The sequence below is a fragment of the Triturus cristatus genome, chromosome 8 (genome assembly GCF_964204655.1).
Source record: "Triturus cristatus chromosome 8, aTriCri1.1, whole genome shotgun sequence".
Lineage (NCBI taxonomy): Eukaryota > Metazoa > Chordata > Amphibia > Caudata > Salamandridae > Triturus > Triturus cristatus.
In genome coordinates, this window is record NC_140591.1 from 384,267,198 (window position 1) to 384,339,286 (window position 72,089).

The following is a 72,089-nucleotide window of genomic DNA, read 5'->3' on the forward strand; positions in this document are numbered from 1 at the left end:
AGAGAATGTTTTTGTTGGCCACCTCCCTCCTCCCATCTGGTTTGTTTAACTGGCATCTCGATCACAGCATTCAAATCGAAACTCTCTGAAATAAATCTGGAAATGAATGAACACAAAGAATATCTCACGAAACAAAAAATCAATCAGTTACAAAAAGATGTCAAGAAGTTTGATAAAGAAAAAATCTATCCATATACGAAAGATGACTATGTGTTTCCAAACATCGACACCTCAACAGAAGACACGAGCAGTAACTATTCTGGAAGCTCTGGCTCTTCGAGCAATGAGTCTAACTATGAGTATAGACACCAAAAACCAAGAGGCGGCTACAGGCACCAACCTCCACCACCACCGCTGTTCCAAGGCTTCCCTGCACATCCTTTCCCTACACCAATGTATCAAGGACCATGGATGGGTCCCCAACCCGTATGGCATGGCCCTATGGGACAAAACCCGATACATAACTACCAGCAATACCAGAATCCCCCCCCCCCTTTTTTCAACAGAGGGAGGGGCAGAGGCAGAGGCAAAAGAAGAGGAGGAAACAAGACCGTCCACTGGCAGGACCCGGAACCGATGGTCTTACGAAGCAAGACCACAAGACCCTAGTGGTGAACTTATCCTCGAGACCCATCACTGAAGGTGAAAATAGCCTACTGGAAAAAGGCCTGGGATTTGTACCAACACCTAAGGAAGACGACTTTATCTTACATCAAGAACTCCACCAATTCTTCCGCAAGGTGCGCCTGAAAGCATTTTTTCAAGACAAACCAGAGACTACACCTGTCGGCTCAGGTCTCAAGAATAAATCTAGATTTACTCCCACCTCAGCAATGACCTTGAATGAAGTACTGACTTTTGAACAGGCTGTTCTGAAAGAGGTGGAGAACATAACTACTACCCGCCCCTTCAACAATCTTTCCAAAGAAGAAAGACTTCTTCTAAAAAACCTGACAGAGGATGGAACCATCGTTCTTAAGCCAGCGGACAAAGGTGGTGCAATAGTCATTCAGGATAAGGTTACCTACGATGACGAATGCCTACGACAACTATCCGACACTAGGTATTACGAACCTATTGAAGAAGACCCGACTACACGTCTCACCACCAAGATACAGCACTTGACTTTGGAAGCGGAGGCAGAAGGGTGGATAACCAAGGATGAGGCTTCATTCCTTATGAATAAGTACCCCCGTACTCCGTACTTCTACTGTCTACCAAAAATTCACAAGGGGATTACCCCTCCACCTGGAAGGCCCATTGTATCTGGGATCGATTCACTGCTAGAACCACTTAGCAAATTCTGTGATGTATTCTTACGCCCTTTGGTAATTAAGACCCCTACCTACCTGAGAGATACAACAGAAGTTCTGAACCTCATTGAACAATTTGGAACACCGGAATCGATTACCCTCTTAGTCACCTTAGACGTGGAGGCTTTATATACGAACATTCCACAAGATGCCACACTCACAGTCTTGGACAAGGTTCTCCGTAACGTGAACCCATGGCCATCTGAGACACCTGTCACTTTCATCTTTGACTGCGCCACAATAGCATTGAAAGAGAATTACTTTGCTTTTGAAGAACAACTTTACCATCAGGTCCAGGGCACCAGCATGGGGAGCACCTTCGCGCCGAGCCTGGCCTGTCTGTACATGGCGAACTTCGAAGAAGAACATATCCTGACAGACACCAACTCTTATACCAACAACATTCTATTATGGCGAAGGTACATTGACGACATCATCATCTTCTGGAAAGGAGACGAAGAGAGGTGTCGAGCTTTCTTCACATGGATTAACACCCTTAACCCATTCCTTAATTTTGTAGGCAACCTGTCATCAGAGTCCATCCCTTTCCTAGACCTTCTCATATCTCTGAAAGATGGGTCTCTTATGACCACTAACTACAAGAAACCGACTGACAGGAACAGTCTCCTTCTGTTCAAAAGCCACCACCCGAAGTCTTTAAGAAACAACTTACTGGTGGGCCAGTTTCTTCGATTACGACGCAACTGCAATACTATCACTGAATATGAAAGAGAGGCAGACACTCTAACTGAGAATCTGATCAAAAGAGAGTATCCAAAAAGAATCGTGAAACAAGCCCGCAAACGAGCTAGGAACAATCACAGAGGAGCCCTACTAGAAATAAAAGAAAGACCCACCACAGACATACTAACATGTGTCACATCTTATACACCCAACTCGAATAAGATTCAGAAAATCATCAAGTAGAATTGGAAGATCCTTGAATCTGGACAGTTCCAACCAGGTCCGAAACCACTCTTTTCTTTCAAAAGAACCCAGAATCTTAGAGACATGCTAGTGCACACACGTCCTAAGAAAACTATCCAGACTCAACCCACACTATGGAACTTACCACCAGTGGTTGGTCATTATCCATGTGGCTCATGTGCAGCATGCCCCCAGACAAGCGCCACCAAGGAACTTGACTTGGGACTTCCCAGGCTCTGGAAACAGACACGGCACACGAACTGCAACACTAAGAACTGCGTGTATTTGATTACCTGTCCCTGTGGCTCTCAGTACATCGGTATGACTACTAGACCGGTGAAGGTCCGAATCGGGGAGCATAAGAGCACTATCCGTCGCAAACGTACAGCTACGAGACTGCAAAGCCACTTTCTGGAAAAGAACCATCCGCCAGAAAGTTTGCATTGGACTATCATCGAATCCAACGCCCAGTGGACTGCTACCACACTATTCAAACAGGAACAACGATGGGTGTTCAAACTTAGGAGCAACAAATGTGGACTGAACGAAGATATACCCTGGGTCGACCTATCACATTAATCCTTGACACTCTGACTGAGATATTATGATCCTGACAAAGCACACACATCTTATGCATACTTCTCTCGAGACTATGAATCTTACTATCAACTACAGCTATTAGCAATGAATGCCAATTATCTCATATCTCACAAAGAATTATGCATTACATCCCACATACTTTGAGAGGTCCTGTACAAATGTACACTCTTTGTGGGTTCTTTACCATATACCAACTAGTGGAGGATTACACATTTTTCCACCTTGTTGCCATACCTAGCTAATCTCAGGCGTAGATATTCTAAGTTAGAATTTATGGAATAGGGGTCAGTAAATTTTGTCATGTCTGTCTTCACTGGCAATTTCCCCTATAGTACGCACACTCCGTACTCACATACAGAACACGAATATCCCCCTTGCTTGACCGCTACTTGGTCCCGCCCCCCACGCTATTTGTGACCGATACCTCACAACAGATAAGAGACTCGCCTGTGTTGGGTATTATGCGAATTGATATAGATCATCATTAATGCTATACTAGTGTTACTTTAACACTTGTATCTTCCGTTACCATTCCATCATGGCCGCCCCCCTTTTTTCGATAATACTCACTAGCCTCGTTCTCATACACAGTACATGAGCGCCCTATTTTTGGACTGCTATTTGGTCCCGCTCCTGACGCTATCTTGACCGATCCCCCATCAGAGGTTAGAGAGTCGCCTGCCGTTTGGGCTCCATGAAACCCAACCCCGGTTGAGTTTTCACTCTATTTTTTAGAGTACTACACTTAGAATACACAGAGTTACTCCTATACTTGGAACTTTCGTAGACCATTCCAAAATGGCCACCCCTTTTCTTTACAGACTGATTAGCTCCCCTGACGCAGCGTTATGACGTTACCGCCTCAGCCCACAACCGCGCTGTGATCAGTATATATGGAGACCTGCTTCTCGGTTCATCATGCTACCGGCAGTACCGCTGGACGGGTAGGTGTCCGAAGACGTGAGGCTGTATCCTGAGTAAGTAATCCTTCAGTTTTGCACAGGATGCTGTCTCCGTCGACACCGCCGCTGTCTTTTCCTGTAACATGGCTCTTTATGTATTTGTTTTTCATAGCCTCACCCCGCGGTACATCCGACGGAGCCCTTCTCCGATCCAGGAAGGGTATGCTTTCTGTCTACGGGTGTCTGTTTTTTACTAGTACTGCTTCTGACTTAATGCTTTTTTCCACACTGGTTACTAGTATACCGTTAACATGATGCCCATTTAGCACTTTTATTACACGTACACTTGTTCCTGTTTTCCAGGCATGCCGTCCCCAGCTCGATTGTTTGGGTTTAGATATTTATGAGCGTTACTCCCTCTCTGCGCCTTCAGTAACCTCATTGTTCAGTGTTGCACACTGTCCGCCATGATATTGCACCAGGTGACAGATATCTAGCATCACTATCCGTATCAGCCTGTCACTATCACCCCGATATGGCATAGCTCACCTTGATATACCTCGTCATAGTAGAACACTGAGTACCCTGCTGCTCTCTGTTACCTAGGTAGTATGGACCCCACAGCACCCCTTTTTTTAGAGATGCTAGCCGCACAGAAGACGCACCCACGCGTCACTAGTTGCATGCATCTGGCACTTGGGCACAGATTGTGCACACGTGATTTTGAGCTTATTCTACAGTACCATATATAACTGATATGACTGGGCTCTTTTTGTTTTTTTGTTTTTTGTTCTTTTCTTCCCCCCCCCCCCCCCCCCTTTTTTTGTCTCCTCTTTAGGTTTGGATTAAGGACATCAGTATAAAAACTGGTCCTTAGACTACAATTGTCGCTAATCTTATTTAGGATATATTAAGGAATACAGGTTGTTTCTTCCTGATTCCTGTTCTCTATTTTTTCACCTGGTCCTGATGAAGCGCTCTGGGATCCTCTAGGGACCTAATTATAGCGCGAAACATGTCGACCCCCTTTTAAATCTGCACTTCACTACACACCACACGGGTTGAGAGAAGTGGGAATCTATTTGGTCTTGTTTCCCCTCTCCTAACGGCACTATCGTGCATCTCCATCCCCGTGGATTTTTATCCTGGATCAGTGGTCCCACTAATAAAGTTGTTAGGGCCTCCTGACCCATTTTAATCTACACTCACTAGCACTTCCTTCCCACACACCCTCATTCACAACTGTGGCAACTCCTAAAAGATCTCTGCCAGAGAGCCCCTCGGGGCCCGTGAGGGACTGCAGCGCCACCCCCACGAGGAGCAATCTTGCCCGATGATGATGCTATACACTCGAAAGGGTGTGTGAGGGCACCACGTACCAAATAAAGGAGTACCTCTCTTCCTCCGAGCACACTCACCTATCCTAGGAAACATCCCCTCCTCTTGTTACAGCACATAACTGTTGACTGTATCTTCCTTTTTCTTATAGGAACTGAAACCATCCATTGTGATTTTGTTTATAGCTGGCTCTTGCCTGCACTCAGCGCAGCGCCTGCACTCCTTAAATAATAGCAACAACTGGGATGGCTGGTTCACGTGAGCGCCCTGCTTGTGTCTTCGGTATTTTTTACAGTGATTTATTAGCACTAATATAAAACTATTGAAGTGCTTTACATGAGCGCCAGTTAAATTATTTGTTTACATTAGGAACGGGCAAAATGAGTGATTTGCCAGAATTGGATGTTGAGCCAACGCCAAAACTCGAACCCTGTTGCTCTGATGCAAAGCAAGCAGTGTTGCCGCTTTTAATCTCTTCCCACTCAACATTTCTCCATGGTACAGAACTCCGTTCCCTTCCCACCTTGTTCCTCCGATGCAAAGCCGGCAGTGTTGCTGCTTCCAAACTCTCCTCCCACTCAACAATTCTCTATGGTACAGAACTTCATTCCTTTCCCAACCCTCAAAACTTGTTTAATGAGCAGAAATACTGATATGAAAGAATCCAAATTACTTTTCTAAGTGGTCACTGTTAGATCTGGGGGTCTCTAGTTGGCAGAGGTAAGTACCTTAGACCAAATAGGGACCCTTGCTTCTAGTCAGGGTACAGGGACACACACGGTAGATAACCCCTGCTCACCCTCTAGGTAGCTTGGCTCGAGCAGACAGGCTTATCCCCAAGGCAATGTTTAAAGTATTTGCACGTAACAACTACAATGACCCCCCCTAGTACACCACAAACGTAGACCACACAGGTGAGTATATCAAAAAAATATAACTTTATCTAGTTTCAGCAGTGGAAATCAATTATCAAAGGGTTGCACATTAATCACTTTCTTGGGTTGTCAGGATCGTAAGAAGATAGTCTCTAGTCTCTTGTGTGACTTCGTATTCAAAGAAAAAGAATAAGTTCATAGGCTCTCAGTGTTTAAATAGCCACGTTCCTCTAGCGGTGCCTATGCGCTTATAATTAAAGCGCTCCTCTCAGGCTGCTCGGTGCAGGGCTTCCACAGCTACCGAGCGATGGACCAATCCGGTCGCGGCTCCCTCGACGAGCCCCTAGTGACGATGTTAGATGTCACCGGAGTCAGCCACTCGCAGCGCGGCTCCTCCGGTCAAGCGGGTCGTTCGTGACGCCACCAAGCCTCACAGCGGCTCGGTTAGCACGGGCACGCCCACAATCCTGCGGCCACAGCAATACAAGTGCCGATGAGCACGTCGGTCTTCTCAATGGGGCAACCGGTGTCAGGCCAAGATCAGCGCGGCACTCTCCAGCAAAACAGAGAGCAGCCAGCGCACTTCCCGGGGCAGATGCTTGGAAACTTGGTAGTAACAGCCCACGGTCCTTGCAGCACACAGCAGCACAGGGGGGACACAGCAGAGTCTTAAAGTCTTGGCAACCTTTCTGTCCCTGGGTTGCAAAACAGGAGGCCAGCTCTTCTCAGGCCCTTGGAGATTCAAAGTTGAAGACACAGCACACAGCAAAGTCTTGTTTAGGTCAAGTAGGCAGGGTCACAGCACACAGCAAGACCCCTTCTCCTCCTCAGCTTCAGTTGCACAGCAGAACAGGTCAGCCCTTAGAGCACACAGCAAGGCAATCTTCCTTCAGTCCTTCAGCGGTCCGTCTTTCAGCAGAGGTTCCTCTTGATTGTAGAATCTAATTTTCTGTTGTCAGGGGTCCTTTACTTATACCCCAAAAAGTCTTTGAAGTCTTTGTGCAAGTGGGTCCTGAGCCCGGTCTGATCCAGTTCTGGGTGTTGCTGGAGCACTTTGTTTTCCTGGCTTCTTCTTTCCTTTCAGAGTGAGGGGCAGAGTCGTCAGCCGCCCAGCAGGAGGTGGAGCCAGCATTGTGGTAGGCAGGCGCATCCCTATTCACTCCCAGGTGCTATCTCCTCCCTCCACTCTACTTGCAAATGCAGTCATTCAGCAAAGGGCTGACTCAGCCAACCTCCTGGGGGATCCCCAGCCCCTGTCACTCTCAAACCAGACAGTCAATCCACAAGCATGCCCAGGCACACAGAAGGGTCAGACAAGAGAACAGCTACTCTCTAAAAAGTACTGTTCTCCAACTCAGGATTTAAAAACAACCTCTCCTAAAAGATGTGTTATTAAATGCTGAGCTCAGGAATATCAAACACTCATGTCTTATCTTGTTCCTATGGGAAGGTAGGCTGATAGCCATTGGCACCAGCCTCCCCCATGTTAGCCTATGGAGCAAGATAACCTTGCAGCAGGGAACACACAAAATGGCAGCTGTTCACTACCAGAGCATGGTACCTGCACTAGTACATGCTCTACCTTTTATATACACTGCACCCTGCCCAGGGGGGTAACTTGGGCCTTCCATAGGGATGACTGATGTGCACAAAAAGGGAAGGGTTAGGCCCGGCCAGTGCGGACACTGGCCAGGAGGACATGGCAGTCCAGGGACTGCATGCAGGCCTGCGGTGGCAGGCCTGAGACACCATTTTAGGGCTACTCATGTGGGTGGCGCAATCAGCGCTGCAGACCCACTAGTAGCATCTGTCATCACCAGCCCTGGCACACACAGTGCACTTTACTAGGGACTTCTTGGTGATACAGATATGCCAATCAGGTATATCCAATCAATATGATATTTTACACAGGGAGCACTTACACTCTGGCACTGATTAGCAGTGGCAGAGTGTCCAAAGCATCTAAACCAGCAAAAACGAAATCCAGCACAGCGTCAAAAATCCAGGTAGCAGAGGCAAAAGATAGGGGAAAAACCCACGCCAAGGATGTCAGGTCTAACACGTGTCCTCTCCAGCTGAAAGTGGGGAGAACTACCCACCCTCTTGGGAGTTCTCATCACTAAGGCGGAAAAACCTGGACAGACCATCAGCATTGGTGTGCTCTGTACCGGGACGGTGTTCCACCGTGAAGTCCATTCCCTGTAGGGAGATGGACCACCTCAACAGTTTTGGATTCTCACCCCTCATCTGCATTAACCATCTGAGAGGCCTGTGGTCGGTCTGAACACGGAAGTGAGTCCCAAACAGGTAGGGCCTCAGCTTCTTCAGGGCCCAGACCACAGCAAATGCTTCCCTTTCAATAGCACTCCACCTCTGTTCCCTGGGGAGTAGCCTCCTACTAATGAAAGCTACAGGTTGGTCCCCGCCCTCGTCGTCCATCTGTGAGAGTACTGCTCCCACACCTTGCTCTGAAGCGTCTGTTTGCACTATGAACTCACTGGAAAAGTCTGTTGCCTTAAGCACTGGTGCTGTACACATTGCAGTTTTCAGGGCATCAAAAGCAGTTTGACAGGCCTCGGTCCAATTCACTTTCCTGGGCTGATTTCTAGAGGTTAGTTCTGTCAAGGGGGCAACAATGGTGCCATATCCCTTGATGAACCGTCTGTAATACCCGGTGAGTCCTAGAAAGGCTCTCACCTCTGTCTGGGTCTTGGGGGTTCCCAAGCCAGAATGGTATCAATCTTCGCCTGTAGGGGCGCCACCTGGCCGCTCCCCACCTGGTGTCCCAAATACACCACTGATCCCTGCCCTATCTGGCACTTGCTGGCCTTGATAGTGAGGCCTGCCTTCTGCAGAGCCTTCAACGCTTCACAGAGGTGTTGCAAGTGTTCCTCCCAAGTGGAGCTGAACACAGCAATGTCATCCAAGTATGCTGCGCTGAATTGCTCCAGCCCGGTCAGTACCCGGTTGACCAGTCTCTGGAAGGTGGCAGGGGCATTTTTCAATCCAAAGGGCATGACGCGAAACTGGAAATGCCCCTCTGGTGTTGAAAATGACGACCTCTCTTTTGTCTCCTCAGTTAAGGCAATCTGCCAGTACCCTGAAGTCAAATCAAAGGTGCTGAGATATCTGGCAGCTCCCAACCGATCCACAAGCTTGTCCGCTCTGGGGATGGGGTGCGTGTCAGTCTTGGTGACCGCATTGAGCCCACGGTAGTCCACGCAAAACCGAAGTTCTGGCGGGCCACCGGGTATAGCAGCTTTCTTGGGAACTAGGACCACTGGGCTAGCCCAGGGACTGCTGGAGGGCTCAATTACCCCTAGCGCCAACATCTTGGAAACTTCTTCCTTGATGCTGGCCCTGACCTTGTCAGCTACTCTGTAAAACTTCTGTTTCACAGGTAGACTATCTCCAGTGTCCACATCATGGACGCACCAATTGGTGACACCTGGGGTCAGGGAAAACAGGGAGGCAAACTGACCCAACACCTGGCGACAGTCTCTCTGCTGTTCTGGGGTCAGGGTGGGCGAGAGGACCACACCATCCACGGACCCGTCTTGCTCCTTGGGTGCCAGGAGGTCAGGGAGAGGATCACTATCCTCTTCCCCACCATCATCTGTAGCCATGAGCATTGTCACTTCAGACCTCTCAAAGTGGGGCTTGAGGCGGTTCACATGCAAGACTCTCAGGGGCTGCCTAGGAATCTTCATGTTGATCAGGTAGGTCACCTCACTCTTGCGCTCTACCACCTCATATGGCCCGGTCCACTTGTCACGGAGCGCACAAGGCTCCACCGGCGCCATCACCCACACTTTCTGCCCAGGATGAAATTCAACCAGAGTGGTATTCTGGTCGTACCATTTTTTCATCTCTTCCTGGCTGGCTTCTAGGTTCTCTTGAGCGAGCTTCCTGAAGCGCTGTGTCTGGTTGTGGATGGCCAGCACATAGCTGAACACATCTTGGGGGGTTTTCCCACGGGATTTCTCCCACCCCTCCTTCACCAGTGTGAGAGGTCCTCTAACAGGGTGGCCATACAGCAGCTCAAAGGGGCTGAACCCCAAGGACTTCTGAGGCACCTCCCTGTAGGCAAACAACAGGCATGGTAACAAGACGTCCCACTTCCATCACATGGGCTCTGCTAGGCCCATAATCATACCTTTCAGGGTGCGGTTGAACCTTTCAACCAACCCATTTCTTTGAGGGTGGTAAGGAGTGGTGAACTTATAAGTTACCCCACACTCCTCCCACAGAGACTTCATGTACCTAGAGATGAAGTTGGTACCCCGGTCGGAGACCACCTCTCTGGGGAACCCCACATGGGAAAAGATCCCCATCAATGCACGGCTCACCACGGGGGCTGTGATTGTCCTGAGAGGGACTGCTTCCAGGTACCGGGTGGCATGGTCCACCAAGACCAGGATGAACCTGTTGCCTAAGGCAGTCTTGGGGTCCAGGGGCCCTACGATATCAATGCCCACCCGCTCAAATGGGTGCTCACCACAGGAAAAGGTTGGAGGGGTGCCACGCACTTTCCTCCGCTCTTACCACTGGCTTGGCATGTTTGGCAAGACTTACAAAAGGTACTGACGTGCTTCTTCACCTGGGGCCAGTAAAAGTGGGTGACAAGCCTGTGATAGGTCTTGTCTTGCCCCAGATGTCCTGCGAGAGGCACGTCATGAGCCAGACCCAGTAAGAAGTTCCTGAAGCGCTCGGGTACCACTAGCACACGGGCTGCACCGGGCTCAGCAAACTTAGGCTCACTATAAAGTAAGTCATCCTCCCAGTAAATCAGATGTTCCTTGGACCCTAGGCCTGCTGCCTGGTCTGCAGCCTGCTGCCGCACACCAATGAGAGCAGGGCACTCCTTCTGAGCCTGGCAGAATTCCTCCCTGGAGGGACCACCCTCTTGCTGCCAATGGGTCAGCTCAGGCAATTCCCCCAGTTCGGCCACCTGTTCCCCTGTAGGTTCCAGGGCATCCCCCTCAGGTTCTGCTTCCTCCTGGACCGTGGGAACAGTGGGGGCCGGTTTCCCGTGCCCTCTGCCCCTTCCTCTCCTGGCAGGTTCCTGGGCCATTGTTCCAGGCTCCAGTTCTACTGATCCACCCTTACTGGCTGTCATGGCACGTGTGGATACACAGATCCACGCTGGCAGACCTAACATTTCCAAGTGAGTTCTGTGCTCTACGTCCTTCCATGGAGAACTCTCCAGGTCATTATCCAACAGACAATCTACCGGCAAGGCATCACTGACACAGACTTCCAAGGTACCAGAGACTCCCCCCCATGTAAAGGGAACAAGCGCCATCTTGCAGAGGCGCACTGAGGTGTCAGCTGCCACTACTGGGCGGAGTACATTGGGAATGACTTGCTCTTCAGACACCCACTGGCACCGGACAGACGTCACACTGGCCCCGGTGTCTCTCAGAGCCTCTATCTCCCTCCCATTGATGGTCACCTTCTGCCCGTATTTTTTAGTGTTAGCGGGTATCAAGGTATCCTGGACCATCTCTTGGTCTCCTAAAGAGACAAGGGTCATCATAGCTAATCCCTCCTCCCCACTGGAAACCAAATCCCCTCCCAAAGCTACACTAGCTAACCCTGGGACTGGAGCAGCAGCTGGTGCTGGGGGTTTCTTGGGACATTTAGGGGCGATGTGCCCCACTTCCCTACAAGCATAGCAAGTAGGCGGTGGTCTGTTGTCCTGTCTGCCCTTATGGGGCCAAGACTTCTTAGGCTTGGGGGCTTGGGACTCCTTTTCCTGGGAACTGTTTTGGGGCCCTTTAGAGAACTCCTTTTTGTTACCCTTGTCCTCCCCACCTTTCTGCTGGGGACCCTGTCCACCCTTGGCTGGGATACTTACCACCCCTTTGTTGACCCTGGTGCTAGTCCAGCGGTCTGCCTCTTTAGCAAGCTCACTGGGATCAGTTAACTTGCTGTCTAAAAGATGCTGGCGCAGCTCTGGAACACATAGACTACTCAAGTGCTCCCAACTAATCAAGTGACACAACCCCACATAATCAGTAACTTTGCTGCCCTTTATCCAACCTTCCAGTGCACGCGTGTACATACTCACACACTCCACCCAAGTACTTGAATCAAGTTTCTTGAAGTTCCTAAACTTCTGGCGGTACTGTTCTGGTGTAAGCCCATACCTGAGACATAAGGCCTCCTTCATAGTGGGGTAGGTTAAGGTACCTGCTGCTTCTAAGGGTGCTAAGACATCCCTCCCAGAGGCCTCAAAATGCTTCCACAAACCTGCCCCCCAACTCTTTTCAGGCACTTCATTCATCTTCAAGGCAAGCTCATAGGATCTAAACCATGCATAAATATCCTCACCCCTCTGATAATTCTGTACCAGATCTTTTGGTATGTATACTTTACCCGCCTGTACTGGTTGTGCGCTGCCACCATTCAGACTGGACTCCACCTGTTTGGCTTTAATGTCCAGCTCCCTCATGCTCAACTCATGAGCCAACTGGAGTTTCCTCTCTTCCAACGCGAGAGCATTCCTCCTCTCCTCCGCCTTCTTCTCACTGTCAAGGCGCAATTTTCTTTCCTCTGCTTGAGCTTTGAGCTTAAAAAGTTCAATCTCATGGGCCCTAATCCTCTGATTCTCCTCCAGCTCCCCTGGAGAGAGGCCCCTACTGGAAGGGGTGCTGCCAGCCCTAGACGCTGGCCTATTCACTGGCAAAACACTGGATCCAAATCCATGCTCCTGTGCACCTTCCTCTCCAGTCAAATCCTCTGGCGCAACATAACAAATCCAGTTGGCCGCACACTGCTCGTCACACCAGCATGTTGCCCCAAGGAACTCTGGTAGATGTAGTGGCGACGGCGAGTACGCCTATGCCACAGTGTTGAAAAAAAGTATGTGTCGCATTAGCCATCCCTGGACACGTGTTTGGAGGTAGTTGCCTCTCGTCAGCAGGGAGTAGGTAAGTGTAAAGGGGTGCCGCGTGGACTGCCAATAACGTAAAAACAGGTAGAGTACCTCTCATGGTGCGCAGGTGCTGGTCCAGAGCTCGTCAGCCCAAATGGCTCAAGGGAGCCTTTATATAACAAATCCAGTTGGCCGCACACTGCTCGGCTCCCTTGAGCCAACGGGCTGACGAGCCTTGGACCTGCACCTGCGCGCCATGAGAGGTACTTCACCTGTTTTAATTACATTTTGGCAGTCCACGCGGCACCCCTTTACACTGACCTGCTCCCTGCTGACGAGAGGCAACTACCTTGAAACACGTGTCCAGGGATGGCTAATGCACACACATACTTTTCTACATACATCGTGGCATAGGCGTACTCGCCGTCGCCACTACATCTACCAGAGTTCCTTGGGGCAACATGCTGGTGTGACGAGCAGAGTGCGACCAACTTTTGAATCATTTATTACGGCTCCCTTGAGCCAACTGGCTGACGAGCCTTGGACCTGCACCTGCGCGCCATGAGAGGTACTTCACCTGTTTTAATTACATTTTGGCAGTCCACGCGGCACCCCTTTACACTGACCTGCTCCCTGCTGACGAGAGGCAACTACCTCGAAACACGTGTCCGGGGATGGCTAATGCATACACATACTTTTCTACATACATCGTGGCATAGGCGTACTCGCCATCTCCACTACATCTACCACAGTTCCTTGGGGCTACTTGCTGGTGTGACGAGCAGAGTGCGACCAACTTTTGAATCATTTATTACGGCTCCCTTGAGCCAACGGGCGTACGAGCCTTGGACCTGCACCTGCGCGCCATGAGAGGTACTTCCCCTGTTTTAATTACATTTTGGCAGTCCACGCGGCACCCCTTTACACTGACCTGCTCCCTGCTGACGAGAGGCAACTACCTCGAAACACGTGTCCAGGGATGGCTAATGCATACATATACTTTTCTACATACATCGTGGCATAGGCGTACTCGCCGTCGCCACTACATCTACCACAGTTCCTTGGGGCTACTTGCTGGTGTGACGAGCAGAGTGCGACCAGCTTTGAATCATTTATTACGGCTACCTTGAGCCAACGGGCGTAAAAGCCTTGGACCTGCACCTGCGCGCCATGAGAGGTACTTCACCTGTTTAATTACATTTTGGCAGTCCACGCGGCACCCCTTTACACTGACCTGCTCCCTGCTGACAAGAGGCAACTACCTCGAAACACGTGTCCAGGGATGGCTAATGCATACACATACTTTTCTACATACATCGTGGCATAGGCGTACTCGCCGTCGCCACTACATCTACCACAGTTCCTTGGGGCTACTTGCTGGTGTGACGAGCAGAGTGCGACCAACTTTTGAATCATTTATTACGGCTCCCTTGAGCCAACGGGCTGACGAGCCTTGGACCTGCACCTGCGCGCCATGAGAGGTACTTCACCTGTTTTATTTACATTTTGGCAGTCCACGCGGCACCCCTTTACACTGACCTGCTCCCTGCTGACGAGAGGCAACTACCTCGAAACGCGTGTCCAGGGATGGCTAATGCATACACATACTTTTCTACATACATCGTGGCATAGGCGTACTCGCCGTCGCCACTACATCTACCACAGTTCCTTGGGGCTACTTGCTGGTGTGACGAGCAGAGTGCGACCAACTTTTGAATCATTTATTACGGCTCCCTTGAGCCAACGGGCTGACGAGCCTTGGACCTGCACCTGCGCGCCATGAGAGGTACTTCACCTGTTTTAATTACATTTTGGCAGTCCACGCGGCACCCCTTTACACTGACCTGCTCCCTGCTGACGAGAGGCAACTACCTCGAAACACGTGTCCAGGGATGGCTAATGCATACACATACTTTTCTACATACATCGTGGCATAGGCGTACTCGCCGTCGCCACTACATCTACCACAGTTCCTTGGGGCTACTTGCTGGTGTGACGAGCAGAGTGCGACCAACTTTTGAATCATTTATTACGGCTCCCTTGAGCCAACGGTCTGACGAGTCTTGGACCTGCACCTGCGCGCCATGAGAGGTACTTCACCTGTTTTAATTACATTTTTGCAGTCCACGCGGCACCCCTTTACACTGACCTGCTCCCTGCTGACGAGAGGCAACTACCTCGAAACACGTGTCCAGGGATGGCTAATGCATACACATACTTTTCTACATACATCGTGGCATAGGCGTACTCGCCGTCGCCACTACATCTACCACAGTTCCTTGGGGTTGCTTGCTGGTGTGACGAGCAGAGTGCGACCAACTTTTGAATCATTTATTACGGCTCCCTTGAGCCAACGGGCTGACGAGCCTTGGACCTGCACCTGCGCGCCATGAGAGGTACTTCACCTGTTTTAATTACATTTTGGCAGTCCACGCGGCACCCCTTTACACTGACCTGCTCCCTGCTGACGAGAGGCAACTACCTCGAAACACGTGTCCAGGGATGGCTAATGCATACACATACTTTTCTACATACATCGTGGCATAGGCGTACTCGCCGTCGCCACTACATCTACCACAGTTCCTTGGGGTTGCTTGCTGGTGTGACGAGCAGAGTGCGACCAACTTTTGAATCATTTATTACGGCTCCCTTGAGCCAACGGTCTGACGAGTCTTGGACCTGCACCTGCGCGCCATGAGAGGTACTTCACCTGTTTTAATTACATTTTTGCAGTCCACGCGGCACCCCTTTACACTGACCTGCTCCCTGCTGACGAGAGGCAACTACCTCGAAACACGTGTCCAGGGATGGCTAATGCATACACATACTTTTCTACATACATCGTGGCATAGGCGTACTCGCCGTCGCCACTACATCTACCACAGTTCCTTGGGGTTGCTTGCTGGTGTGACGAGCAGAGTGCGACCAACTTTTGAATCATTTATTACGGCTCCCTTGAGCCAACGGGCTGACGAGCCTTGGACCTGCACCTGCGCGCCATGAGAGGTACTTCACCTGTTTTAATTACATTTTGGCAGTCCACGCGGCACCCCTTTACACTGACCTGCTCCCTGCTGACGAGAGGCAACTACCTCGAAACACGTGTCCAGGGATGGCTAATGCATACACATACTTTTCTACATACATCGTGGCATAGGCGTACTCGCCGTCGCCACTACATCTACCACAGTTCCTTGGGGCTACTTGCTGGTGTGACGAGCAGAGTGCGACCAACTTTTGAATCCTCTGGCGCAACATGTTTGGCCTCCCACCAGGCCCTTAGAGCTTTCTGTAGCTCTTCTTTGTTAGCGCTGCCCTTCACTGGGCATCCTAGCTGCTTACAGAATTGCTTCAGCTGCTCCTTTTTGTATGTGAGCAACTCCTTTACTTCAAATTGCAATTCCATCTCCTCGCCTACTCCATTCAGAGACATGATGCTTCCTAGGTCCTCCAAAAATAGGTTTCAAAAACTTTGCACAATATGTAACTGCTAACTAGACTAGTGATGTACAAAGAATCACTGCAGGTCAAGTGCAAATACTGGTTCTGATCCGCACCGCTGACCACCAATGTTAGATCTGGGGGTCTCTAGTTGGCAGAGGTAAGTACCTTAGACCAAATAGGGACCCTTGCTTCTAGTCAGGGTACAGGGACACACACGGTAGATAACCCCTGCTCACCCTCTAGGTAGCTTGGCTCGAGCAGACAGGCTTATCCCCAAGGCAATGTGTAAAGTATTTGCACGTAACAACTACAATGACCCCCCCTAGTACACCACAAACGTAGACCACACAGGTGAGTATATCAAAAAAATATAATTTTATCTAGTTTCAGCAGTGGAAATCAATTATCAAAGGGTTGCACATTAATCGCTTTCTTGGGTTGTCAGGATCGTAAGAAGATAGTCTCTAGTCTCTTGTGTGACTTCGTATTCAAAGAAAAAGAATAAGTTCGTAGGCTCTCAGTGTTTAAATAGCCACGTTCCTCTAGCGGTGCCTCTGCGCTTATAACTAAAGCGCTCCTCTCAGGCTGCTCGGTGCAGGGCTTCCACAGCTCCCGAGCGATGGACCAATCCGGTCGCGGCTCCCTCGACGAGCCCCTAGTGACGATGTTAGATGTCACCGGAGTCAGCCACTCGCAACGCGGCTCCTCCGGCCAAGCCTCCACCAGCAACCAATCAGGTCGCGGCCTCCTCGTTCTCTCCTCCGCGGCTTCTCAGAGCGGGGAAGTGCAGCTTCTGATCAGTTTCGGGCCCCCGGGCCGCGGCGGTGAATCGATCGTGACGCCACCAAGCCTCACAGCGGCTCGGTTAGCACGGGACGCCCACAATCCTGCGGCCACAGCAATACACGTGCCGATGAGCACGTCGGTCTTCTCAATGGGGCAACCGGTGTCAAGCCAAGATCAGCGCGGCACTCTCCAGCAAAACAGAGAGCAGCCAGCGCACTTCCCGGGGCAGATGCTTGGAAACTTGGTAGAAACAGCCCACGGTCCTTGCAGCACACAGCAGCACAGGGGGGACACAGCAGAGTCTTAAAGTCTTGGCAACCTTTCTGTCCCTGGGTTGCAAAACAGGAGGCCAGCTCTTCTCAGGCCCTTGGAGATTCAAAGTTGAAGACACAGCACACAGCAAAGTCTTGTTTAGGTCAAGTAGGCAGGGTCACAGCACACAGCAAGACCCCTTCTCTTCCTCAGCTTCAGTTGCACAGCAGAACAGGTCAGCCCTTAGAGCACACAGCAAGGCAATCTTCCTTCAGTCCTTCAGCGGTCCGTCTTTCAGCAGAGGTTCCTCTTGATTGTAGAATCTAATTTTCTGTTGTCAGGGGTCCTTTACTTATACCCCAAAAAGTCTTTGAAGTCTTTGTGCAAGTGGGTCCTGAGCCCGGTCTGATCCAGTTCTGGGTGTTGCTGGAGCACTTTGTTTTCCTGGCTTCTTCTTTCCTTTCAGAGTGAGGGGCAGAGTCGTCAGCCGCCCAGCAGGAGGTGGAGCCAGCATTGTGGTAGGCAGGCACATCCCTATTCACTCCCAGGTGCTATCTCCTCCCTCCACTCTACTTGCAAATGCAGTCATTCAGCAAAGGGCTGACTCAGCCAACCTCCTGGGGGATCCCCAGCCCCTGTCACTCTCAAACCAGAAAGTCAATCCACAAGCATGCCCAGGCACACAGAAGGGTCAGACAAGAGAACAGCTACTCTCTAAAAAGTACTGTTCTCCAACTCAGGATTTAAAAACAACCTCTCCTAAAAGATGTGTTATTAAATGCTGAGCTCAGGGATATCAAACACTCATGTCTTATCTTGTTCCTATGGGAAGGTAGGCTGATAGCCATTGGCACCAGCCTCCCCCATGTTAGCCTATGGAGCAAGATAACCTTGCAGCAGTGAACACACAAAATGGCCGCTGTTCACTACCAGAGCATGGTACCTGCACTAGTACATGCTCTACCTTTTATATACACTGCACCCTGCCCAGGGGGCTACCTTGGGCCTTCCATAGGGATGACTGACGTGCACAAAAAGGGAAGGGTTAGGCCCGGCCAGTGCGGACACTGGCCAGGAGGACATGGCAGTCCAGGGACTGCATGCAGGCATGCAGTGGCAGGCCTGAGACACCATTTTAGGGCTACTCATGTGGGTGGCGCAATCAGCGCTGCAGACCCACTAGTAGCATCTGTCATCACCAGCCCTGCAACACACAGTGCACTTTACTAGGGACTTCTTGGTGATACAGATATGCCAATCAGGTATATCCAATCAATATGATATTTTACACAGGGAGCACTTACACTCTGGCACTGATTAGCAGTGGCAGAGTGTCCAAAGCATCTAAACCAGCAAAAACGAAATCCAGCACAGCGTCAAAAATCCAGGTAGCAGAGGCAAAAGATGGAGATAAAACCCACGCCAAGGATGTCAGGTCTAACAGTCATGCTTTCAGTGTCACTAAAGTGGCAAACTTCATGTTTGTGATGTGAGGAGATATTCATGACATGAAAAAGCCTAAGCGTGTGTTTATGTGCTGTGGCAACATTGTATCCTGCCAAAATACACTAGTTTTATGAGTTCGGACAGCTTTGGCATCACGTGGACATATATTACATATGCGTGTATGTTTGCAGTATTTGTAGAACGTGACTACGTTGTATAAACAACACAGGATGAATGACTAGGGGGTCAATTGTTTCAATAAATGTTGTAAAACAATTCTTTTTCTGACAGGATAAAACCTTGACATGACCTCATAATTTAAAGGTAATCTTTTGGGTAATGTTGACATCATGCCAAAGTGTTAACTTACTTATAGTCAACGTAGTGTTGATGTGGCAACTTGTAGTTTTGAAGTACCATGAAAAGCAAATTTATATTTTATGAAGTGATGTGACCTCTGCGTCACAAAAAAAGTATGTCATGTAAACGACTTTTAATGGTGTTATAAAATACACATTTTGGGGGTGAGGGCTTGTTGACATCAAGACCAACTATAAATGTATTTGCTGAAGTCACACGATGACAAAATGTACCTATCTTCAATCAATCATAGTATTTGTAAAGCGCACTACATACCCTTGAGGGTCTCAAGGCGCTGGGGGGGGAGCTGCTACTGTTTGAAGAGCCAGGTCTTGAGAAGTCTTCTGAAGGTTGGAAGGTCTTGGGTCTGCCTTAGGCGGATGGGGAGGGTGTTCCATGTCTTGGCGGCGGGGTGGGAGAATGATCTGCCGCCGGCGGTCACTCTTCGGATGCGGGGGACAATGGCGAGGGCACGGTCTCCTGAGCGGAGCTGGCGGGTGGGGGTGTAGAAGCTGAGGCGGCCGTTGTGGTATGCTGGTCCGGTGTTGTGGAGTACTTTGTGTGTGTGGGTGAGGAGCTTGAAGGTTATCCTCTTGTAGGCGGGGAGCAGTGCAGGTCTCTCAGGTGGGGTGTGATGTGGCTGCGGCAAGGGATGTCAAAGATCAGGCATTCAGAGGCGTTCTGGATGCGTTGGAGCCGTTTCAGGAGTTTGGCCGAGGCTCCTGCGTATAGGGCGTTTCCGTAGCCCAGTTTGCTGCTGACGAGGGCCTGGGTGACGGTCCTTCTTGTTTTGGTGGGGATCCACTTGTAGATACTGCGGAGCATGCGGAGGGTGTTGAGGCAGGAAGAAGAGACGGCGTTGACCTGCTTCATCATGGAGAGGGTGTAGTCGAGGACGACCCCTAGGTTGCGTGCGTGGTCGGTGGGTGTTTATGTTTATGTTTATGTTTTTGGCAATTTTTATAGCGCACAACTACCCGGGGGTGTCTCGGCGCTCTGTAAACAGAACGATAGCAATGGCAGATTTTAATGTGGGAAAAGCCAGGTTTTCAGTTTCTTCCTGAAGCTAATAAGCGTTGGGGCAGTTTTAATGGAGAGGGGGAGTGTATTCCAAAGTTTGGCTGTGGAAATCACGAAGCATCTGTCTCCCCAGTTGGCCTTTTTTGTTCGTTGGACTCTAAGCAGATGAGCTGTGGAGGAACGAAGCTTTCTTGGATTTTCTAGTGGACAGAGAGCGTTTTTGAGAAATTGTGGGCCTAAGTTATTGATGGCTTTGTAGGCAATACACAATGCCTTAAATTTTGTCCGGTTCCTCAAGGGAAGCCAATGAAGCTGTTGAATATACGGGGACCTGGGGGTGAACTTAGGAATGCCCAGTAGGATTCTGGCTGAGGCATTCTGTACTAACTGAAGCCTTTTAAGAACTTTTTCCTGGGCGTTGCAGTAGTCTGTTTTGAGAAAACCAAAGTGCAGATTAGAGTTTTACCAGCTGAAATGGGAAGGTAGGGAAGAAGTTTTTTGATTTTTTTCAGGGTGAAGAAGGAAGCGGAAACTACGGAGTTGACATGATGGTGGAAGGTCAGTCTATTATCAAAAATAACTCCAAGGTTACGAACCTTGGTGACAGGTTCAGGTGGAGGTCCCATCTCAGTAGGCCACCATCGAGGGGACCAGATAGGTTCCAGTTTCCCGAATGTCATCACCTCTGTCTTATCAGAGTTTAATTTGAGACAGTTTGATGACATCCAGGAACTAATTGCAAGTTTGCAGCAACTGTCCTTCCGTCATCATGTACGGATAGGACCAATTGGGTATCGTCGGCATAGGTCGTGAGGGCAATGCCGTAGGACTTAATCACCCTCGCCAAGTCCGAAACATATATATTAAATAGGGTCGGACTTAGCGAGGAGCCCTGTGGTACTCCGCAAGGAAGGGTGAAGGTATGGGAAGTAAAAGGGCCCATTTTTACTGCCTGTGAGCGGTTGACCAAAAAGGAGGCGAGGAGTTCTTTGGCCTTGTTCTGAATGCCTATTGCTGAGACACGGTCGATCAGGGTGGCATGATCGACCGTGTCGAAGGCAGCAAAAAGATCTAGCAGTATTAATACTGCCGCTCCTCCTTTGTCCAGTGTAATTCTTATTTCATCTGCCGCTTTTATTAAAGCGGTTTCAGTTCCGTGTCCCTGCCTAAACCCAAATTGGGTTTCGTCCAGTAAGTTATTTTCATCTATGAATTTAGAAAGTTGTATATTCATAGCTTTTTCAAATATTTTTGCTGGGAAGGGAGACATGCGATAGGTCTGTAACTGGATGGAAGAAAAGGATCAAGGGTAGGTTTTTTCAGAAGTGGCTTGATGATAGCCTCTTTCCACACTGAGGGATATGAGCCAGTAGTGAACATAGCGTTGCAAATGTTAGTCAAAGCAGGGGCAATGGCTTCTGGAATAAGGTTGAGAATAGCCGGAGGGCAAGGATCTAGGGGGGATCCTGATTTAGTGCTGGAAATTAAGCGGAGGATTTGTTCCTTAGTGACTGCTTTAAAAACAGAGAAAGAACGAGCGTTAGAAGGTGGTGGTTGATTCGTTGTGGTAGTGGAGGAAGATTTATGAGTGAAGGCTGAAAAGATTAAGGTGACTTTGTCTTTAAAGAAATTAGCAAGGGAGTTGCAGAGAGATTGATATAGATCAGAGCGGGGGGCAGGGGGGTTTGAGAGTTGATTAACCACTTGAAACAATTTTTTTGCTGAATCTTTTGCCTGATGAGGTTTTTATATTTGGAGAGGGCGCTTTTGTATGAGATTTTGTCAATGGGATTGTAATAACGGCGCCAGTGTCTTTCCAAATTTCTGCAATTTCTGCAATGTTGTCTCTGAAGACGAAGGGTTTCCGAGAACCAAGGGGCAGAAGGAGACTTTCTATTACTTTGGGAAGTTTTTAGAGGTGCTAATTGAGAACAAGCCATATGTAAGCTGTTGAGGTAGTAACTGGAGGCTAGTGACGGATTAGGTTCAGTGGGGATGATGCTCTCAATCAGCATAGAGGCAAGAAGGGAGGTATTGATGTTTTTCCAATCTCTAAAGGGGATAGGAGGAGATAATCTGATTGAAAGTAAAGGAGATTTGATTTTTATGGAGAAGCAGACTGCTGAGTGGTCAGTCCAAATAAGAGGGATCACATCTGAAATCAGAATGTAAGGGTTATTGGTGAATATCCCATCTAGGGTATGGCCTGCCTCGTGTGTGGGTTGATGAACAGTTTGCTGAAGTCCGGCTGCTGATAGATCGTTGATTAGAGCGATGGTGTCAGTATCGCATGGGGATTCAAGGTGGAAATGGAAGTCTCCTAATATGGTGTATTGTGGAGCTCCAGCTGTGACCTCGATTAAGTTGTTAAGGTTGTTGAGGAATTTAGATCTGGACCCAGGCGGGCGGTAGACTAGCGTGCCTACAAATGACTGGTTGCCAGAGAGGCTGACGGAAAAGGAAAAGGCCTCGCAGTCTTTGTATTTAAGATCGATAATTTTGACTGTGAAGCAATTCCTATAAATGATGGCTAGACCGCCGCCCTTTCTTATAGTTCTGTCTAGTCTGTGCACGCAATAGTCTTCGGGGGTGGCTGCCTTAAAATCCGGACCGGAGGAGTCGTCACCCCAAGTCTCAGTGATGAATAAGAGATCAAGATTATGTGACACAATGAACTCTAAGATTTCAGTTTTATGTTTAGGGAGGGAACGGACATTGATGAGTGCTGCTAAGACCTGTGAAGGGGTGTTAGCAGGGGGGGTATGAAAGGTGCATGTTGGACATTTGTGAGGACCTACCATGGGGTCCATATATATCAGATGTGGTACATGATGTGAAAGGTTCGCCGGAGGATTAATATTACGGAGTTGAGCTGAAGTGTATTTGATCAGTGTGGGGGTTGAAAGAGTGCTTGGTGGAGTAGGGCTAAGAGGGGTGGCCCTAGGCCCGGTCTCGGCGCGGACGAGCGCAGACGAGCTTGCCTTAAGAGCGCCTTCGGCGCGCAATCGTCGCGCCCGCTGCGCTTCCGGTAGGTATACATCTTTTATGGAAGTGGGGAGAGTGTTGGAAGGGGGCGTGACCAACACAAGTGGGCGTGTCCTTTGGGACCAGGAAATGGTGGCAAGCAAGAAAAACAAACACTCACCCGCGGCAGCGATAAATCCGCTGTACGGGGATGCCTGTAACTGACGAGTCGAGTGCCCAGAGGATCAGTGAGTTAAAAACACAATATTTCACACTAGATTAAAATAATTGTCGAGCTATCGTTGCTCCCGGCTTCCGCCTCAGGAGGTGCTGTTAGAGTGCAGCGCTAGAACTCAGCGCGCGTTTAAATAGCCTGGTGATGGGGCGTGGCCAACACAAGTGGGCGTGTCCTTTGGGACCAGGAAATGGCGGCAAGCAAGAAAAACAAACACTCACCCGTGGCAGCGATAAATCCGCTGTACGGGGATGCCTGTAACTGACGAGTCGAGTGCCCAGAGGATCAGTGAGTTAAAAACACAATATTTCACACTAGATTAAAATAATTGTCAAGCTATCGTTGCTCCCGGCTTCCGCCTCAGGAGGTGCTGTTAGAGTGCAGCGCTAGAACTCAGCGCGTGTTTAAATAGCCTGGTGATGGGGCGTGGCCAACACAAGTGGGCGTGTCCTTTGGGACCAGGAAATGGCGGCAAGCAAGAAAAACAAACACTCACCCGCGGCAGCGATAAATCTGCTGTACGGGGATGCCTGTAACTGACGAGTCGAGTGCCCAGAGGATCAGTGAGTTAAAAACACAATATTTCACACTAGATTAAAATAATTGTCAAGCTATCGTTGCTCCCGGCTTCCGCCTCAGGAGGTGCTGTTAGAGTGCTGGGGATGTTCCTAGTGCAGTCGGCCACCAGGAGTCGTCCCAGGCTGAGGGGGTGGATCCGAGGACGAGGACCTCCGTCTTGTCCGAGTTCAGCTTCAGGCTGTTCCTCATCCAGTCGACGACGGCCTTCATTCCTTCGTGGAGGCTGGTTGTGGCGATGTGGAGGTCCTGGGTGAGGGAGAGGATCACGTGGGTGTCATCGGCGTACGAGATGATGTTGAGGTCGTGCAGTTGGGCGACGTGGGCGAGCAGTGCCATGTAGGTGTTGAACAGCGTTGGGCTGAGGGATGAGTCCTGGGGTACGCTGCAGATGATCTCGGTGGTTTCGGAGTGGAAGGGGGGTAGGTGGACGCTCTGTGTTCTGCCGAAAAGGAGGTGGTCCAGTACAGGGCCTTCTCTTGGATCCCGGCATCGTAGAGGCGTGTTCGTAGAGTGCGGTGGCAGACCGTGTCGAAGACGGCTGACAGGTCCAGGAGGATGAGGGCCGCGGTTTCCCCAGTTGTCTAGCAGAGTCCTGATGTCATCGGTGGCAGCGATGAGGGCAGTTTCAGTGCTGTGGATGCTGCGGAACCCGGATTGGGAGGGGTCTAGGATGCTGTTCTCCTCGAGGAAGCTGGTCAGTTGTTTGTTGACGCCCTTCTCGATGACCTTCGCCGGGAATGGGAGCAGGGAGATGGGTCGGAAGTTCTTGAGGTCTTTGGGGTCTGCCTTGGGTTTCTTGAGTAAGGCGTTGATCTCTGCGTGCTTCCAGCTCTCTGGGAAGGTCGCTGTCTCAAAGGAGATGTTGATGGCTTTCCGGAGATGGGTGCAATGGCAGTGCTGGCTTTGTTGAAGATGTGGTGTGGGCAGGGGTCTGACGGGGATCCGGAGTGGTCGGTGTTCATGATCTTGATGATGTTGTCGTCGTTGATGTTGGTCCAGGAGAGCAGGCGGTTGGTGCGGATGGTGGTTGTGGGGGCAGGGGTCTCAGTGGTTGCTGGGGCGGTCATGGCGTTGAAGCTGTCGCCGATGTCTGCGATCTTGCGGTGGAAGAAGGTGGCCAGCGAGTCGCATAGGTCTTGCGAAGGTGGGATGTCATTGGATTTGGAGCTGGGGTTGGAGAGTTCCTTCACGATGTTGAAGAGCTCTTTGCTGTTGTGCGCGTTGTTGTCTAGGCGGTCTTGAAAGGAGGTCCTTTTGGCGGATCTGATGAGGTGGTGGTGTCTGCGGATGGAATTCTTGTGGGCTGTGTAGCTTTCAGCAGGTTTGCTTGGAGGCCTGGAGGTCTTCGGTGAACCAGCTGGCTTTGTGCTTGTGTGGCTGTTGGAGGGCTTCTTGAGCGGGGCGAGGGTGTTGGTGCAGTCGTCGATCCATTGATTGAGGTTGCGAGCGGTGGCGTCGGGGTCGGTTGGGTCAGCGGGTGGGCTCCGGGCGAGGGAGGTGGATAGCTGGTCTTCGGTGACTTTGCTCCAGCAGCGGCATGACATCTGTTGGTTGTTGCAGTGGTGCCTGGTGGGTTTCTGGAAGGTGAAGTGGATGTAACGGTGGTCGATCCAGTGGAGCTCGGTGGTGTGGTTGAAGGAGAATTGGAGGCTTGCGGAGAAGATGGGGTCCAGCGTGTGGCCGGCAGAGTGAGTGGGTGTTTTGACGAGTTGTCTTGAGTCCGAGGTTGGTGAGGTTGTCGATCAGGGTGGTGGAGTTGGAGTCTGTCGATCAGGGTGGTGGAGTTGGAGTCGTTGTTGTTCTCGAGGTGGAAGTTCAGGTCCTCGAGGAGGATGTAGTCCGTCGAGGCGAGGGCGTGTGTGCTGATGAAGTCAGCGATGGAGTCGCTGAACTGTGGTCGGGGTCCGGGGGGTCTGTAGACGAGGGTTCCTCTGAGGGTGGTGTTGGGATTGGTGTGAATCTAGAAGTGCAGGTGTTCGGCGGTGCTGAGGGCGTCATCGGTATTTGTTGAGATGTTGAGAGTGTTCCTGTGGACGATGGCTATGGCGATGTCGGGTGCCGAGGAGGGGTTCAGCCAGGTCTCCGTCAGGAAGGCGACATCTGGAGTGTTGGAGTCGAGTAGGTCCCAGAGTTCAACTGCGTGTTTGCGTGCGGAGCGGGTATTGAGGAGGATGCATCTGAGGTAGTTGGGTTCTTTGGTAGGTGGGTTGGTGGGCCGGATGCTGGTGAGGTTGCAGTTCTAGCAGGAGAAGGGTCCTTGGGTGCGTTTCGGGGCAGCCAGGTAGCAGGTGCGTGATCGTCCGGCATTGAGTGTGTGGAGGGTGCTGGAGTCGTAGCAGAGACGGGCATTGTGGCATTCGTGGGAACCGGGGGTTCTGGCACTGGGTGAGGTCCAGGCGCGGACAGGCGCAGACGGGCTTGCCTTATGCGCACCTTCAGCGCGCCAGCGGCACGGCTGCGCTCTATCTTTAACCAATTTATGTAGCCTTTTGCTCCATGTGTGCTTCGTGCATTCCTAAGTGTCGTTTTTCAGTGAATTACGTCAAGGTTGCAGTAATCAAATGCAGACTTGTCTTTGATAGCAGGTAGTTTTAGTGTAAGAACACTTTGCATTTTACATCGGGCAGGAGGCAGAAGCGTTGGCACGTCACAGCTCTTGCCTCTAAATAGTTTTATATGTTGATTTCCTTTTCAGATGTGCTCTTAAAGGTTAAAATAAATGTTGTATGTTTTGAGTGGAGTTGTATTCTGTCAGCTGCGTCAGGGGTCTTTATGTTTGTGTGTGCCTGTGGGGTTTTAGTTGCACCATTACGTGAGTGACTGATTGTTTAACGTTGTGTGTGCGTGGGATTACTGTTTCCACACTCAAACATCACAGCGTGATTAACATACTTCAGAGAGGGTTGAACTCCAGAGGTAGCATTAACATGCTTCACAGGCACTAATACTCCAGAGGTGGGAGGAGTCCATGGGCAGCAGCATACCCAGGTCAAACAGGATTCATTTAGAAGTCATCCTAGAGCCATCAGATGATCATCCAACTACATTAGAAGTAATTTTCACATCATCAGACATCATCAAGCTCTTGAAGTCATCAGCAAAGGTGAAAAGCTCAGCCTGATGATTTGAGGATGACTTGAAAATGAGTATCCGATGACTTCAGAAGGTGTCATTATTCCTGATGATTTAAGGATGACTTGAAAATGACTGTACGATAACTGTACAAGATGACATTGTTCCTGGTGACTTTGGGATGATTTGACAATAAGTATCTGATTACTTCAAAGGTACAATTGTGCTTTCAATAAGATGTTTTTGCTTCTGGTTATTTTAACAGGAATGCTTGTCTATTTAAAGAGCATGTCCATCACTTTGGTTTCAGTTTTCTAGAAAACTTCAAACTGTTGGATGATTGCACGATACATTACAGATAAACGCAAAATGACATATACGTGTTCTATTATACACAACTGATCATACAATGTGCTTTAGCAAACTGTGTGTAAGTCAAAGGTTATTTTTTAACACATTTATTTATTTTTGTCACTTTCTTTTTGTACAAAACTGGTAAAATAAGCATCCACTGTAACAGATCAATGCCTAACGTTAATAAAGATGAACATTAGCCATTGTATGCATGGTCACTGAAGTTAAGGGACAATGAAGTAATAAAATATGTGGAAGGATAAACTAAATAACGTAACAAAAATAAATGCTACACATTATGCAATCACTGGAGGCACATTATGCAGTAGAATCTTCATCTAGCCATCTGATATTTGATGATTTGCACCGCAAAACAATAGAACAAATGACGGAAACAAGCATCCATCAAACAAATACACAAATTATGAAATATTTCACAGCATTTACAAACAAATGCAAAAATCCCCCAACATTTTCCTTTTAATGGAAAGGTTTTAGCTTTTCTAAACCCAATTGAGACCACCCATTGGTCATACTGTATTGTATTTGATGTACTTGCACTGCTCCCAAAATTCAATGTGAGGATACCAAATGAATTATTAGGCTCCAATTTTATATTGCTGCACATTTATAAAACATTTTTGAATGTTCAGTTGTACATTTTGTTTATATATTGATATACACTTTATTATTTGGCCAACATTACTATGTTTTATGAGCAGTCTAGGACACCTGCGTAGGTGTCGCTGACCCCTAGGTGTCCTTGGAGCACAGGTTAGGAATGCTTATCTAGATGATTTCTAATCAAATGCGCTATAAAAAGAGACATGCATGTAGGAGAACTTTCTATCATGATTTGCCTTAATCTATTTCAAATCAAATTGGCATTTTACTTACAAATGATTCATTTTCCACCTGAATGTAAAAACAGGGACATTATATCATTAATATCCTGATAGCTGTGATGTTGTTAACTACTACTACCAGATGAACTGGTTCCCTGATGTCATAGGATTCACACTTAAGTTGAACCATGAGTGCTAGGTTAACAGACACGTTTGCCTGCTTACACAGAATCAATTGAGTGACCCTGCCATAGGCAAACACTCCAAATTCTGTTTAATATTTTATTACACTTTGATCTCTCCTCTGAATACGAGTGTAATTTGTGCTGTAAACAAGAAGATTGCTTTGTTCTAAAAATATTTTGTTATAGGCTACTACATCCGAGCCTAAAATATGAGTGATCTGAGTTACTGCTATATATTCATTCTCTGTTAAGCTGTAGGGGTATGGAGAACCAACACTGTAAATGCAATTTTCTATTGTTAAGTATCGTTGTCTCTTTCTCTTATATGAACACATCATACTCTGGTAAAATTCTGCCTCAACACTAAGAGGAGGCAAATGATTTTCCATTAACACAGGTATTATTTGTATCATATTTACTGCATCTAGAATTTGTGTTTTTATACCTACTGTACCATGCACATGATGCACAAGGAAACCATTACAATCTTCAAAAACAAAACAATTAGCAGTAAACACTATCTACTAAGTGGACCAATTGATGAACATTCAGTGTCAAAAATATTGTTTCATATAAATCATTAAACAGTTGCACAAACTAAAGTAAACGCTGTTCTGCTGTATTTAAATCTTCCTGGCTAATGTCATCATTTGATAGCTTATGAATTGCTTTCATAAGTACACAAAGGTGTGAATAGCATGATCTATCTAAAACATGTTTTAACACAGGCATTCCATAAAATAAAATAAAGTTTCGAAACTCTGAGGCCTTCCAATATGGTAGTTCATCAACAGACATTGGAACTCTACTAACATCCAGTGTGGGTTTTATCTGTTTAAAATAGACATTAATTACTTTGAATTTTTCATAAAAAGAGTATGAATGATGCTTATATGATCTAGTGAACCAGATAGTCATCAACAATTTCCTAATGCCACTACAGACACCATGCTTGTAGTCAATCACAAATCCTCTGGTTACACAAAACTGTTTTAAAAACATGAACCACAGGGGACCTTTGATCCCTTTTACACTGTAATCAGAAAGTCCACTCTCGAGATTATCTACTGCACTGTTTACATCTGATTTACCAGTATTGAGTGCCCTTGGTGGGGCTTTTGGGTTTCAGCATTGTAAGGAAATACTTTACAGTGCCCTTTTCCTGAAACTGTGACTTCACCCTCTTGTAGACAATGCCAGCACCCAAACGTCCCATTAAATTGGGTGCTGTTTGAAACAAGACAACGAGCCGGTAAATCACATGTGATTGTCAGAAGTGTAGTGTGGCAAGCAAAACTACACTTGTTGAGATCTTTAAATGAAACTCCACTTTCCAGCTGTGTAAGTTCGTTATATAATGGTTTTAAGAAAGACCACATTTTTGGCTTATTTGCGGAAACCCAAAAACCATATAGTAATATATTTTCACACAGCTTTCTTTGAGATGCAGGCAGCTCGTTTACCATTAAGTACACTGGCAACATTGATATTTTGGAACTTTTAAATACAGGAACACCATCTGTGTTCATTGCAAATGAACGGCTGTTAGGGTTTTTAAGGAATCCACTCTTAAATAAATCCAAATACATTTCCCCATCATATACATCTTTCATTGTTTGTTTCCCATTCTCCATATAATGATCAAATCGATGTTTCCTCACCTTTTCTGTCAAATGTTTTCATCTAAACATAGTCTGTAACTGTGCAATTGGACTATGCTGAATGAAAAAAGACACTGGGTCACTTTGAATCAAATCGTTCACACATTGTTGCTTAGGACAAGTCTGAGTGTTTTTATCAGCATGTGTATAGCAAGTGGCACAATAGTAAGTAATATTTGGGGCCTTAACACTTTTTTAAAATATATTTGTGAAGGTAACATATAGTTCTGACCATTCAATTATCACGTGGCAAGAGCAAATAGAAGAGAATCAGCATATAGCCATCTGCCTCATCACTCAAGCGAAAACGAATAATAAAGCAACAAAGCAATAGTATGACCACCCCTATGCATTTTTTGGAGCCCTCAAAAATAGGTGATGATTCAGCTGTAGTATTAGTTTGATCTGAACAAATTTGAATTTCTTCGTACTCATTTTGAATGGTATATCCAACTTGATCCATAAGTTGTTCAAAACCAGAATCTGAGTAATTAATTAAATCATCTTCAAGTTGAGCATCCATTTAAACTTTTAAGCTGCTACAAAGCGTATCTCAACCAGCGTTAATTGCAGCTTCATCTGTGTCATCCTCTGTTGGGGTATAATCTGGTAATGCTGTACTGTTGTCTGAATGCAATGTACACTGCTCAGCAGAAAGTGATTTATGAAGAACTATAACAAAAGAAAGTACTTTATTGTACATTTAGTAAGCAAAATATGTTAATTAGATTGTAAATGTATTACGTGTCAGTAACAAATTATATTTTCTGAGGCAGAAAGTCAATATGGGTTGATGATAACCTTCATTTTTGCAAGTGATGTGCTTTCAAAATATATACTTTCATGCATCAAATTGTTAATGCAAGCGGTATAAAAAGGAGTTTATAATTTCATACTGTATCTTTGGGGATAATGTAATCTGCTGAGCTTGAAGTCTGCAAGGATCCTTCTTTTACTTTGTTCAGTGCTACATATTGTATAATGTTGTCAACTGCTTCTTTAATGAAATTCTCCGTCTACTCTAATGCAGAGATAAGACCAATTAATTTAATTCTGTACTTGGTAACATGTAGCACAGGACTTTGTGAGACGTCTAAAAGTCTCCCACTTTTCAAGCAATTCTTGTACCCACATCATTAATAATTTTGTGTCTTGTGTGCATTCACCACATTTGCATGGCTATTAGGATAGGACATGAGAATGAACAAATAGTGTCTTGGTACAATAACCTCCACATGGTTGAGTGTGGTGGTATTGATTTGGCTTCATGCAAATCAGAGAAGCTGGTTTGGTGACTTATTAGGTTAATAATGTATTCTTAAAACTGAACAATTTAACTTTGAGATCACGTTAAACTTACTTCACAATTTAATTCCAAAACACAATGCTTTGTCTCTGCAGAACATGAATTTGAAGCCGATTACAGTAATATATTAAGTACATAGCTAACAATAATTGAATTACTTACATGTTCCTTCTATTAAGGGCTTACCTAACTAAACTATCACAAGAAAGAAAACAGCAGGGTAAAACGAAACTCATGCAGAGCAGATCATACTCTTTGCAAGGAAGCGTGTTTCACACTGCTGCCTCAAAAAGAAAGAAGAGCCATCCGAAGTACTATTAACTGTTAATTAAATAATTAAATAAAATAATTAAATAAATAAAAAACTGCATCTTAGTTTCTCTTTAAATTGTACAATTGATATCATCCTAATCTCAAAACACAAACCTCTAGGCAATCTGAGGCAAATGTTCAGTTGAAAGTGACTGGTGTAGAAAGCAGACTATAATAAAAATTGTCATTATTGAAGAGAGTGTCTTCTGAGGTTACTGGCCGTTGTTAGTAAATCTGTTTTGTAGATTGAAGTGTCCTCTGTACAGATTAGGTGTAATATTTTATAATGTGGGCATACCTCTAATAACCATTTTTTCTATGGCCCTTGTTTCTTTCCTTTTCCAAGATGTCCTCCTTTATTCTCTGGCATCACTTTTTCTGCTTTCAATACTTTTAAATAATTATTTGTACATTCAACAGATGTACATACTGTGGAGCACAAATTGAAATACACTTTAAATATGAAAAATTGAGCTGTGGGTCTTTCTCGCACAGACAATACTTTGACTTCCTCGCTTGGTATTATTTTGTGATGCCAAATATCACAGTTCAGTATCTTCCTGGCTAATGCAAGGCGGCTAAAAGGTATTTACACCTGACAAACATACAAGGCTCTTGTAGCGGCATTTTCAAGATTGACATTTTTCGTGAATTACTGATATGTCCCTTGTAAAATGATATATCATATACCCAGGTCCTGTACTTGAAACATTACCAGTGAGCTTCTAGCATTGATGACGCCAACATAAGTACCCTTTCAATTCTGTCCCAGGTCTGCCATTGTAGAGCCCGTGTGTGCAGTTTACTGCCACTTCGACTCCGCATTTAAAGCTACTTGCCAAGCCTCAAAATCCCCTTTTATTTCATATAGGTCACCCCAGGCAACCCTTCGGAGCAGGGTGTCCTGTAAATGAAGGTCACACATGTGTGCTTAATCATTATATGGTCTGTTGCCACAAAGAAGGACTAAATGTTAACTTAGGGAATATATATGGCCCCAACCACGAAGATCCGCAGTTTTGCCATTCACTCTTCTCCCGTCTACTTAAAGCGACTGATCTTCCACAAATTGGGGAGGCGCCTTTAATTGCATATTGGACACTACCCGTGACTGCTCCAAGGGCACTCCAAGTCACCCTTCTGCTGCCGCTGGAGCAATAGTAGGTATTATTGACTAGTTAAGTCTGCTAGATGTGTGGCGACAGCGCTCTGATGACACCCCAGGTTTCACACATTATTCTGCACCCCACAACACGCACACCAGAATTGATTACTGGCTGATATCTAAGAGTCTACTTACCCGGGTTTTCACCTGGGACACGCTTCCAAAAATATATTAAGGTCATTATCGGTTATGTTATACATAGAATTATGAACCAAGCACTTTTCCCCTTTCTCTTGGAGGTTCCCCCATACTCCTTACTGGGCCTGGTCTTTCGGGAGGATATAGCCACATCCATACAGGGCTTATCTGAGACAATATAGGCTCAGTGACCTCTTTCTCAACGGTCTGGGAGGCATTCATAGTGTACATAAGGGGGATGGCAATCTCGAATCACAAATGAGTGTTACGTTCCATACGAGACAGACTATCTAAATTAGAAAAAGAGATAGCACAACTGGAACAATCACATTTGAGATCAGGTGACTCAAAGATCCTTGAGGATATTTAAAAAGCCCTAGAGGAGTACCATGACACAGCAGACAGTGCATTTTTAAATGCTGAAAAGTTCGCTGATGTTGTAATTAAACATCGGCATGCTGAGAATGTGGCACAATCAGCATGTTGTAAAACAGTAATGTCAAAAGTATATTAACAGTATCTTGGCAAAAATAGCCCTTGCTGTTAACTAGATTACACTTGGAGGCGACGGATTCATTATTTTGAGGCACAAGTACTGCAAGATAATCTTCACTTTTACTAACCATGGCCTAAATAAGAACACAATACACTCTGATCAGTGTGGGTACGATAGCAGGCTAAACTTTTGCAATATAATACGGCTACTCAAATTATCCAACAAGCGAGGACCAAATGATGTGGCAATATAACAAAATTCTCTGCCATTACACAGTAGCTGCGCTGTTTGCCCCCTGGATATATTCTACAGTGTGATTTGCATAGAAGGAATGATTAGGATTTGGTGATCCAGCAGGTTAATAAATTCTACTTGCACAGTTAATCGTATGTTCGGCAGAGTCATCAATCTTGGACACCTGATATCTTTTTTATAATCAAACCAAGTAGAAGTTCAATACACCAAAAAGACCATAGCATATATATGCCATAGCATTATCCTAATGGCCAGTTCAATTATATGTAACAATTCCAATGACAGTCTGGAAAACTGAAAAACATTCCTGAAATTCTTCTCAACTTCAAGGCCTTGCACACCATATTTATCACACATTCTATCAGACAACATTCCCCATATCAAACAAACTGAAATAACTTTACCACCCCACCTCTGCCCAATGAAAACCATTTCAGCCTGCAGGAGCTGGGACTCGAACTCGAACTTGGGTCCTCAATAGAGAGTAGCTCGCCACTCCTTCAACTGTAGCATCCATATACATATATAACTATTAAAATGCCAAAATGTTAAAGTTTACAACATGTCCGGTTTGCACTCACCTTTAGGCATACACCTGAATTAATCAGGTGGACTCGCAAAAGCCTACTCACATCCGGGAGCGCTGGAAGTGACGTCATTGCTCTGCTGCAATAACCAATACTGTGAGAGTGCAAGGGCAATAAAAGGGGCATGATAAATCGGCCTCCGTCTCTTTATTTTCCAACTTTACACTTTGAAAGCAGGAAAACTTCAGGGATTCCAGCATATCTCAGGTAAGATATGCTGCAACTGCCTCAAGGCGGTCAATGTTAAACTGTCAATCGTGCAGGATCGAGCTGCAGTCAACGCCGTTCTTCCAGCAGCACCCACACAGTGACCCATTCCGGGCCACTGGGGAGCCCTGCAGGCCAGGGTCAATCCTGATTCTTAGCACAGGACCTTTCATAAGAAAGAGTGGGCAGTCCTAGACTCTCGGCCCCAGGGCTTTAGGTGGGCCAGGTCCTGTCGGTGATCACTGTCAATCTTTAGGTGCCCTTCTCTACCCTTCACTGCCTCTGTAACAGGGGCTAGCTTTTCACTTTTAAATAGCGCAAACTGGGAGCGCTTAAAATTCTAGCTCCAGTTAAATTACACAAGAGCATACATTTTTTAAATCACAGAAGGTGCAGGCTCGAATCTGCTTTCTTAACTCAAAGTGATATTTGTTGCTTAACTGCTGCTCTAACCATAGGCTACAGCTTCGCCATCAAAAACGAGTAACATGTTCAGTGTTATATACACTGAAGTGATAGTTGTTGCTTATTCAGCTTAAACTACTTACAACCAACGACAAAGTCAATAGCCCTGGCTTATTGTAGGTGTAGTGGTACGTGTGTTATATTTAAAAATAATGGACAGAAGCAGCAAAGTTCCAGTGGGGCAGCGCACTGTGCTAAGCACAGATTTTTGGCTTCAGTGAAGGGCCCGTTCATGTTTTGTTGTTTTCATGAGGGGAAGCCTGCAGGCCAGGGTCAAACCTGATTTCTAGCACAGGGCCTTTCATAAGAAAGAGCAGGCAGTCCTAGACTCTCGGCCCCAGGGCTTTAAGTGGGCCGGGTCCTGCCGGTGCTCACTGTCAATCGTCAGGTGCCCTTCTCTACCCCTCACTTTCTCTGTAACAGGGGCTAGGTTTTCACTTTTAAATAGCGGAAACTGGGAGCGCTTGAAATTCGAGCTCCAGTAAAATGACAAAAGATCATACATTTTTTAAATCACATGAGGTAAAGGCTCGAACCTGTTTTCCTAACTCAAAGTGATAGTTGTTGCTTATATATCTTAAGCAACTTACAACTATTTACAAAGCCAATCGTCCTGGCTTGTTGTAGGTGTAATGTTACCTGTTGTGTTGTATGTCAAGATGAATGGACAGAAGCAGCAAAATACCAGTGAGGCAGCGCACTGTGCTACGCACAGATTTTAGGCGTAAGCATCAGTTAATCTACACCTGGACCTGTTCATTGTTTTGCTTTTGTGACACCTTCAACCTCACGGTATGCCCCAGTGCGCATGGATGCAGTGCCAGATGCATGTATATCTGAATGGGTACTGCATAATAACTAAGCTCTTCTTGCTCTTTTGCAGACAGCTGTTAAGTAATGATGGAGTCATTGTAAATGATATATGATAGAGACCACAATGTATAATAATGAATTTTCACAATCCAAGATCGACTGAATGTTAATTTGAACATGTGTAATATCTTACTAAATAATGCATCAAACTTCTCCTCATCAAGGACAGCTGTTCCAGCACGGCCCTTCGTTACACCTTTTGCAGATGCAAGTTCTTTTGGAGAAAAAAGTGTTTTTCTGATACCAATGCGAAGAAAACCTATATTGTCCCAAGCTGCCTTTGCTTCCTCCAAGAGTTTGTGCAATTTTCTCTCTGGAACGAGAACATCTCTGAACAGTGAAGGATCATTTGAGTCCTTCACCAACTGCTGCACAGTCTGCAAAATAATACAACTATTAACTATTTGCCATCATGTTAGGTTACATACTAAAAAATACATATAGGAAGAAAGTGTTTTTTTGATTTGGCATCTATACATGGCTAACAATGTAATATTTGCTAGGTTAGCTCCAGGAGTCTAATTTAGCCATATTTAAAATCATTGCATGCAGAAAGATTTTAAAGTCCGCATGCCGGAAATCTACAAGGTTTGTCCAATATAAACTTTACCTGTGCTAAAAGAGTGCCAAAGAAAACAAATACCTTTTGTACAGTGAATGACCGACTGCTTATTTTTGATGCTGCTGTATCTGTTAAATTCCGTGAATTGGTCAAAGAAGACAGCGCAGCTTGCAAATGCTGTTGAGCCAGCTCCCTATTGCGGGTGCCTTGCAACTGTGCTATAATCAAATAAATACAGTTGTTAAAGGCAGGAAATAATAAATACAATATACACATAACAAGCATACTTTTTGGCAATGCATGTGTTCGGGTGGAAAAAAGAATTATTAATGGGAATTTTTTGCAGTTTACACTGAAATGTAGAATATCAGCACGCACCTTTTAAGTGTTCGATTTCAGCTTGCAACCAGACACACTCCTCGTTCAGACAGGAACCAGGGCCAACAGAATAGCTTTCATTTAGATTAATTATGGAGAAGAAGTTATATACCATTTCCTTAGAGAGAAAGCAAGTCATAATTAGGCCATACAAGTGGAAATACTATTTCCTATGTACCTTAAAAAAAATTAAAAAAACATTACCCCAGTGTTGAATGATGGACTTTCCTCCCTCATCAAATAAAATGATTCTTCATTGTCCTGAGGGGGGAAAAAGAAAAGCAACCATTTACACTGATAATATCAAACAGTTTTCCATTTGTTTATTCACATTTTATTAGGTAGGTATCTGTGCCTTAATGTTGAGGAAATGAATGCACCATATTAATTCTATGTTTTAATAAGTATCAAGGATTTTCACAGAGATAACAGGTTTAAGTTATGTGGTTTTGGCAGCAAAAGGCATGTTACGTTAACCAAGGAAAAAAGGCTGACATACAGGCTTAACAATATACAAATGTGTATAAAGGCAGCACTCATATAGCTCTGCTTACATAATGGTCAAAACTTTTGTTGCTTGCAAACTGGTCATCATGGCAAGGGGTATGGTTCACATTCACAGATGGTGCTGCAGATGGAAAGTCACTGTAGGCCAGACTGTGTGACTGTGAGCCGTGAGGCACAAACTCTTGTGGTGTCAAAATATGTGGTGCCAAGGGTACCATCATTTTGAGATCTTGTTTGCTGGGTCTAGTAGGTGTTACTCCATTGCTCGAAACAGTCAGCTCTTGTGTAGGAAATAGTTTTTGGGGTATTAACTGGTGAGGTGGTGAAAGGGAGGCATGTTTTGGCCTTGATATTTGGATTTAAGTGGGGACTCCAAGACAAGTTACTTTGTACGTTCTACTTCATCATATTTACTTGTGGATTTTAAATGAAGGACACTAGCCATTCCTGCTAAAAGGGCCAGGTTCTCAAGTTTCTGAAAATTCATCCATGAACTCGCATAACCAGGCTGAGAAGCTGTGCTTTCGGCATGAGCTTGGTTAGCAACTCTTATATAATCCGGTCCACTCTGCTTGGCTTTTTTGTCCTTGAATCTCTTCTCTGCAATTTCTTCCTCTTGGAGTTCACGTAACACCCTCCTAAGTCTTCCAGCGCTTCCCCGATTGCCACAGTCCATTATCAACTGCTTTTCCTCCAGTGCCCTTTGCAGTAACACCTGTTTTAGACCCTCTGTTGTGCCAGAATAGCTTGCAATTGAGTCTTCAAAAATATTTTGAATCATAAGACACTGTTTCTTCACTAAAAAAACAGGAAAAAACAAATATATATATATATAAACTTCAAAACTGAGATAAGAACACATTGATCACTTGCAATATATCTTCACACGCTAGCCAGAATATATAAATAAACAGGTATTGATATTAAAGGACAAATGTACAATCTATCCATAACAAAGCAAGTAAGTTTTCCTTAATTGACAGTACACATTGTAAGCCTGAACTTGAACCTCCTGAAAAAAGTTGCCTAAATAAAATAGCTTATCCACAAATGGCTACGTTATAGTAGTGCCACGAGCTAAAAATGTCATCCCTTTTCATAAGTGTTAAATTTGTCTCTGGAGAGCAATGCAAGGCATATCTGAGGACATGCATGTTAATTTTTAATGGCCATTATTGGATTTATTTATTCCCAAGTGTAGGTTTTTACTGAATCAGTTTGGTAATTTCTACCATTATCCTGGAGTTGCAATCTTAATATAAAGGTTTACTTATTGTGCTTACCAGATAATTGGAAAAGAATCATAGCTTTAAAATCTCTCTCTTTGGTGATTGGCCGACCAGTTTCATCTGTATTTTCGACCAGCCATTTAAAAAGAACTTCACCGGGATTGCCCAAAAGCAGAAAGTCTACATCTTTTCTAACACACACAGAACAATGGCATTTGAAAAATAGGACGGTGAATGAAACCATGATTATGTCCTGCTAGATATTAAAATCAGGAATTAGTTTGTGTCTGGTTTAAGTTTCAGAGGTATAATACAAAGCATATCGAACTGATTCACCGAATATTTAATTGGAGAAAAGCATCACAAAAAGTACACTGACTTGGTGTAATTTTGGACTACAAAGTGTTTAGTCATCCACTGAAGAGCATTGAGGATATTGCATAATTATCCAGTATGTGGTAAAGGGATTACAATTCATATGATATAATGGTAGGCAGATCCCTATGGAGCTGCAATAATCTGACTCATTGCCATCATGCAGAAAGCAATGAAATTGGTTGCGCAATACAGCTGTGCACACCATAAACCATGCCCCATCTCATCCATTGTATCACATGCTTCTCAGAGTAGAAAGTGACCACTGTCAGCCCCATAGGCTAGTGTCCTTCATTTAAAATCCACAAGCAAATATGATGCGGTAGAACGTAAAAAAAAACATGCCTCCCCTTCACCACCTCACCAGTTACTACCCAAAAATCCATTTCCTACTCAAGAGCTGGCTGTTTCGAGCAATGAAGTAACACCTACTAGACCCAGCAAACAAGATCTCAAAATGATGGTACCCTTGGCACCACATATTTTGACACCACTGGGTTTTGTGTCTCACGGCTCGCAGTCACACAGCCTGGCCTACAGTGACTTTCCTTCTGCAACAACAGCTGTGCATGTGAATGATACCCCTTGCCATGATGACCTTTTTGCAAGCAACAAAAGCTTTGACCATAATGTAAGCAGAGCTAAATGAGTGCTGCCAATGTACACATTTGCATATTGTTAAGCCTGTATGCCAGCCTTCTTTCTTTGGTTAAAGTAACATGCCTTTTGCTGCCAAAACCACACAACTTCTACCTGTTATCTCTGCGAAAAGCCTTGATACTTATTAAAATATAGAATTAATATGGTGCATTTATTTCCTCACCAATAAGGCACACATACCTACCTATTAAAATGTGACTAAACAAATGGAAAACTGATGGACATTATCAGTATAAATGATGGCCTAATGGTTGCTTTTCTTTTTTTCCTCCTCAGGACAACGAAGGATCATTTCATTTGATGATCGAGGAAAGTCCATCATTCAAAACTGGAGTAATGTTTTTTTTTTAAGGTACAGAGGAAATTGCAATTCCACTTGTATGGCCTAATTATAATTTACCTTCTCTTTAAGGAAAGGGTATATAACTCCTTGTCCATAATTAATCAAAATGAAAGCTATTCTGTTGGCCCTGGTTCCTGTCTGAATCAATCAATCATGGCATTTGTAAAGCGCACTACATACCCATGAGGGTCTCAAGGCGCTGGGGGGGGAGCTGCTACTGTTCGAAGAGCCAGGTCTTGAGAAGTCTTCTGAAGGTCAGAAGGTCGTCAGTCTGTCGCAGGTGGATGGGGAGGATGTTCCAAGTCTAGACGGCGAGGTGGGAGAATGATCTGCCACCTGCAGTCACTCTTCGGATGCGGGGGACGGTGGCGAGGGAGAGGTCTGCGGACCAGAGCTGGCGGGTGGGGGTGTGAAGGCTGAGTCGGCTGTCGAGGTACGTTGGTCCGGTGTTGTGGAGTGCCTTGTGTGCATGGGTGAGGAGTTTGAAGGTTATCCTCTTGTTGACAGGGAGCCAGTGTAGGTCTCTCAGATGGGGTGTGATGTGGCTGCGGTGAGGGATGTCGAGGATCAGGCGTGCGGAGGCGTTCTGGATGCTTTGAAGCTGTTTCAGGAGTTTGGCCAGGGCTCCTGTGTAGAGTGCGTTTTCGTAGTCCAGTCTACTGCTGACGAGGGCCTGGGTGACCGTCCTTCTTGTTTCGGGGGAGAGCCACTTGAAGATCCTGCGAAGCATGCGGAGGGTGTTGAAGCAGGAGGAGGAGACGGCGTTGACCTGCTTCGTCATGGAGAGGGTAGAGTCGAGGATGACCCCTAGGTTGTGTGCGTGGTCGGTGGATGTTGGGGGTGTTCCTAGTGCAGTAGGCCACCAGTAGTCGTCCCAGGCCGAGGGGGTGGATCCGATGATGAGGACCTCCATCTTGTCCGAGTTCAGCTTTAGTCGGCTGTTCCTCATCCAGTCGGCTGGATGAGAAGTGTGTATGGTTACATGCCGAAAACGAACACTTAAAAGGTGCGTGCTTGATATTCTACCTTTCCACGTAAACTGCAACAAATTCCTATTAATAATCCTTTTTTCAACCCAAATACATGCACTGCCAAAAAGTATGCTTGTTATGTGTATATTGTATTTATTATCTCCTGCCTTTAACAACTGTAGTTATTTGTTTATAGCAGAGTAGCAAGGCACTTGTAATAGGGAGCTGGCTATACAGCATTTGCAAGCTGCGCTGTGTGCTTTGACCAATTCAAGGAACTTAACAGATGAAGCAGCATCAAAAAAATGCAGTCGATCATTAACTGTACGAAAGGTTCTTGTTTTCTTTGCCACTCTTTTAGCACAGTTAAAGTTTATATCGGACAAACCTTGTAGATTTCCTGCATGAGGACTTTGAGATTTTTCTGCATGCAATGTTTTTAAATATGGCTGTTTTATACTCCTGGAGATAACCTAGCAAATATTACATTGTTACCCATGTATAGATGCCAAATCAAAATTTAAAAAACACTCTCTTTCTATATATATTTTTTAGTATATAACCTAACATGAATGCAAACACTTAATAGTTGTGTTATTTTGCAGACTGATATGCAGCAGTTGGTGAGGGACTCAAATGATCCTTCACGGTTCAGAGATGTTCCCGTTCCAAATAGAAAATTACACAAACTCTTGGAGGAAGCCCACGCATATCGGGACAGTGCAGGTTTTCTTCTCAATGGTATCAGTGAAATACTTTTTTTTCTAAAAGAACTTGCAAATGCAAAAGGTGTAACGAAGACTTATGTTGGAACAGCTGTCCTTGATGAGGAGAAGGTTGATGCATTATTTTTTAAGATATTACAAATGTTCCAATTAACATTCAGTCGATTTTAGATTGTGAAAATGTATTATTATACATTGTGTTAAGTTATGTTTGCATATGTGCGCTTGTATCATATGATTGTACGATGACTCCATCATTACTTAACAGCTGTCTGCAAAAGAGCGAGCAGAGCAATGGGGGTGGCTTGTAATTTATTAACAATTTGTGCTGAGTTTTTACTACAAATGGCATTCAAATCTGGTGCAAAGCCTTGAGTTTGGATTTTATTTCTAAATCTTTAGGTCCAGGTGAAGGGCTCAAACTGGATGAATCTGTGATAGCAAACTGCACTCATAAAATACTGTGTTCGCAGCTTTTATTTAGACATGATCAAGTCTCCAAATAATTAGATCAATTGGTCCTGTTCCTAGCACTTGATTGTAAGCTCCAATTTTGATTTCTGGTCACTGTACTAGTTTCTTAGCCTCTTTTTCCAAATATGAACATTGCAAGTAGAGTTATGACTCACCGTGGCTGCCTCCATGATGGTTTTGTAAAGAAATCTGGCACTGATTACTTTCTGTTTGCAGAGGACGTGTGACAGTGTCTAGTGAACATGACTATGGCACATGTTTGTTTCAATTCCTCTACATTGGTACAGTCTTTCTTCCAAGTACCCCAGCATTTCAAAAGGGTGAAAGAGGCAGAGAAGACAGACTGCTACTCGGGGGTAGAACGGTCATTAGGGACCAGGGGCTAAACACCAGTTATGTAGTGGTGCTTTGTGTTCAATTTCTGTTGTCAGTCACGTTTGCTCTTTTATAATTCTCACATTTAGTGCAGATTTTGAGCTACAGAAAAGTACCCCTGCTCTGAGCCATGCCCACTCCTGCAGCCCTATGTTTTATCTAACGTTTTGGAGGGGACCCAACTTTTTATCATCAGGGGTCTCATTGCACAAAAGTTAAGACGTGTGTTGAAGATGGACATTTCTGTCCTCTTCCTGAAACTCCAACAGATTTCCTGAATCCACAACTTTCTGCTTCACTCTTAAGTTCATAAAGGAACTTTTTCTTTCTTTACCTTCTGCCCCTCTCTTCATCAATGCCTTGCTCTCACCTGTGCCTCTTTGACCAAGTGCCCTTAATGTTACACTTATGAACCCCTGTTACCCTAACCATATCTCATCTGGTACACTATATGAAATAATGGAACTGGAACTTTTTAAAGGGCTCAGCCCTATTAAAAACCAAAGATAGTGGTGGTAACATGATACTGATGTATGTTATTTTGTTTTTTCAGAGTTTATGAAGTCTGTGTGCAGTACCAATGGCTGACCATCACTGGACAACAGAAGTATGAGAAGGAAGCTGGCTTTAAAGATTTGCAATGCTAGAAGAGGATTAAGGAAATCTCCCGATCTAGAATCAAACAACAAAGTTTCTGGTTTGCGTTAAGCCTTTTTTTCTGGTTGCAGTAGTCTGGCCTTTTTTCCCTCCTTTTTTCCTTGACTTTTTCTCTTGTTTGGTATCCTGGGCCCTATGGAGCCAAATATGTCCTTTGACAAATAAAATTACTTTGTTTCAGACATCCCTTTTGATAATTCTTCCTCTAACCACTGTTTTGTTTAGTCTTCTGCCACTGGTCATCATGTCAAACAGCTTCACATAATGCCTCAAAAAAGGCAAGTCCCAGTGAGTCAGGTGTATGGGAGTAGTGGCACATGTTGTTAAGCTTATCTGAATGCAAAGTATAACACTGTTGCAGACCACTTCTTTTGTATGAAGGTGCTTGTGGTATTTCTACAGCACAAACATAGCCAAAAATAGCATTCACATATTTATTTTATACAGGTGTCTACCTCTCACTATAGAGTTTAAAAAGTAATTTTTCCAAAGCAGGAGAAAATTAATCTGATTAATAGGGCCTGATTTAGAGAACTTTTGTGTTTGGTTTGCTCAAGTTTTATAATGCAGACCTGAATAAAAATTATTTTCAGGATTTACAAACCAGAGCAAATTGTTTTTTTGGTAAAACACTCATCTGCAATGGGATAGGTTTCACATTTGTCTAGACATAGTATTTTTTTGGTACCGGAAGGGTACCCTGCCAGTACAAAACCTAAGCTAGACTCTCACAGACAACATTGCATTATAGTGCCAATGTTTGTGCATGACCCTCGACTACCTAATGGTGCAGTGGTGCTAAAGAGAGGGATAGACATGACACTTCCCTGCTCTCTCCCTGTTATGCAACACAGTCAATTACGGTGCTGCACTACGTTCAGTGACAGTTTTGTAAATCTGGGCCTTACTTTAGAACTTGTGGCATTGCAAAAAATTCTTGGTATTGTGTAAAAAAAAAGGCATATTACATCCAAGTAGCCTGTTTTCGACAGGAAAGTACATTGAGGAGGTGGTTCGCCAAATGTTTTCCTACCAACAAATTCATAGCCCTAAATGACTAGTGGGACCCTGCAATGGAATACTGGCAGTCGGCTAATATGCTCCTAACATGGAATTGTCAAGGTGCACTCCACCCGTAAGGATTTATTAGTGATCCACAGGCATTCTAAATTATTAATGAAATCATCTGGGAGTAATCTACACTTGGCCTTCAGTTAGTTTAAAATCATCCAAGAGTATTTCACAATCATCTGAAAGTCCTTATGTAGTCATCATTTAGTAATCCACATGCGCTACTTGTGCAGAGAGGAGTGAGACTTTGTGTCAGGCTTGCTGTGGTGGAACCGTCGTCCCAGAGCACCAGGGAACCACCCCAGCCCGACCAGCACTACTATCCTCTGACCCCACGCACAGCAACACCACAAGAAGGACTTCATGTCCCAGGGTAAAACGCTCGCCACCACTGACAGTCAGGGTGAGGTGTTATCACCGCCGGCACATAAATCACTGTCAGAACCTCCATGGCGCGTGATGCACGCGAGCCGCGCCTGGGCCAAGGGCAGGCCTGTCCTAGCCCTTCATTGCCTGGAAGAGGCTTTGCTGGGCCACCTCCCTGTCAGCCCCAGTTCGGAGTTCCACACAGCTTTACTCTAAAGGGACTTTTCGAACTATAACCCCAAAACATCTATGATCATTGACTGTACTTTATTTGTCGTGTAAATATCCCAAACCATCCCACCACCAGCTTTGATCTACCGCCCTATCATTAGAGTTCGAACTGACTGCTTGGCATGAGGAAACGGAAAGGGACTGAGGCTGGACTGGGGGCATCTAATAAGATCTAATAAACGGTCCCAGGTTTAAGGTCTTTTCACTACGAATGAAGGGGTGCAAGGGCAGAATATATTAGACCGTATAGAAGATATTGTCGCAGAGTGTGGAGGGCTGCTTACGACAACTGCTTCAACTATTAACACCACTGTTCAGCCCCGCACCTGATACTTTGGTTCCATACTCACATACCACTACTGGGCCCATCAAAAAAGGGTACGGTAAAATACCCAATCTATTCAAGAAAGCTGCAATTAAAAATCACACGATGTCACCCCCGGAAGCTCGGGACGAATGTATTTGTAGCCATTTGGGTCCCACTTATGAAGCCTGTACCCCTGCTTGTACCATCTCAACAGACATCCCTCGGAGCAACCGCTTTGCCACTCTCATAGAGACGTTGTCTGCAAGTGATATACATAGTGACCCAGAGTATCCTGGCGTAACTGAAAGCGTGCTAAACACAATTTCCTCCCAGGGAGAAAAGGCGGCCACTAATAATTCAGCAACCTTCACTATAACTATCCAGAGGGGAATAGCAACCCTAAAAGAGTCTGTCAAGGCTTTGACCGCCTTAATGACAACATTTCATCTTAAATTAGAAGAATGCTGCAGACTCCAGCCTTCATTAACAGCACTAATACACATGCTAATCCAAGGACAGACCATGTACCCTATTCCCACATGCAAACAGGCCACATTGTCACGAATGCCCGCTTAGTGCCCCAGCCTGGCCCACTCTTTTGCAAGGATAGGGCATTTGGCACACCCCTGTTCGCCTATGGAAGGCTTCAGGAGGGCAAAGGATGGGAACAATGGGATGCACTACGGGACACTATTGGACATGAAACTCAGAAAGAACGGGCACCCCAGAATTTGAACACAGGGTGGAGGAGGACAGCTGCACTACTCCCACTAGTTTATTCTAAGCATCCTGCTCCCCTGCCCACAACTACATCCACAATTTATATGACACACATCCCTAAGGTTGACAACAACTGCTATAAGCATGAGGATGGTCAAGCCCTAAAAAATAAAGCTACACACTGGCTGAGACATATTAGGGGTTGTAGATCGATAATAAGGGACGACATTGTGCCTGCCCTAAACTGTGTGTTTATTTGACTTTTATTGTACCTGCCACTGTTAGTTTCCTCTTTGTTTGTTATCCACCTTCTGTTCTTTTCCTGCCGCCGCTGACCCATGACTCCTCCCCTACCGCCCAGCTCCCGCCTCCCAGCTGCACGTCCCTACCCCGTCCCCTTCATAATGGCAGCCGCTGTGCAGTCGCGCCTAAGGCAAGCCCGTCTGTGCCCATCCGTGACCCGACTACGACAAGCTCCAGGGCCCCTGGTCCCCCCGGACCCCACCGCTATGATTCAATCACCCTCCACGCACTCTACCCCGGAAGACGCGCCGACTGCGCAAGATCCTCGCCAAACACCACCCACGGGCAGTTCTCGTGCATACCCTGCCACAGATCCTTCACCATCGACAAAGCTCCCATGACTGCCGAAGGCCCGCCCGATACACGCACCACCCATACCCTGACCTGCATCCTTCTCAACATGCGCTCCCTGCACCGACACGCCATATAGATCTAGGACCTGATCAACACCCTCTCACCCGTCACGTTCTTCACAGAAACATGGACAAACGCCACCTCCGGACCCGACAACACCACTGCCATCCCCGACAGCTACAAGATCCAGGCACCACCCAGGAGGTGGACTCGCCATCGCACACAAGACCCCCCTCCGTCTCTCGACATCCAGCACTAGTGAGCCCCACTCAAACACAGAACAACTCCACTTCCAGATCCAGACTAGCCCCAGGACCATCCCACGTGGCACCCTCATCTACATTCTGCCTGGACCCTACACTCACCACACAACCACCATCACTGAACTCATTGCACCCCGCGCCATCACCGCCATGGACCATATTCTACTCTGGTACCTGAATTTCCACCGTGACAACAGCTACGACCCGACCACTCTCCTCGACAACCTCACCAACCTTGGACTGAAGCAGCTTGTCAACATGCCCACCCACAGAGCGGGTCACACCCTCGACCCCATCTTCACAGGAGGGACTAACATCCACTTCAGCCACACTACTCAACCCACCTGGACCGGCCACCACTGCGTCCACTTCCCCTTCAACACCACCACCGCACCCAAACCCGCCTGCCACGACGGAACTGGAGCAAGGTCACAGAGGAACACCTCAGCACCACCCTCTGTCAAATCCCCCCATCACCGCGAACAGCACCAACTCCGCAGCCAGGGAAATTCACCGCTGGATTTCCTACTGTGCCGACAAGCTCGCACCCCTCTGCCCCCCCCACCAAACAACGCCCTCTAAAAGCCACCTGGTTCACCTCAGAACTTCAAGAAGCCAGACGCCTAGAGAAATCCTGGTGAAACCTGAGAACCACGGAATCACGGAACAACCACAGGAGCGCCCTGAAGGATTACCACCAACACATAAGAGACACCAAACAGACCAACGTATCCAATGCCAAGGAACTGTTCAACGTCATACAGCAGTTCGTCAAACCGACCAGTGAATCCACAGACATAGCACCCTCCCAGGAACTCTGCGACAAGCTCAGCTCCTACTTTCATCTGAAGATCAAGGCCCTCTATTGAGGAAATATGAATTTTTATGGTCAATTGTGTCCCCTATCTTAGACCCCAACGGCTCCATGTACATGCTACAAGTACATGTATGTTCCCTCCAGTTCCAGCTATGAAGACGCAAATACATGTGCGTCCAACGTTAACATGTCCTCTTTCGTATCTGCCATGAATGGGCCGGATATTCCATTCCTAAGTATGATTGGCCACCGACTTTATATGGTACACTTTTCACGTTTTACAGTTCAGGCGAGTAGGCCCTGAATTCCGCCATCAAGCCTTTTCCTGCTTCTGCCTCTGAAATGCTCCAGCCTGGACCTGCATCTGTATCCATGAACTTTGTCTTACTCCCTGCGTGGCTAACGGTGCCTGACGCGGCCTGTTGCCTGCCAAAAAACTGTATTCAGCCTTCAAGTTATCTGCTCCGTTCCTCATCCAATGCATTCCTGTCTAAATAGCTTAGGTAAACATCCCTCTAGCTGCAGAGCAAAGAGCCCGGCCTTACTGTCTCCGTGCAAGTAATTCATAGCCCCTGTTACCATGGAAGATTCCTGCCCCCTCGCATCTCATGTAGACATCTAGACGCTTGTACACGCACTAACAGTCAGTATAGAATAGGATTTGTCCGCGAAGACCTTTTCTTCCAGATAATATAGTTCCTTAAACACAAGATATTAGATATGATTTAGGACTAGGTTGTCCTGACACCCCAGACTTCTGTCTCCACATGTAGGGCTAAATGTCAAGTTCCCTTCACCCTCTAGTTGCACGTCAATCACACGTCATGCGGCTGCGTGCGCATCTCTGCCAAATATTGCGCATCTCTGCCAAATATTTCTGCTGACACTGCAGGATTCTCTTATGGATCCACCCACTTGTGACATCATTTTAAATGACGTTTCTAGTATACGCCTATTATTACGCCTATTTTCATTACGTATGTGTATTCTTATCTGTATTATCAGCTATTACGCCCCCTGCATCTGTCTTAATGTAATGCTTTGCATATATATATGATTACTTGTCAATAATGCATTGCTGATCCCTTCCTGAACCTTCGTGGTGATGGAATATGATTGCCTGGTTCGAACCATAATTCCTTTGTAAGGAATAAAGTACTTTCCAGAACCTCTAATACCACCGATTCTGCCTCTTATTTTGACTGAGTTATTCCTACTAGACTTTACCGCATAAAAAATAGTACAGGTAATTTAAATATTTACCACATAAATTGGCGCCCGAATAGGGACACTTTCTCATCTCACGCGCCGGAGGTGCGTTGCAGGCCCGGTCCCCTTGCCACAGCTGAACGGACAAAAACGCGTACCCGCAGGATTTCCTGTATCTCCCTCCGGCCAAGCGGGGGTGACTGAGGCTGCGATCAACACCCAGACGAGGCGGTGAGAAGTGCGAAGTATCCCGACCAGAGCCTAGCTGAGAGAGCAAGATCCGAGGTATACAGAGGGCCACCAGGTTCCGAAGTTCCGAGTCGAGTCGAGTCCAGTCGAGTCCAGTCCGGTCCAGTTCAGTTCAGTTCCGAGGCCTTCCGTTCCGTGCTACCCGGTGAGTACCGTTGCCGGGGAGGCATTTAGACGTGCACATTAATTTGTGCCGGTCATGACGGGTTTGGGTACACAGATCCGGTCTGCACTGTTTTAGCAGTGTATCTGTACTGTTTAGCAGTATATCTAGTATGCTCATGTATATAATTCAGTATTATCTAGTATTAGTATTATGTCAGTGACTAGTTTTCTTCTAATTATCATTGTTCGTTAAATGTTAAATGTTAAATGTTTTAATAGGTTTTAAAATTGTGGTATGAATGAGTGTTCATTATTGTGTTTATCGTATTAATTGTATTCAAGTCCAGTTTGAGTAAGAATCAAGTAGCAAGGTTTAAAGATGCCGTTCTTTTCAAAATTAAGACAGATCAAAACTAGAAAAGGAGTACTCGAAGAAGCTGTTCCCATTCCACCTAGGGACACTCCAGGGTACTTTATGTATCATAAACATGGCCTAGATGCCGTATTATATCTTGACTTATGGGTGGACTACACCAAGGATCTAGCAGAAAGTCAGAGGTGGCCCGCAGCTGGGACATGGGATGCAGATTGCATCATGAGAGTAGAAGAAGAATTATGGAAAAAGAAAGCCAGACAGTCACAGAAAGATGCCATTGAACTATGGCGTAAAGAATCGCATAGGCGCACAGAGAAAGCGCTCAGACAGGAAGAGAAAAGTAGGGAGAACTCAAATAAAGCCCGAGAAAACGTATTAGTTGAGGAAGGTATTCGAGTAAAAACAGAACAAGTAGACAGACAACGGAACACTCTTATGAATGGTATGTATCCTCTTTTGGCCGAAGGTTTACTTAAGGCCACCCCGGAAATACCGAAAGATTTGCCACCCCCATTACTTCCGATTAAAGCACATCCCAAGACCGCAAAAGATATTTTCCTTTCCTCCTATTTAGACGATGTAGCTCCCGAATATGTTAATGATCCACCACACACGCCACCTGTCGATGGTGCTCAACCCCGAGATCATCCGCCCCCACCTCCGCAACAACAAACTCCTCCGCACAATCCAACAGGTCCATCTGTTTCCACCGCTTTCCCTGCATCCACAGTTTCTACCTTACATCCTACAAATCCTTTCGTGCCTAGCACCTCAGAAGGTGCGACAGGAGGTGCGACAGCAATTTTTGCCACGCCACCGTCACGAAGTAAATCGTCTCTTAGAGATTTAGCAAACCAACGTACACCCCAAATAGCAACATCCGACATGTTTAAGGAACATCTTGTGGATTGTAGATATGATCCAGTGCCCGGTAAAAATGACAGAATGCTGCTATCATCACTACGTATACGACGAGCTTCACTATATTTAACGACACTACCAGGAATGATTAATCATCTAGACAATATATATCGCTTTGTCCAAACAGGGCAAGGCCCTGAAAGTATTGACGAAGCCATGGATTACCAGAAAGTGGATATACAGAGATTACTGTTACGCTTCTTTATAAACTGCTTGATCAGAGACAAAGACAGGCCTGGGGTAGATCAGGATGAAATGCAAGTACTTACCAGATGGGGTCAGAATATATCCGAGGGAAAACATGATAAACAGACGTGTATAGTAGCTATGTGCCGAAAGATCCGCAAAGAAATAGAACGAATACATAAAGCCAGAATGGAGGCAGACAAAACTGAATCAGAGGGAGAGGAGGAGGAAGAATCAGAAATGCCCACAGGACAATTAGAAACGATAGCTTATGTAGGTAGGGGAAGACCTTGTAACAATACCAGATACTTTACTGATCCGATACGTCCGATACGTCCAGAATGTAACAGACATTTTCAAGCCCCTATGCTAAATACGAAGTCCCCTGAACACTTATTCCAGGCTGCTGATAAATTACTCCGAGACCGAAGGGGGTATCACATGCTCGATTCTATGGATGAACAAGAATTAGCCAGGTCAGCAGTACAATGGGCTGACAGTTCTGAAAAATACAGTGATGATGCGCTAGCACACACGTTTTTGAATCTTACCCCAGACGAACAGCGTTTAGCTGGTATATACATGATACAACACCTCCTTATATTATATAGAAGCCAACACTCCGATCCTGGTGCCCTACCTGATATACTGATAGAATTACTCACGAACGAATGGAGAGGTTCAGGTACTGATTTAATTAAAGAAATTCTAGAGTATCGACACCAGTACATTGTCTTCGTATGCCCAGAACATGTTTCAGTTCCCCCCAAAGAAAGAAAAACGTATCACATAGACAGACAGAATCCCTTACGCGAAGTGCACCCAGTCAGAGGTGATGACAATACTTTTAAACGCGTGTTTGTATACACGCCCATAACTAAAATTGAACTATTAGAAATGAAGAAAGTAGTACCTAGCCATGACAAGGACCCAGCAGGTTTCCACCGTGAGATAAAAGACATGTTACTCATGGGAGAGTATACATACCCTGACATTATGAAAATATTAAAAGTCTTATTACCTGCCGGTATTTACGAGAAACTCAAAGAAAAGGAATGGGAGGTGGGAGACCAAAAGATAGATTGGACAGCATTAGAAAACAAAGAAAAGGCCCGAGCTGCAGGTTCAGGGCTTGGGGAAAAGACTACAGCATTACCAGGATTATTAGTGCAGGTACTACCACGTTTATTGACTACGAAAAAGGAAGACTGGGGTGCAATTTCAGCCTGTAAGCAAAAACAAGATGAAGACACTAGTGATTTCTATTCCCGATTTGAAAAATGTTTTGGTATTAATAGTGGCATAAAAGCAAGTAGTGAGTCGTATCCACATCTGTTTGTGACAAAATTAGTTGAAAATTCCTTGCCCCAAGTTAAGAGTAGAGTACTGAAATTCGAGAGTACTTGGCAAGGTAACACACCGTCTCAGATGTTACAAATGTTACAATATCATCACAACAGAATTAGGGAAGAACAAGAACATGAACAAAGACGTATGAAAGACACGAAAATGAAAATGCTTGTTGCCCAGTCAGTTCCAGCTGACGGTCATAAAAAGGGTATGACACAGTCCAATGATTCAGCGGGTCCTGTTAGAGGGACATGCAACTATTGTAAACAGCCAGGTCATTATATACACGATTGCGCAGTTCTGAAACATAATATCTCTACGGGTATAACGAAAGAGAGACCACGTCCGCCTAGACAGGATCAGATCCAACAACAAGTACCTGAGAATATACAGCCTATGCCAGCTGTACAACAGACCGCACCACAACAACAACAACAACCACAACAACAGCCACAGCCTATTGCTGCAACACAAAACACGACACAACAGATGTACCAGTATGCACAAAATGACTACCCAGAGTATCAGCGCTACACATGAAATAGCCTAGAGAGGGAAGTTGGCTTACCCCTTATTGAGGTTCCCGTAGATCAAGAGGGTCCTTACGTACAGAGTCAAGTATTAGGGAAAGACAGAAAGTTTCTACTCGATACAGGGGCAAGCAGAACCACTATCAGTCACAGCGAAGTCCCAGGGGCACCCCTCTCAGGCTCACAAAATATTTCCCTTGGTTTTTCAGGAAAGCCCACTATTAACGAAGTATCGCAACCACTTACATTCACAGTTGGTCCATTGACACGGACTACAGATCTATTGCTTACGAAATCATGTCCAGAAAACTTGTTAGGTATAAAAACATTGAAAGCTCTAGGAGCTATAATATGCTGTTCTCCGGACGGAGTACGACTATTTTTGCGTGACTTTAGAGGTCACTACGTGTCTAGAGACATGGATCACCGGTTACAGAATCTACCTGCACATTTATGGACGCAAGGCCCCACTGATGTAGGTTGTATGCACATTACACCATATCGAGTCACACTCAAAACAGGAGTAGTACTACCACGAATGCGACAATACAAATTACCACCAGATGCTGTAGTGGCTTTGCTGCAAATCATTGACGAGCTCATTGCACAAGGAGTGGTAGTGGAAACCGACTCCAATGTATGTAATTCCCCGATAATTCCGATTCTTAAACGAACTGATCCAAAAGCACCGCCAGTATATCGATTAGTTATTGATCTACGCGAATTAAATAAATGCATTGTACCACAATACCCCGTGGTCCCAGATATCTCTTCATTATTAACAGCCATAGATTCAGAAGCAACGTTCTTTACTGTAATTGACCTCAAGAACGCCTTCTTTAGCGTCCCAATCGATCCGGAAAGCCAATATTTGTTCGGATTCAGTTTAAATGGACGAAGTTTTAAATTCACACGCGCACCTCAAGGATTCACAGAAAGCCCCAGCATCTATAGCCAAGCACTGAAAAGAGAACTTGACAGTATCCACATGCCAGCTAACACTGCCCTGCTTCAATATGTCGATGATCTGCTGATCACCGCCCGAAGCGAACCTGAATGTGAAAAAGCATCACTGACGGTTTTACATTTTTTAGCCGACAAGGGGCACAAAGTGTCCCCTTCGAAGTTGCAATTCTGTGTCCAGCAAGTTGTGTACCTTGGGCACTTGCTGTCCAAGGGGGGAAGACAGCTTACACCCGACCGCATCCAGTTAATTGTTAACATGCCGCCACCCAGGACACAAAAGGGGGTGCGGGCATTCATAGGCCTCACTTCGTATTGCAGGCAGTGGATCCCTCAATATGCATTTCTAGCAAAACCACTCATTCAGTTGACAACACAGGAGGCAGCGACATCGACTGACCTCCCTTGGTCTCAGGAACATACACAAGCGTTTGAATGCTTAAAGAAAGCTTTATGCCAAGCACCTGTTTTAGCAACACCATGTTACAGCAAACGTTTTACACTCTTTGTCACGGAACGTGAAGGTACTGCTTTGTCAGTACTCACACAGGAACAAGCAGGATCACACAAGCCATGTGCTTATTTTTCTAGTACATTAGATCCCGTAGCTCAGGCTCTTCCTGCATGCCTGAAATCAGTCGCAGCAACAGCTTTAGCAATCAGACAAAGCGATGCCATAGTGTTAGGACATCAATTGACAGTACAAGTACCACACGCAGTAGAGGTTACTTAACTTCTCACGGTGCCCACATCCAGCACGGTCCCCTTATTCAAGCTCTGTTAGATGCAATACATCTGCCGACTGCAATATCGATTATGAAGTGTAAAGCCCATACAAAAGTGACTGACATTATTTCTCAGGGTAACGACCTAGCTGACAGAACAGCTAAACAGACTGCTCAGAATCAGACTCATCCAACTGACACGACAAAGACAATAGTTCCGACACCAACACACTGCATGACAGTTAAGGATCCCGCCCTTGATGTAATTGACATACAGACACATGCTACACCAGAAGAAATAAAGAGATGGACTGAATTAGGAGGGATCCAAACGGATCAAGGATGGATGACGAAGGGAAAATCTATATGGTTTCTCCCCGACTCAATGGTTCAAGTCATCATTAACACAATACATAGTCCAGCGCATCTAGGAGAGAAAGCTATGCTAGACAGTATTCAACACATTTGGTTCAATAAACACTTGCGAGCAGCAGCTAAACAGAAAGTACGTACCTGCATGATTTGTTGTCAGTTCAATCCAGGAAAAGGCGTACCTGTAGAACAGGGTGGATTTCAACCCCCCGATCACCCTTTTGAAGTCCTCCAGATGGATTATATCCAGATGGAACGATGTCGAGGATTCAAATATGTCCTCGTAGTTGTATGCGCTCTTTCGCGGTGGACAGAGGCGTATCCCGTCTCAGATTACACTGCCCCGACTACTGCTAAACAGTTAGTTCGAGAATTCTTCCCACGGTATGGTTTGCCCCGTATCGTGTACTCAGATAATGGCCAGCCGTTCTCATCCGAGTTAATGAAGCACATTTCACTCTTGTTAGGCTATCAATGGAAATTCCACTGTGTCCGACATCCCGAGGCAGCAGGTCTCGTGGAACGTCATAATCAGACCCTGAAAATACGACTTGCAAAAATCTGTAGAGAGAAAGGTGTCGACTGGATAGTAGCCTTACCGGTTGCGCTCTTTTACATGAGAATGGTAGCACATTCTCGAACAGGGCTATCCCCGTATGAGGTGATCTTCGGTAGGCCACCAAATATGTGGGGGACGCCTATACCTCGTAAGATCACTGATGTTGATTGTAATATGCTGACAGATTACCTGGCTTCCTTGATGTCTGCACTACAATCTTGTCGTTCACAGGTAGCTGCAGCTTTTCCCGATAACACTGAGGTGAAGCCTCATGAAGTGGTTCCAGGTGACCTGGTACTGGTGAGGAACTTCGACAGGAGGAGTCCGTTGGAGCCTCGCTGGCAACAACCGAAACTCGTTTTACTGACCACGAGGACAGCCGTGAAGATAGAGGGCCGCAAAGGGTGGTTGCACTCGAGTCATATCAAGAAATTTCATGGACTACCATCGGATTTAAACGTCCAGCCCTGCATTCCCTCACCGACTGACTCAAAACTTCCCTTGGTTGAAAAGACAGAAAAAGAGAACTATAAACTGAAACTAAGGTCTAGCAAGTCAGACAATTCGATTGTTTAAGTCCTCTCCAAGGTGAATCGGTTGAATTAAGTCTTTGACATGTATCCTCTAGACCGAATGAGAGAGAAAAATAGACAGAAACAGCTCAAGAAACATGCATACTGTAAATCACTTCATAGTCACTGTATAGTGACATTGTTGATTATGTTTTTTCTAAGTCTTATTATTATTACTGTAAGTATGCTGTTACATATGTACTATCCTATTTTCAAGCGTGCTTGCAATGCTACTGCCGAACATTCTTTTAGCGAATTACCTCCGCATGAGTTGTCCTATAGATTTGCGCTGCGCAACAACACATTCATTAGTATGTTACATCATTCTCATCAGACCAGCAATGCTACAAATTGTTGGATATGTGGCCGACTCCCTCCCTATCAGAAATACAGGGGAGTTCTGCCCCTCTTTCCGTATCCATTCACACACAATGGCTCCTGTGGAGCATGGTTTAGTTTGATTAATTCCCTAGATTCAAATTCAGTAGTTTATCAAGACAACTGGGTATGGGGAAACCTGAACCTAGTTTTACTTAAAGTCTGCTACCCTAACAAGGAGGGACTTCCCAAAAGAACAGGGACTGATCTAGAAAATGAAGTATATGGATTAGGTAACTTTACACTTAACCTCATGATCCTGAATGTTGAATCCGAAGCTACACCAATCTTGCCCGCTATGTCAGTATTTCCAGTTAGAGGCGAATTATGTGTAAGAAAGAATGGTTCAATACACATGGGCCATAGTAAATGTACCACTGTAATAGAATTCAGTGATAAAGGCAAGTCTACATTTAGAGCTTCTCGTCACTCCTACTTCATCTGTGGTCACACCGCATCCATACGCCTACCCCTAGATTGGGATGGTACCTGTTACATTGCATTCCTTCTGCCACCTGTTTTCCTAGCACCTCCTGATTATCATAGAAATACCAATCTAGTACACCATAGACCCCAGAGAGATATCCCGATTGTTGACTACACCGAAACAGCATGGGAACAATATACAGACTTCAATAAAGGTCTCTTTCCTTACATAGGTGTTGTCTCAAATAGTAAACTGATACGCAGATTAACTAGAACCCTTGAAGCAGTAGTGAATGAAACTACCTCTGCCCTAGGCAACTTAACAGAGGAGCAGTCTGCGATGCGGATTGTTGTTCTCCAAAATAGTCTTGTCCTTGACGTCATCCTAGCAGATAGGGGCGGAGCTTGTAGGGTCATCGGATCAAGTTGCTGTGTTTTCATCCCAGAAAACGCGCCATCCGTATATAAAGCCATAACTCGTCTTCACAAGATTGCAAACCAGATACATCAGAATGCAGGCACCTGGACATGGTCCGGTTGGTTCCGGAGCGTGTTGTCAGCCTGGGGATGGAAAGTCCTATCCTTCCTAGGTATTGGCCTTCTCATAGTATTCAGTTGCTGCCTATGTTTACAATGTGGACCAGCGATTTGTGGCCTGTGTGCCACATCGTGTATTCCACGTTCAAGTTTTCATTCAAGATCCCGGAAGAAGAAAGAAGAACAAATGATGTTACATGAACAGATTGATGGATTCCTGAAGATCGATATTTCCTGAGGGTCCGTAGGGGACAAGGAGGGAATGAGGAAATATGAATTTTTATGGTCAATTGTGTCCCCTATCTTAGACCCCAACGGCTCCATGTACATGCTACAAGTACATGTATGTTCCCTCCAGTTCCAGCTATGAAGACGCAAATACATGTGCGTCCAACGTTAACATGTCCTCTTTCGTATCTGCCATGAATGGGCCGGATATTCCATTCCTAAGTATGATTGGCCACCGACTTTATATGGTACACTTTTCACGTTTTACAGTTCAGGCGAGTAGGCCCTGAATTCCGCCATCAAGCCTTTTCCTGCTTCTGCCTCTGAAATGCTCCAGCCTGGACCTGCATCTGTATCCATGAACTTTGTCTTACTCCCTGCGTGGCTAACGGTGCCTGACGCGGCCTGTTGCCTGCCAAAAAACTGTATTCAGCCTTCAAGTTATCTGCTCCGTTCCTCATCCAATGCATTCCTGTCTAAATAGCTTAGGTAAACATCCCTCTAGCTGCAGAGCAAAGAGCCCGGCCTTACTGTCTCCGTGCAAGTAATTCATAGCCCCTGTTACCATGGAAGATTCCTGCCCCCTCGCATCTCATGTAGACACCTAGACGCTTGTACACGCACTAACAGTCAGTATAGAATAGGATTTGTCCGCGAAGACCTTTTCTTCCAGATAATATAGTTCCTTAAACACAAGATATTAGATATGATTTAGGACTAGGTTGTCCTGACACCCCAGACTTCTGTCTCCACATGTAGGGCTAAATGTCAAGTTCCCTTCACCCTCTAGTTGCACGTCAATCACACGTCATGCGGCTGCGCGCGCATCTCTGCCAAATATTTCTGCTGACACTGCAGGATTCTCTTATGGATCCACCCACTTGTGACATCATTTTAAATGACGTTTCTAGTATACGCCTATTATTACGCCTATTTTCATTACGTATGTGTATTCTTATCTGTATTATCAGCTATTACGCCCCCTGCATCTGTCTTAATGTAATGCTTTTCATATATATATGATTACTTGTCAATAATGCATTGCTGATCCCTTCCTGAACCTTCGTGGTGATGGAATATGATTGCCTGGTTCGAACCATAATTCCTTTGTAAGGAATAAAGTACTTTCCAGAACCTCTAATACCACGGATTCTGCCTCTTATTTTGACTGAGTTATTCCTACTAGACTTTACTGCATAAAAAATAGTACAGGTAATTTAAATATTTACCACACTATGACAACTTCAGTGAACCAGTGACAAACACCACCCCCCTACCCACCTCCGCCGACAAACCTTCCATCACATCCTGGGAGCCCGTGACCATCAAACTCATCACAGCGACCATGAAAAAAAAACAATCAGGAGCCCCTACGGACCCCTGCCTACCACACATATTCCACAAAGCCGCCGCTGCCATCGCACCCGAACTAGGACGAACCATCAACGCCTCCCTCAGGTTGGGCATCTGCCCAGATGACTGGAAACGGGCAGAGGTAAAACTACTCCGCAAGAAACCAATGGCCGACCCTACAGGCCTGAAAAACTACCGGCCCATCTCTCTCCTCCCCTTTACGGCCAAAGTCACCGAGAGAATCGTAAACACCCAGCTGACCGCCTTCATTGAAGAGAACTCCATCCTGGATGCCTCTCAGTCTGGATTCCCCAGCAAACACAGCAACGAGACCGCCCTCCTCACAGCCACCGACGACATCCGCATGCTACTAGATCAGGGACACACCACGGCCCTCATCCTTCTAGACCACTCTGCAGATTTTGACACTGTCTCACATCGCACACTCGCTGCCAGACTTCATGACGCGGGAATACAGGGAGCCGCCCTCGACTGGATCCGATCCTTCCTCTCCGACAGGACCCAGAGGATCAGACTCCTGCCCTTCCTCTCCAAACCCAGGGAAATCAGCTGCGGAGTACCCCAGGGATCATCTCTCAGCCCCATGCTCTTCAACATCTCCATAGCCCCCCTCACCGCCATCGTCAGACAGCATGGGCTCAACATCGTATCCTACGCCGACACCACCCAACTCATCCTCTCGCTCACGAAGAATCCCAAAGACACCAGACTCTGCTTCCATGAAGGAATGAAGAATGTGGCAGTCTGGATGAAGGACACCTGCCTGCAGCTTAACTCAGAGAAAACTGATATCCTCATCCTCGCACCCTGCACCACTGCCTGGGACAACACCTGGTGGTCACCTGCCCTCTGGAGCCCACACACCCTTACAGACCACGCTCGAAACCTCGGCATCATCCTTGACTCCTCCCTCTCCATGATCCGCCAGATCAATGCCGTCGCCACCCCCCTGCTTCAACTGCCTGCATATCCTCCGCAGGATCTTCAAATGGATCCCCCCTGACTACAGAAGGACCGTCACCCATGCATTCATAACCAGCAGACTGGACTACAGCAACGCCCTCTACGCCGGAATCAAAAAAACTCTTCTACGCAAACTACAAACCATCCAGAATGCCGCAGCCACACTCGTCCTGGGGACACCACGCCATGAGCACATGACCCAACACCTACGTGGCCTCCACTGGCTCCCCGTCGAGAATAGGGTCACTTTCAAACTCCTCACCCACGCCTCCAAATCCCTCAAAAACATCGGACCCAACTACCTCAGCTAGAAACTATCCTTCCATGTACCCATGCTTTGCCGATCTTGCCCTGGCAGAGGTCCTCCGCATGTGCAGAAAGAGAACCAGCGGGAGAGCTTTCTTCTACATCGCAGCAAAAACCTGGAACAAGCTCCCTGTGAACATCAGATGCTCCCCCACCCTGCACACATTCAGGAAGGACCTCAAGACCTGGCTCTTTGACTGACCCGGATAGATTGTACCACCCTTAGAGCTCCCTCCAATCAAAAAGTGATCGCAAGCAGAATTACAGCTAAATGCCATAACCTTGGAGTACAGGTTAAGGGCCACCAACGGGAGAACCAGTTCTGACAAGGGGGGTTGACCTTCAGAGGACCAAATGGGGCAAGCAGGATTGATTACTTACTTGTGGATCTGACCCTATGGCCCATAGTCAGGGACATGGCCATTGTCCCGTCTTGCGACAGTGACCATGGTCCCCTTAGTATGATTATTGAGCATCCATGGGTCGAAAAGGTGAGGGTCCCTCCAACTCCTCTAAGAACCAAGGAGGGAATCCCCACTAATGACAAACGCTGACTCAAATGGCCTGCTAGTATGGTAGATGAATCGAAGAGCAATTTAATTGAAAATGACATAGTAAGGCATTCGGAGTCCTTGTCTGCAGTGAACGAGGATCTGACTACTCGACCCAGGAGCAGTTTCCTGCATACAGATTTTTTGGAGCATCTGGCCAGCACCTACTTTGTTTACAGTAACAAGAGTAGACCAAAGCAGGGGAGAATAACTGGAACAAACATGTGGTTCAACAAAGAATACAGGACACTGAGAGGGAGATTATCTGTAGTTAATATAAATAGGGACATTTCTGTGATACGTGAAGTCAGAAAGGAATATAAGCAGGCACAACACAAAGCCAAGAGGGAATGGTACGAGAGCAGTTGGGAAGATCTTGGGGAGGCCAGCCGACACCCGGATAGCAGGATTTTCTGGTCACTTGTGCCTAAGGGCAATTTTGAAAGATCACCTCCCCTGGCCAATAACACCCCACATGTGGAATGGCATAAGCACTTCAGTGACCTGTACTCTATCATAGATACACAAGTTAGACCCCAGATGTCCATTGACTTATGCCACCCAGCAGTTAGCCTTTCGTTCACAAGGGAGGAGATCCTGTCCTCATTGGACGCAATCTCACCTGCCAATGCCCCGGGCCCGGATGATATTCCTGGTGACCTCTTTCGTTCGGATAGGGAAAATTGGGCCTCATACTTCATGTCACTAGCTAACGACATAGCTGACAGGGGGAGGATTCCAGATTCATGGAAAGGGGCCAAAGTGATATCGATTTTTAAGAAAGGGGATAGGTCGAAGCCCTCCAACTACCGTCCGATCAGCCTGATCGACTGTGCCCAAAAGGTCTTCTGCCTAATAAGAACCAGGATTGGATGAATGAGAATCATATCCTCTCTCCACTCCAAGTGGGGTTACGGTGTTACGTCTTGTTTTATTGTATTGGAAGGTAGTTGTGTTGGGCAATGGCAGCATATATCTTGCCTTTATAGATTTAAAAGCAGCCTTTGACCTTGTATGCAGGGACTCACTTTGGCGGGTGCTCAGTGATTTGGGGATGCCATTGTCAATTCTGAAACTCCTGATCAGGCTACATGAAGAGAACTTTGCCCATGTGAGATGGAGGGGATCAGGGACTAAACACTCAGCCCTTCAGAATCCAGCAGGAGGTCTGCCAGGGCTGTGCCCTAGCCACTACACTTTTCTCCCTATATGTTAACCAAGTAGCCGAGCTATTGTGTTCCATCCCAGCCGACGCTCCGTCATTAGCAAACCACAAAATCCCCACACTCTTATTTGCTGATGACACACTTCTGGTCTCAAAAACACCAATGGGCCTCCAAAAACTATTACATCATTTCAAAGTTTTCTGTGATGAAAGGGGCCTGGTTATCAAAACTGATAAAACCAAATTAATGATGTTGAACCCCCACAAGACCTTTCAAGGGAAATTTTTCTTGGATAACATTCCACCTGAGAGGGTTAGCTCTTTTGACTACCTGGGCATCAAGTCTGAAGAAGCCATCTTTGAGATTCTCTCAGATTACTGAAGCTCTAAGGCAGGTGCATCGTCTGTCATACACCAAGCCGGTAGCACCTGCCCTTAAACTGTATACCTGTAAGGCTGTGAGCAGTGCTCTGTTTGGGGTGGAGCTATGGGGTACAACAAATGTAAGTGACCTCACAGTAGTGGAAAATAAGTTCCTCAGAAACCTGGTATCGCTCCCCCAAAGCACCCCCCTTCTTCCTCTTTAACTTGATCTGGGCATCAAGTCGATTAGTGACCTGGTGAGACTTCGCCCATTGCTCTTTTTGCATAGACTGGCCACCATTCCAGAATTAGCATTGTATGCCGCAGCCTTCAGTGAGGTTTCAGCCTTAGACACTAACAAAAAGATCAGCTGGATCAAGTATGTAGATTACCTTCGGACAAGCATTGGCTTGCCACAACAGGTCATAGGCCACCCACCGACCTATACTAGGGATCACGTAAAGCAACTTTATTGGGCATGGGTTGATCAGAATACATTTGTACAATCCAAACAGGGTTCCTTAGCTGATACCTTTAAGGACCCGAACCCCAACTGTTCCCTAGAAAGTTTCTTTGATGTCATCAAGGTCCCAGTCGATAGGAAATTGTACATCCAGTTTAGGCATGGCAGCCTACCTATTAATGCTTTTACTAATTCTTGGATGAATAATAAAACTCGATCCAAGGGCTGTCCTTCTTGTGCTTGTCCATACGAATCAACTGGCCATGTCCTTTTTACCTGCCCAGTTTACGCGAAACCAAGGAGTAAATGGTTAGCTCCTGTGTGCAGACAACTAGGGACCCGAAACTCAGAGGACGCCATGCACATTTTAAAATCAGATACCAGACCCCTGTTTGCCTGCGTAACAGCGAAATTCTTAGGTCACTGCTGGGCAATTAGAAGGAGGGCATTGTTGAAATCCTTCCCTCGTCCTGACAGATAAAATGGCAATCGTGATGACCCGGCAAGCGAGGATTAATTTGTAGTCTGAAATGTATGTTTTTAAATTGTATATATCTGTTTTATGTGACTATTTTATTTACAGTAATATTGTTACAGCTGGATCTCGTACAAGGGTGTTAACAAGGGGCAAAAGGGGTGATAATGCATTATTTATTTCGTTGGGGTTAACAATCTGATGATTGTCTTATGTAATTGCTGCTAATGCACTAGCACTTTATTTATGTGGCCCAATTCCCCTGCCCCATATGGCCGGCGACAGCATAATTATATGTCATTTTATTATGTACAACAGAGTACTTTCCATCATTCACTTGCGCAATTTTCTCCTTGACTGTTTTATAATTAAGAACGTTTTAACTCGATTTGTGTGGCTGTACCCTTTTATGGTTTTTGTATCAACCAAAATAAAGTGAATTTGATGATGATAGTAATACACACTCATTCTGTAGTTGTCCTTAAATAATCCTGAGTAATCCATGCTCATTTTTGAGTTGTCATTAAATCATCCTAGAGTAATCTACACTCATACTGCAGATGTCATGGGGCCATTCTAAAGTAATCAATAGCCATCCTGAAGTGGTCATATGATCATCCAGTAATAATCCACAGTCATCCTGAAATTGTTATGGGATCATTCCAGAGTAATCAACTTTCATCCTGAAGCGGTTATAGGATCATCCAGGAATAATCGACAGTCATCCTGAAATTCTTGTAGAATAATCCTAAAGTAATCCGCGGTCATCCTTAAATTGTCTAGGACCCATCCTGGAGTAATTCTCACTCATCTTGAAGTTATCAATTAGTATTCGTGGAGTTGTAAAATGTAATCACTCCCTGCCAGTGGAAGTCATTAGAACATCATCCTAAAGTAGTTTTTGTGATGACTCTGTAGAATCATCTCATTTAAATATTTATTTCTATAGGCATACTTCAGATTGGCTTGGGATAACTTCCCCGGATAATTACAGGAATAGCTCAGCTGAAGTCATCTGATGACTTCAGGATGACTCCAGAATTATCTTCCTTTTTGACCTGGGTAGGACTGTTCTTTTTCACACTGGGCGAAATGCTCAGAACCGCACTCCCTCAAAAAGTGGCGAGAGGTTATAAACAGAATTAAGTGACAACAAAGCAGGTCTGATTAACTTGAATGGAATGGTTTTGTGTGTTGAGATGAAGATGATGTCAGTTGGGGCCACTGAACATTAGAGATAGCTTTGATGTCTAAGATCTTAGTGCTGTGGCTAGGTTTGCTGTTCACTCGATACTTAGAGATTGTTAATCTAACACAGGCTATCTCTGACATCTGAGGCCAGATCATATATCTGCGGCAATTTTTTATAGCTTTAATTCATTATTTTGTTACTTGTGCACACTAGCACCACTGCCTGGGCACAGGTTTCAACTAATTTGTACCAGTTTAACACTCCAATACAACAAGAAGTTGAGATGTGACCAGTTAACCTATGTGAAGGGCCACCCACTGTGTCCCTTCTGGTGTCCCCACGTTTTAGAAACTTTTCATTCTTTTGAGCTAGAAACATGTTTTATTAAAATCTGCTGATTATGCAGCAGATGAAGGATCATGTGGGAACAGGCCAATTCCATAATTATGTGGAAAACATTGTTGCCACAAAATCAATTACTTTCAATAGTCCTGGAATAGGCTACCAGGCAGCTCTGCTGTCTCAAGCGTTACTTGCTAATAGGTCTCCTTGTGATTGTTTCTAGAATCTAACCATTGAGTGCGAGGTGTGTAGCCTGAAGGAACACAAGCTTTACCTGTCTCTGAGCGCTTCACACAGGAGGACATGACAATCTGTTTTGCTTGAGGGACAGCCCTGCTATCTCAACCCTTACTCATAGGTGTGTAGCCCGAGAGTAATCATTAGTACAGCACTGCTGTTTTACGGCCTAGTGAGAGCTGTGTACCCTGATGCTTATCTTTGCATGTGCATGCTTGCCTGCTAAGGACAGCCGTTGCTGGAATCAAAAAATCCATGTAAACTGTGGGGTAAGTTTGCTGTCCCAACTGTTGCTGGCAGCTTTGGGGCCTCTGATAGAACGCTCCTGTCTCAGACATTAATGAGAGTGACGTGGCACAGTCGATAGCTCTGCTGTTTTAAGCATTGCTGAGACATGTGCATCGAGAGAAGGAACTTTTATTGAAGGCCTTGATGAGAGCAGTGTAGCCTGAGGTAGATCTGTGGTGATGCAGACATTGAGAGCTGTGACACATAAAGGGTAGTTCTGCTGCCTCTCGTACTACCTACATGTGTGTAAGTTAAGTATTGCTCTGCTTTCTCAGTTGTTAGTGATGGCGATGGAAACTTCAGTCTTGGCAGTCACAGAGTGCATTGTAACCCCAGGAGTAGCTCTGTTGTCACTGGCCTTACAGAGGTGTGTCAGCTGAGGGACGGGCTCTGTCATCATAATTGCTACTGAGATGTGTGCATGCTAAGAAACAGCTGTGCTGCCCATGGCTCCGCCCACATCCGTGTGACCTAAGATGAAGTCCTGCTGTCCCAAATGTTCCTCAGAGTTCTGAAAGGTCTTACAGTATCCGCTGGCTCTGGCATTAATGAAATCGATGCCCAATTGATAGCTCTGTTGTCTGAAACGTTACTGGGAGATGTGCAACCAAGGAGGTAGAACTGCTGTCTAAGGCTTTGTGGGGTAGCTCTGCTGGCTCTCGTGCTACCAACATGTATGTAAACTAAGTATAGCTCTGCTATCCCTGGGGTCACTGCCAGTAGTGCAAACTGAGTGATACAAGACGTGCCTGCAATTTGGCATACACATTATTTTGTGTGCATTTTGTTTTTTGTACGTGGATATAATTTGGGCTTGATATAGCCATACACATATTTAGGAATTAATCCATAATTGAACAACCCATGATAATGTCCTGCATGGCTAAACACTTATTAGGTCCAAAGGTGGGACCTATTGGCTATGCCAATGCTTGTCCCTATTTGCTGTTTTTAACAGATCTTGCAGTGGTATATCTAAGAGTTGCACATGAAAAGGATTGAAATGTAAAGACACTCGTTATGTGCAGACACTCCATAACGAGCAAACTAGACCAACTTTCGAAATGTTGGGACCTCCATTTTCCCACGCAGTGCAGCAGAGAAAGGCACGCCTGGCGCATGGGGTTCTTCTGATGTCCTACACACTTGCCAGGCATTACATCATTTCCTCTTCCATAGATAACATTTTTTGCCGGTCTTGAAATTTCACGCGTCTTTTTTGTAAATGTATTTTATGTTTCTGGTGTAAAGTGGCTCCTTGTTCGGAATGCCCTTTCATCCCACAAAATCTTTCAAATCCATTGTGTTCGAGAAGGGCCGATTTACATCAAGAAAGAAAATATTAAAAATAAATACGGAAGAAACGCTGATGCTGTCTGTACTTTGTAAAACATCTGTCCGTCGGAGTTGCAAGTGATTGAGTGAAGGCCAGGCCATCTGTGGGTCAGTATTCGTGACGTAGAATCCCGTTTTTCAGACACAAAGCCATCTCACTGCTGTACCAGAGTCTGGTTTCTGAAAGGCCTTTCTCAATGAATCATCTCCCTCTCTTCCTAACAGTTACAAGAAAGTCCAAAATAACCACACTTGCGTCACGCGGTCAATTGCTCTATTGGATAGCGGAGGGTGAATGCGAGAAAAGGTTCCAGTTAACAGACAGGATACGTTTGCTCTTCTGTCCCTGATGGACAGAGGAAAAGGCACTGTAAATAGTCTGACTTCCTAATACTAGGAACCTTTGGCATAGATAATAGAACTCTCCTTGCCTCCTTCTTGTGTTGTTTATTCATTTTCGCATCTAGTTGAAAGTAGCATTAAATACTGACAACGTGCGATAAGGTCCAGCATTATCTTTTGTGACTAAGCTGACGGCAATGTTGTTGTTCTGGGTTCCCTTGCGCAAAAGCAGGCACATGCCGCAACATCAAGGATTTCCCACTGTGAGAGCAGAGAGCAAAACACGTTTGATCGTCGCACGTCATCCGCCTGTACCCGCATTCTCAGTTCTCACCCTATCCTTCCCCACAGGATATCAAAGCCTCCCGGTCAGTGCTTACCAAGCAGCGTGGCTTCTGTCAGCCCGACCAGCTCATTTCCATTGGCGATAAATAACGCGCGTCTCCTGCAAGCCAGATGAGGAAAAGGGAGTCAGCGACCTTGAGACTTAGGTCAAGGGCAGGGTTTCAAAGCAAACAGGGGCTCTGAGAGATATGTTAAATAAGATGTTTTGCATCTTTGTAAAGATCTATTTATACATTGCAACTGGCAGAATCTGGAACGCTTTTTGCTGTGCCACGTTTGAGTGAAATGTATCAGTTTTGCGGCAGATTAGGTCACATACAACCTTTAACGATGCTTAATATGTTATTTGCAGAGAACAGTGCTCTTCTCTGGCAAAGTTCCATTGCACTACTAAATCTGAACACTGCTAAGAAAAAAGTCGACATACATTACCTTCAAGCAGGGCCGGACTGGCGGTGCGCCGCACGGGTGGGGGCCGGTTTTGGGCCCCTGGGGGCCGTTTTTGTTACAGGGCGGTTTTTGCAGCATACCTGCAAAATCGGCCCTGTAACAAAAACGGCCGAAAACCGGCCCTGGCAAAGAGCTCGGCGGCACTCCTAACTCCCCAGGGGGGCCTGCCGAGCACTTTGCCAGGGCCGGTTTTGGTTCCCAGTCCGTCCCTGCCTTCAAGTCCGTCTTCCTCGCCCCAGTATTTACACAATGATCATTATCTTCCATAACAGAAAACTCCAAAGCCAACAAGCATTTGCAATGCAATAGGTCTCGCAATTGCATGAGTTTGAGCTATTGGCATTGTAAATGACAGTTCCCTTAATTTATGTGTTTTGAAAATCTGCAAACGGTGCGTTAACACGCACTTTGTACTTATAGTTGTTGCTTATGAGAAGCAAGGCTGGCAGTAAAAGAGGCACAATTACTGCCAACCTTGTTTGTCTAAAGCAAGGACTAGAAGTACAAAGTGCATGTTTATGCACTGCTTGTAGGTTTTCAAACACATAAATAAAAGGTATTGTCATTTACAATGGCAATAGTTGAAACTCTTCAAATGTGAGACCTATTGCATTGCCCATTTAAGCTAGAAACAGGGTATGCAGCAGATGATGAATTATGTGGAACGTGCGGCACACCCATAATTATATGTCACATGCTGCAGCTGTGGAATCACAAAAATCCAGTGACTGTGGCAAAACCTATGCCTTGCAGTTTGCGTACACGTCTTAGTGTTAAAAGCCCTTACTGATCTACATAAAATAAAAATCTCATCTACATGTTACTGGATGTGCTTTGCAGAATATACATTAACCCTCTATGCTGATTTATTAGTAGTCACAAAACACAGATCTCTCCAGCAAGTGCATTAACCACTAGTTATCTTATTATCATTATTATTATTCCCTGAGATTTACTGGGCACACAAAGATATCCACAGCAAGTGCCTTAAACCCATATAATATTTTTAAATGCACCTTTTGTGACCAATTATGGCATGTCTTAAGATCTGATGTCACTTCTTGTGATTTCACTTCCTTTGTGGTAATGGGGTGTGATGCAGATTCCTGTGATGTCACAGGCAATGTCACGCATCTTGATGTCACTTGCATATTGACTAACTTGGTTAGTCTCCGCAACTTTTTGTTTTAGGACTTGTGCCCTGATGTGGTTAATAATTTGCAGTTTACAGTAAAAAAATGTGTCTCACTTAAACAGATGGCATCTTTCAAACACAAACTGAGTAAGGTTCAAGTATGCTCAGCTAAGAGTCAGTTAAATTATTTTGCAAATAATTCAATAGCACTGTCCATATCTCTTGGAGTGAATTGACTGCTCAATTAAATTCACTTTAGTGTTTTCACTTTGAGTTGAAAGCATAGTCATGAAAAGACATGGGACCCCTTATGCACTGACATTGTGAGACAAGTCAGTGCCTTTTAGAAGCCCATGGGTCTGAGTTGACAGTATTATATGTAAAGGGGGAAACAACGTTTATAATGGTGCCTTTACGACGCAATGCATTTACCACCAGCATGTAGCATGCATGCCTCTACCACAAATGGTAAGTATTGATAAATAATGGTAGGTGTTCTTTTTGAAACCAAAAACATGTTTTTTTGCTTTTAACCAATATGTTGTTTTAGATTCATGAGGGCCAGGAATTATCCGCAACAATAAAGTTTTGCATAAATCATGCCAAAAACGAGCACCGGCAAAGCAGACATGATGGTGGACAACGCCAGACCAATGGGCTTTGATAGTGCGCGTAATTAATATTGTATATAGATGAGACGGGGAGAGACAGTTTATAAAATCTGCTTTAAAGACAGACAAGTGCAGACACAATCATCCCTGAGCATCACGCACCACATGCATGACACACAAAATGCATCAGGCACCACAGCTGCTATTAGAGTGGAAGGCTTTGTTGCAATGAAAGTATAAAATAGTATCCAGCAGTTCAGACTGATAACCAGATGCTGGTGTCCAATCAGCAACATAAGCACATGGAAGTTTGGACTGAAGTGGCTGTATGTGGTGTGGAGTGGAATTATGTGGGTTGGATTGGAATAGTTTGTCGTGGAACTGTGTGATGTGGAGTGGAGTTGTGGAGTGGAATTATGTGTTATAGTGTCCTGTGGAATTATGTGGATAGTAATTATATGGCATTATGTGGAGTGGGATTGTGGGTCATGGAGTGTAATTATGTGTAATTGTATTGTGTGTTGTGGTGTGGCATGTAGTGGAGTTATGTGGTGTGCTGTTGAATTTTGTAGCAGGATGCGGAATTCTGTGGTGTGAATTGGATGTATATAGTGTGTTGTGGAGTTTAATGGTGTGGTTTGGTGCGGAATGGAAATGTGTGGAGTTGAATTATGCATATTGAATTTATGTGGCATGGTGCGGGGTATATTTATTTTGCTATGTGGCATATAGTGGATTTATGTGGTATTGAGTAGAGTGTAATTATGTGGAGTTGAAATATGTGGTTTTGAGTGGCATTATGTGGCATGCTTTGGACTGGTATTATGTGGCATGGTGTGAAAATATGTGGCATGGTGTGGAGTGTAAATATGTGGCATGTTGCAAATTTGAACATATTTTGTGGAGTGTAAATATGTGTTTTGGAATTGAGTGGATATATATATGGAGAGTAAATATGTGGTGTGAAGTGTAATTATGTATGCTGGAGAGGAATTATGTGTAATGGAATTATCTAGAGTTGAATTGTGTTGTGTGGAGTGTAATTATATGGTTTGCGGTGGAATTATGTAGCTGAGTGGTATTATATTAAGTGGAATTTTGTGACATGGAGAGGAATGGAATTATGTGGAGCGTATTTTATTGGTTTGTACGTATGTGGTATGGAGTGGAAGGATGTGGAGTGGAAGTGTGTGTAGTTGAATTGTGTGGCTTGTTATTATGAGATATTTAAATGCATTGTGTGCAGTGGATTTATGTGGTGTGGATTTGTGTGTTGTGGCATTGTGTGACACCTTTAGCCAGTTCTGATGCTTACCCGACTGTCCTATGCATTCTGGAACTTGCAGGCCCATACTTATAATAGGTAAATTGAAACTACAGGCTCCGCCAAGCAAATAGTTACTGAACAGCTGGATTCTGAGGGGGAAAGGTGGTACTTCTGCGGCGTAGTGTGAAGGGTGGGGGTTGCATGCGGGTGCTAGGGGAGCTGTACGACCTTGGGGTGGATAGGATACTAGGCAGAGTGGTGTTCTTTTGGCACATGTGGTGCTACTGTAAACGGCGCAAGGGGTGGGGGGCGGGGGTGCGCAACACATAGCGGATGAGATTATTTAGCAGGATTTAGTGGGATGGTTGACTTTCTTGTGCTTTCACAGCTGCCAAAACAGTTAGTGTTAGAAATCATGTTGCGCCTCAGTGCTTACAGGGAGCCTTTGCCAGGCGGACTGAAGTCAATGTAGAATGTAAAACATCAGTGATTGTGCTGTAGAGTTTTGAAGGGTGCAATTGAGGGGATGCAGGGGACCACGGCTGGTGCTTTGTGCAGCGTAAAGTGGACCAGGTAAGGTTACTCAGTTCAGCCTGAGTCAATACTGTGTTATGTGTGGGAATATACCTGGGCTGTTACTCTTGTGGAGGGCGGGCAGTGCAAAAGCGTAACTAATTCATGCGGTAGGGGGGTTTTCAGAGAGGTCTCATGCCGCGCCTGCGGCTGCTTGGGAGGTCCTAGTACTTCTTGCAGCAGAGTGCGGGAATGCCTTGTCAGGGACTGAAGGCTGTATGGAGGAGGGACGGGGCTGATTGATTTGGATGGTACAGGATTGATGGTTGTGTGGAGTGGGAAGTGAGTATGTGGGTGATGGGGTATCAGGGATGATTAAGAGCAAATAGGGGTTGCGCAATTCAGGGTGTAAGGGCTAAGGTATGTGTAAGAATGAGAAGTGTGCGTCTTAAAGTAAAGTGTTAATTAATGGGTTGTAAATGTGTCTGTGGGTGAATGGCTGAAAAAATGTTAATGCGGAACTTACAGGACGCCAAGAGTGTAGGCAAAGGTAAGAGTGCGCGTCCCGTACATGGCCATACCAATTATGTTGAAAGGAAGGCGTAAATAAATATTGCAATTGTGCTTGAAAATGACTGCAGGAGTGTACAAGTGGTCAAATGGGAAGCTGCAGGAAAACGTTATCAGCTCAGATCACAGTTTGTTCACGTATTTATTTATATTGAAAGTTTTATATAGCGCGAATTTGACCACCGAGGGTATCAGAGCGCTTTACAGATTATGCATCACCAGGTACAGAACATACAAAACAGAATAACTTAAACAACAAATACAAAGTCAGAATTGACCAACAATCTAGTGGAGGCACAGGAAAACATATCATAAACAACAGAGGGTTAAAAAAAAAAAAAAAAGATCACAGTCTAGAATTGTCCACCCAACTCATTAACAGGTGGCTGGGGAACAGAACAGAGAGTATAATCCCCTAATCAGAGGAAGGTGCCAGGCTAAGGCAGAAATTTCTTCATCGGTAGAACTTTGAGTTCTTTTTTTAAGAAGACAGTAGACGGGTTCATCCTGACTTCAGGGGGAAGGGCGTTCCAGATCCTCGGAGCCATCCCTGAGAACGCTCGGTTATAGGTCTTTTTATTTTTTA

The 72,089-nt window shown here is 45.6% G+C and overlaps 3 pseudogenes; 1 reads left to right on the top strand and 2 right to left on the bottom strand.

The window, feature by feature from the left end:
* Positions 1-28,283: 28,283 nt before the first annotated feature.
* Positions 28,284-33,002, bottom strand: LOC146802162 (uncharacterized; annotated as a pseudogene).
* A 2,857-nt stretch (positions 33,003-35,859) lies between these two features.
* LOC146802163 (uncharacterized) lies at positions 35,860-38,762 on the bottom strand (annotated as a pseudogene).
* Positions 38,763-39,350: 588 nt separating this feature from the next.
* LOC146802164 (uncharacterized) lies at positions 39,351-43,149 on the top strand (annotated as a pseudogene).
* The last annotated feature ends 28,940 nt before the right edge of the window (positions 43,150-72,089 follow it).